The 72,089-nt window shown below is 36.6% G+C and overlaps 1 protein-coding gene and 1 pseudogene across 3 annotated transcripts; both read right to left on the minus strand.

Moving 5' to 3' along the window:
• Positions 1 to 2,168: 2,168 nt before the first annotated feature.
• Positions 2,169 to 57,355, minus strand: CEP120 (centrosomal protein 120). Of its 3 annotated transcripts, none has more exons than XM_087815516.1 (21): positions 57,302 to 57,355; positions 56,986 to 57,063; positions 54,272 to 54,428; positions 52,644 to 52,758; positions 49,844 to 49,985; positions 45,196 to 45,344; positions 41,035 to 41,232; positions 38,545 to 38,772; positions 37,378 to 37,591; positions 35,957 to 36,131; positions 33,025 to 33,174; positions 32,081 to 32,263; positions 30,145 to 30,241; positions 29,892 to 30,044; positions 29,262 to 29,351; positions 29,042 to 29,134; positions 27,850 to 28,011; positions 25,138 to 25,260; positions 18,752 to 18,850; positions 6,888 to 7,033; positions 2,169 to 4,011 (listed from the first exon to the last, which is right to left on the minus strand). In XM_087815516.1, the coding sequence occupies exons 2-21, from the start codon at positions 57,032 to 57,034 to the stop codon at positions 3,783 to 3,785; spliced, it is 2,952 nt and encodes a 983-aa protein (XP_087671642.1). In that variant the 5' UTR covers positions 57,035 to 57,063; positions 57,302 to 57,355; the 3' UTR covers positions 2,169 to 3,782. The 3 variants fall into 3 exon arrangements, with proteins under 3 accessions (XP_087671642.1, XP_087671643.1, XP_016073283.2); XM_087815517.1 differs by having other exon boundaries at positions 56,986 to 57,066; positions 57,302 to 57,317; XM_016217797.2 differs by lacking the exons at positions 56,986 to 57,063; positions 57,302 to 57,355 and adding an exon at positions 55,621 to 55,709.
• Positions 57,356 to 65,343: 7,988 nt separating this feature from the next.
• Positions 65,344 to 70,274, minus strand: LOC107540895 (small ribosomal subunit protein eS1 pseudogene; annotated as a pseudogene).
• Positions 70,275 to 72,089: the final 1,815 nt, after the last annotated feature.

Here is a 72,089-nt window from a genome sequence, read left to right on the forward strand (position 1 = left end):
ATATAATGAAGTACCTGAGCCATTCTTACAACAAGGACTGAGAAGGTAGTATCTTCAAAAATGGATTGACAGGCAGCTAGTGTGCAGAAAACTTTTAGCGTGAAACCACTGGGTAGGCAGATTTGAGGCAGAGTTTGAAGCAAACTTTTTTTTTTCCTAATTGTGGTAAAAATATATATAACATAAAATGTTAACCGTTTTAAGTGAATGGTTCAGTGGCATTAAATATATTCAGTGCTGCAGAACTGTTTCTGCCATCCACAATCCAGACAGTATACACTCTTGTGTTCATTTATTTCTTTATTTTATTGTTTCCATCACCATTTATCCCCTCCATGCCCTTCCATCGCCACCCACCCCTCCCCCCCAATCACCACACTGTTGTCCATGTCTGTGAGGTTTATTTTTGCTCTGTCCCTCCACTCCCCTACCTCCCCCAGAGCTGTCTGCCTGCTCTCTCTGGGCCTGTCTCTTTTGCTTGGTAGTTCAGTTTGTTCATTACGTTTCACACATGAGCAAAATCAAACGGTACTTGTTCTTTATGAATGCGGCAAATACTGATTGCCTACATGTGGCGGGCACTATTTTCATCCTGGCATATAGCAGAAAGGAAGAGAGACCTGATCTCTGTCCTCACAGACCTTATGCTCTGGTTAACTAAGGCTTCTCCTTACCCCCAAGCTCTAAAACACGTGGGAAAGTGCACTGCTTTGATAAGATACCACTGGCATGACACAGACCTTGGGCCAGTTATCCATTTCCAACATCACAGGACTGCTCAGAGATGTTACAGCAGAACATTATCTACCTTTCACTGTTATTTTTGGTCACTGCTCTATCAGGTAGCAGACGCAGAAGAGTTGAGCTGTATTCTTAACTGATGGACAAATGTCACACCCTCATATCGGCCTTCGGCCTTCTGCACCTCTATCATTTAATTCAACATCTGATAAAATGTTGTATACCACAGAAACTGGTCATAGAAAAATACTCAAGCTTTCTAATATTTCCAATTTTAAATATCAATTTGAGATTTCATTTATATGAAATGTCCAGAATAAGAAAATCCACCGAGATAGCAAGTAGATTAGTGGTGGTTGGGGAGGGGAAAGGGAGAACGGGCAGTGATTGCTAATGAGTATGGGGTCTCTCTGGGGGGTGATGACAATGTTCCAGACTTAGATAGTGTGATGGTTACACAGTGAATATACTAAAAACTACTGAATTGTATAGTTTAAAATGGTGAACTTTATTAATGGTATGTGACTTTATAAAAAAAAAAAAAATCAAGTTAAGTATTGAGTAAAGCTGGACATAATAGCAGTGAGAGGCCAAATTTTAAAAGTCCATACATACTACCAGAGACCCTTAGTATGGACTGCAAGAACCAGGTCAGCCCATTCTGAGGTGGCTGAGGGCAAGCAGTATGTATTGAGATGATCTGAGAACTCAGATTCAGGTCGGGCAGTATCTGGACAGAGCAGTAAGTGGACAAGAAAGTCACCTGATTGCACTAGATGATCTACTCTTAAGATGTTTGCGCAGGGCCCCAAAACATCCTTAAGTCATACTCAAATTCCTACAGCTGCTGGAAGCAACAGGAACCCAGCTCTAGATAGAAATCACTGGGATACCTAGAAAGCAACTCTTCAGGTTTACACAGACATGGCACCACACATACCTGGTAGACATGGTACACCCCTCCATGCCGTATGTGCCAATCTTAGACGTGGAAACTAGACTTTCTCCATGAAATGGAATCAAACATTTTAAAGATGAATTTTATTTCACATTAAAATAGTTGATGAAAGGTCTGCTGTTATATGTAGTAATGAGAAAATTTATTCATTCACTACTCACTTGCTTAATTCATTCATCTACTATGGTCATACTCAACTCCCAGGGATTGGCAATAATTTTAAAGCCATCACTATAAATATGTTAAATGCCACATACAAATGAAATGGCTGTTGCTGAAGGACTACAAAAAGGTGTTAAAATTTCATACCCTTCCAATTTTAAGACATTTAAAAAAGCACATGCAGTAGAATGTGCTTTTAAGCATGTAGAGACCAAAGATACAAAGTGACTCGATACCGGAAGTGTCAAGCACTTGCCCACTCAGTTTAGAACAAAAGTAACAGACTGCTCTGGAACTCAAACACATATACAATTACGATTTTATTTGTTAAAATACATAGCCAAAAGACAGCTTTACAGCAGGCAAAATAGACCACACATCCATTTTAGAAAAGTCCTTTTTGTTTCTTTAACTCTAAGGCCCCCTCTAGTGTTTGAAAACATTCACACGCAGCACACAATGCAATTGAAGGCACAGTCACCATATTTTACCCGAGACCTTCTGAAACAGAAAGAATACTCTGTTCAGTTCACATGGCATGAAAATCAATGAGAGAAACTGCCTAACCATAATTAATATTTCAAATTCTGCTATGATTCACATATTCATTATTCTCTCATTCAGTAATTTCTTTCTCTGTTATTTAATGCTGGATTGTTTTTAGATTAATACTTTGCTAATAGAGAAAAAAAACATATAATGCATGTAGGGAATTTAATTTCCCAAATAAGAAACATACCTCCTTGGAAAGCAACAGAAAATTAATTTAGTGTTACCAAATAGCCTATTCTGCTTTTACAGAAATTATCAGATATCCCTCCTGAAGTACATACTTAAATTTATTATATTTGGGAATCAGAAATTTCAAACTACATATATTTGAAGACTCACCAAATTGTAAATTTTCTAATAAGCCTTTTCAGTACCCTGTAAAAGGACGTGGGAAGTGCTTCTTTGCCGACAAATGCTGGCTCAGAAGAAAGTGATGTAAAGGAATCCTTAGAAGTTTATGCAGACATGGCACTACGTAAATCCAGTGATTTAATCTCATGTGCTTTTTAAAAAGATTGATTAAAATTAGGGGGAGGAAAAAAAAGCTTTTCTCTCTCCCAGCTAAAGCCTTTTAAAGTGTCTATTCCCATGTTATATTACAGAGTTAACTAGTCTTACTATTACTGGAAAATAAAAAGAAATCTCCATTTTCAGTGAAAGAAAATGATGCAATCTTGAGTAGGAGGCTGGCTGACAAAGATCTTATTAAGCTATTACTTCATATTCTTAAAAGTTAAGAGCACAATGAAAATTTGAAAATTTAATAGTGCTTGAAACAAGTTTAATCTGTATTAACTTTAAATAAATGACCAATTTGTCTCTCAATATTATCATATGGCTTCTCTGCACTGATCCTGCTTCTGTTTTCAAACTTGTCACTTGATAATGTTAGAAGTAAAAAAGACAGGACATCTAAAATGAGTTAAATAAAACTGGCTACATTTACAATTGGTCTAAACAATTAAGATGTCTATAGTCAAATGACTAGGATACAACGTTTTTAAAGTGCAACATGTACTCTTTTGGCTCAACATGAAAAGTTATATAACTGGGAATTACTGCAGGCATTTCTCCTAGGACAAATTTAATGAAAAGCTGTTTTGAAATCTCAGCCATGAAATTATAAATTATAAGGAACACTGAAAAATCATTTAAAATGAGTATATAAAATGCAATTACAAATAAAACCAGAACGGGAGAGGTAGCATAAAGTAAATAAAATCAAATAAATACTATACAATAGCATATAAAATTTTTGCTTATAAAAAATTGAAAATTGCATCTTAAAACATCCATTTTTCCCTTCATTTGAGGGCTTTACAATGAAATTAGAATTTAGACCTGGAGTCTATAATGTTTCCAAATGTTATTAATTACTGGTATTGTTTTTTGCCAAAACCTCTCTGATCTGTCGGTCAAGTTCACTTATTATTCGATCCTCGTGATTATACACACCCGTCCTCATCAAAGTATCCCTTTCTTCTATTAGGCGAGTCAAATAGTCATCCAAACCTTCTTCCAGTGCACTGCCATGTGGGCCGTCCACTTTTCCACTTGCAATCTCTCTGGAATCCTGTTTTTGTTCTTGTTGCCTTAACCTGAGAAGTCAAGAACAAATACTGCTCTAGCAGGCAACAAATACTGTTTTGGTTTTCTTAACGCCATTTAAAACAAAATGATTTAATGGTAAAACACGTTTTTAGTAATATTTTCAGGGAGAAAACAAAAACCAGTGTTACATTTGGCAGGTCAGACTTAGCACACTTATAAAAGACTGTTTTAAAAACAATACTTGTTTTTCTAATTATAAAATACATGAAAGCTGTAGAAATTTCTGAAATGTGTGAAAAAGAAAAAAATCATCATACTCTAATCCAAAGATAACCAATCTGAGAAATAATTTTCTGTATTTCTTTTCAATCAAAAATGCATATATATTTTAAATATTTTTCCTAAAAAATATTATATGCAGTGCTATATACTATATTTTTCCCCTTATTAATATAATGTTTTCTCCATGACACCATTAAGTGTTCTTCTAAAAGGCTTCATAACAGTCTATCATCTAGATGCACCATTATTTAATCACCCTTTATTGTTGATCTTTAGGTTAAACCTTTGTTATTACTGTTTTGAACATAACATTTCTTTCTAAATTCATTCAAAAAACATTGTACTGAACTCTACCTTCTATGAATGTCCCTAACTTGCTCTTTGGCAGCCAAATCATACTGTTATTAGTGGCCACTTAAATCTTCCTAGCTTTCCTCACATGAACCGTTTTTTAAATATCTTGCCCATCACTTAGGGACTCTGCTTTTGATTCTAATATATTTAATTTTGTTGTTTTCAGTTCTCTCTGAATCCTAATTTGTTAAGATATTAAAGATTCAATTTTGTATGATCTACAAATTTGATAGACAAATGGCTATCTTCATTTAAGCCATCAAAACAGTACTTAGCAAACACTAGAGGCTTAGTATATATTTGCTAAACTGAAATAAAGAAAGTGCTATATAGTCATGCATCACCTAGTGATGTGTAGCCATTGTAACATCCTAGCACAACACACAGAATATTTGTGATGCTGGTGTGAGCAAACCTACACACTGCCAGTCATGTAAAAGTATAGCACATACAACTGTGTAATACATAATACTTGATAGTGATAATAAATGTATGTTACTGGTTTATGTTTTTATTATACTGTACTTTTTACCTTTATTTTAGAGTATACTCTTTCTACTTATGAAAAAAAATAAGCTTGCTATAAGCTTGTTATGCCGGCAGCAGCCTCACACATCTTGTTTACTGTGTCTCTTTGACTGCATCATTCTCTCTTGTGCTTGATTTAGTCTCGTGTTGTTTTGTACAGTAACGTGCTGTACAGGCTCGCAGCCTAGGAGCAATAGGTGACACCATACAGCCCTGGTGTGTAGTAGGCCAGACCACCTAGGTTTGTGCATGTGCACTCTATGATGTTGACAGTGAAATCACCGTTCAAAATATTTCTCAGAACTTCTCCGTCATTAAGCAGCACATGACTATAGGATAGCAAAATCTGGAAAGGCAATGATTGTGTTATAATTAAATAATTTGCAGCATATTCCAAGTCTATAACACAGCAGATGCCAAATAAATATTTGCTGACTAAAAAAAGAATAATAGCATGAATGGAGCCTTATAGCACGGCACTGTAGACGTTGACCTTTTCCAACTGATATTTATACATTAATATTGTAAATGTAGTTATTTAATTCAGCTCTGAACCCACCTAAGATACTGACTTAGTTTTCCTAGCTCATACATGGAGATATCATGGGATATTTTGTCAAATGAAATGAATTGTATACCCCAAATTAATATGTTGAGGCCCTATCTCCAATGTGGTATCATGTCTCTAGCTTTTGGGAGATGATAAGGTCTAGATGAGATCATGAGGATGGGGACCTCATGATGGGATTAGTGCCACTGTGAAAAGACACTGGAGAGCTTGCTCACTCTCTTCCCACTATCTGAGGACAGTGGGAAAGCAGCTGTTTGCAAGTCAGGAAGAGAGCCCTCACCAGGAAACAACCATGCTGGCATGCTGATCCTCCAGAACTGTGACAATAAATTTAACTGTGCCCAATCTATGGTACTTTATGGCACTCCAAGCTAAGACAGTATGCTTTGCTGAAACAAAAATACTATTTCTTGATAAACTAAATTAAAAAGCCTTCTCCTAAACTTGCCTCCAAAAAGACTATAATTTGTTCTTATGCTGCTTCCTAAAGATGACTTTTCTAATATGAAATATTACTGAAATTGTAACTAAGATGAATGCAACACTACAGAGAAACCCAGTGTAGCCCAGCAGTTAAAAATACAGCCTCTGGAATCAGATTTGAACTCTGGCTCCCATGATTTACTAGCTGTGTGACCTTGGAAAAGGTACTGAAATTTCTTTAATCCTTGGTGTCCTAATCTCTAGAATAGGGATAATATTTTCCTCAAAAAGTTGCTCTGAAGGTAAAAGAAAATGAGATAAGCACGAGGCATTTAAAATAGCTCCTGGCACATGGCAAGGACTCAATAAATAAGAGCTATTATTTATATTAATACTATAACTAAATTAGAAATTTCTTATACTATTTGTAATTAATAATTCAGTATAATCAACTACCTTGAAATAGCAGGGATAATCCTGAAGTAGTCACACAAAAATAAAATTTAAGATATTAATGATATGAATGGAAACAAAAAAGCTAAATAGATTTGATATAGCTATATTTGTGACAAAAATTTTGAGTGTAATAATGGTCTTTGGCATAAATTTTCTACTGTACAAGTCAGCTACATTTTACAGTATATGATCTACTTTATTCTCAAAAGACCTGATGTAATTTCCTTGGCCCAATGACCAATTAAAAGGTTGTCCTATTAGAACTTTTGTTTTGTATGAAAAAGAAATGTAATGTTCTAGTTACTATACCTGTTCAACTCGTTTCTTATATCCAACAACTCCTGTCGCTCAGTTTTTACTGTATCTTTCTCCTCAGAAGCCAGGTAGCGTAGTCTCATCTGTTCCAGCTCTTCTTGCTGTTTTTTAAGACGAGCCATTTGACTTTCTTGCTCCCGCTTGAAAGAAACAAGTAAGCCAGATCCCCAAATTAAAAATATATTTCATATGACTTAGACTTGTGATTATAATCCCATCTGACAGTACCCATGATACAGCCATGCACTGCCAATTCTATGACACACATATTACCCAGAAATGACCAGGTTTTCTTCTCCTTATAAGCCATAATCTTTCATGACCCAATCAGTGACTGAGGTTAGCTGAATAGTATAAGATAACAGAAGCTAAAGGCAAGAAAGACTCTGCTGATGACGCAATAAATTGCCACAAGGACCAGTGGCAAGAGCAGCATCTAAGAAATGGGTAATTTATACAAAGATGTACCCAGAAAAATTCAGTAACTGTTCCTACACTGTCACTAATTCAACTCCCATCTTGGGTAACAATATGCCTTTCCACTCTTTACTCCAGGCTTATACAAAAATCCATGCACATGACAAAATTTCTTTAAAATACATGTGTAACATTCCACAGAATGAATATTCCATGATTTTTTTCAACCACTCTCTTAATAACAGACTTTTAGTACAATAAGCAATGCTGCACTAAAACACCCTATCATCCAGTATTACTCACAAATCTTTCTACATATTTTTTGGGGGACAGGTGCTTTTCTTTCTTTAGGTCAGAACCCCAAAATGGGAGAGCTAGACCAATAGGTATGTGTCATCTAGTAAAAAAAATTAAACATTTATTGAATAGTAACAGAAAATTGCCAAATCAGAAGTGTATATTTTGATAAAATTTCACAAAATGAACCACTCAACCACCATCCAGATAAGAAACAGAAAATTATCACAACTCCAGATGTCCCTGTTTCCATCCTTTCCCAAACATAACTACTACCCTATTTTCTAACACCACAAATAAGTTTTGACTGCTTTGAACTTTATATAAATGGAATTGGACAGTATATATTACTTTAGGTCTGGCTTCTTTCACTTAACATTGTTTTCAAACTCATTAGTATTATGTGTAGTTGATTCATGTTACTATTTGGCATTCCATTGGATGAATATACAATTTATTCATTCCACTGCTGAGGAACATTTGGGTTAGTTTCCAGTTTTGTATTATAAAGCTGATATGAAAAATACTGTACGTGCCCTTAGGCACATATTTGTATGCATTTCTATTGGATATATACCAAGGATTCACACTGCAAGTCAAAGGGTATGGGAATTTCAGTAGTAGTAAATACTGTCAGTTTTCAAAGTAGTAGTACAAATTAATACTTCCATGTGAGCACTCCGGAGTTCAATATTCTTGCCAGCACTTGGTAATGTCAGTTTCTTGTGGGTGTGTTTTTTTTTTTCATTTAAGCTGTTCTAATAGATTATGTAGCAGTATCTCATTGTGATTTTATTTTGCATTTTTTCAAAGACTAATGAGGTTGAACATGTTTTAATATTTTTAATGGCATTTGAATATCTTCTTTTATAAAGTTACTATTCAACCATGGACCTAGCAATATTTACTGAAAAACACCAGCCCCAACCCCTTGCTTGGCAGTATCACCTGTCATATGTCACCTCTGTCCATTACATGTATAGGTTTGTTCTGGACCCTTTAACCTGATTTATTTCTCTATCCTTGCATTAAAAGTACACTTAGTTACTGGAACTCTTATAATAACTCTTGATATCTGAAGAAATCTTCTATCTTTGGCTACTTCAAGATTCTCTTATTCTTGACTCCTGCATTTTCACATGTTTCAACTTCTAGGGCTAAAAAAAAAAATAAGGTCCTGCTGGGATTTGGTTATGCTAAATCTACAGATCAATCTGGCCCACATCATCGATTCTTTTATCAGTGAATATTGTTTACCTCTCCCTTTATTTAGGTTTTCTTTAATTTTAATACTTTATCCTCTGTACACTAAGAGTAGTATCTTTCTTTGAATGTGCACCTAGGTATTTGGTGCTTTTAGATGCTACTGTAAATGGCAAAGTTTTAAAATTTTCCTTCTCAAATTGTGTCTAATATAGAGAACTGAAATTGATCTTTATATATAGACTTTGTTTCCCACAAACTTATTAAACTCATTAATTCTGGTAGGTCATCTGTAGACACTTGTTTTTTTAAGTATGTAACAGTGTCATTTGCAAATGGTGGCACTTTTACTTTTTCCTTTGCAACTGATACACCCTTCCTTTCTCTTGCCCTATTACACTGGCAAGAACCTTTAGGACAATGCTGATAAGAAATGGTGATAGAGGGAATCTTTTCTCATTCCTGATCTCAGGGGAAAACTTTCCTTATTTTAAGAAAGACAGATTTTATGTAAATATCCTTTATTAGATTAAAAAATTTCCTTTATATTCTTAGTTTGCTAAGAATTGTTATTATGAATGGGTATTGACTTTTTCTGCATTTTTTATATGATCACTTAATCCCCACCCTCCCAACTCTATTCTTTTAAGATGGTAAATACCCAACTTTGCCTTTGTTTAATAAATAAGCTTGATTGTGGTGCTTACAAGTTTTGTATCTATATTCATGAGACTGGACAATTTATTTTGTTCTTATATCTTTATCAGATTTTAGGATCAAGATTATGCTGGTCTCATTTTTTAAAAGTGAGAAGTGTTCTCTTTTCCTAATTCCCAAAACAGTTTCTGTAAGATTAGTGTTATTTATAAAATGTTTACTAAAATTCAAATGTGAAGCCACCTGAGTCTGACGACTTCTTTGTGTGAAGGTTTTCACTGTGGATTCAAAGTCTCTAATAACTACATAACTACTTATATTTTCTGTTTCTTCTTGGGTCAGTGTTGTAAATGCTATTTCTCAAATTCACATAAAATTTTTCATACCATCATCCTCTTATCTTTAAATGTCTGTAGAATGTGTAGCCCTGTCTCCTTTTTCATTCCTAGTATTAGGACCTAGCCGTATTCTCTTTTTGTCCTTGAACACTCTTTGCCAAGGGGGAGGTTCCTTTCAAAAAACAACATCTGGCTTTTGTTTTGTTGTACATTTTCCTCCCATTTCACTGTTTTATTTCCTTGCTTCTAATATCCTTTAATTTCTTGTTCTTTTATTGACTGTTTGCAAGGGATATTTAGAGAAAACTTTGCTTTTCTTAGTACACTTGAGGCTATAAATTTCCCTCTAAGCACAGCTTCCATTAAGACTCATGTTTTCATATGTTGTATTTTCATCATTTTTCAGTTCAAAATATTTTCTAATTTCATTTGTCTGAAAGTTTTGTCAATTTCATTATGAAAGATATTTTCACTGGGTACAGAATTTTAGGTTGGTTGTTATTTTCTTTCAGTGCCTTAAGGCTATTATTCCACTGTCTTATGAATTCCTTCACTTTTGTTGAAAATTCATCTGTCAGTCTTATTGCTGCTCCTATGAAGGTAATGTCACCCTCCACACCCACAGCTTTTAAGATTTTCTTAGCTTTTTGACAATTTCATTGTGATGCATCTAGATATAGTTTACTTTGTATTTATCCTGCTGAGGGTTAGCTGATATTCTTGAATCTATGACTTGGTATCTTTTTCACTTTTATAGAAGTCTCAGCCTATATCTCTGCAAATATTGTTTCGCTCCCTCATTTTCTATTTTCTCCTAGGGGTTGCTATATGTTAAATGTTTGCATCTTCCCAAAATTCTTATATTGAAACCTAATCCCCAATATGATGTTGTCAGGGGATGGGGCCTTTCAAAAGTGATTAGGTCATGAAGGCAAGCCCTTATGAATGAGATTAATGCCCTTATAAAAGAGGTCTGACAAAGCTCCCTAGCCCCTTCTGCCAATATGAAGACACACTAAGAAGATGTCCATTTATGAACTGGGAAGCAGACCCTCACCAGATGTAGACCCTGACAAGGTGTACACCTGATCTCAGACTTTCAGCCTCCAAAACAGTGAGAAACAAATTTCTGTTGTTTGTAAGCCACAGACTCTGTGATATTTTGTTATAAAAAACCACATGGATTTAGACAGGTCTATAGTTACAAAAGGCAGTCAGTCTCATATACTCTGTCCCATATGTTGCTTATGTTTTTTGCTCTATTTTCCATCTTCTTTTTTTCCCTCTGTTTCAGTTTGAATACTTTTCATTGACTTATCTTCAGTTCATACATTCTTGCTTCTGCTGTGCGTAATCTGCTCTTAATTCATCTACTGAATTCTTACATTTCAGTCACAATACTTTTCAGTTCCAGGATTTCTATATGATTCAAAAGGTTCCACTTCATTCATACATTTCTCTGTCATCACCTACTTTCTAGAGCATAGTGAGAGTAGTTATTTCAAACTCTGTATCTGGTGACTCCAAAATCGGGATTACCTGTTGATGTACTTTTGAGCCAAAGCCATAAAAAGGCATTCCACAATAAGGACATGTAAGTGGTTAATAAACATATGAAGAGATGCTCAATCAATCAGGGAAAGGAAAATTTAAGCCACAACATGATACTATTTCACACCCACCAAACTGGAAAAAATTAATACATCTGAACAGCCACTGGACATGGTGTAAAGAATAACAATTATATACCACTCTTAGGAACTGCAGATTTGCATAACCACTTTAGAAAGTAATTTGACAATAGTGAAGCAGAAGAGATGGGCAAACCCTACTAACAAAAATTCCACTTTTAGAATATAAACACTAGAGAAACTCCTACATGTACAAAAATTTTGTGTTGTCTTATTAAAGGAAAACTTGGGAAAAATATGAGAAAAGACTGGATAAATAAATTTTAGTGTATCCATATGTTTAAGTTTTATAAAGCAATACAAAATGAACTATAGCTACTTGCATCAAAATAGCTAAATCTCAAGCAATTCTGAGTTATGGGTAGTCATAGAAGAATGATTCAAAGAGAATGATCCTATGTACATAAAGTTTAAAAATATACAAAAGTAAATAGTGTTGTTGACCAATATTTTCAATATATCTTATAAAATTATAAAGAAAAGCAAAGGAATAATAAATACCACATTCAGGAAAGTAACTACCCTCTGGAGAGGATACGGCTGACAAAAAGCACACACACTTCCAAAGGACTGATAATGCTCTGTCTCTCAATCCAGGAGGTGGGGGTTGTGGTGTATAAGAATCTTTGAAATGTACAATATATATATATATTTTAATAATTTTTTAATGAAAAAGGAAAAGTACACTAAATTGTTTTATCTGTCTGAGGAGGGGATAAGGTTACTGGTGATTTTTATTTTCTATGTTATATGATGCTATAAAATTTGCAAGCAGAAAAAATGGTAAGTTATTTAATTTCAGGTTACTCTATAAAATTTTACCTTTATAAAACTTGAAACATTTTAGTTCTAAAACATGAGAAAAGCCTTGAGTTTTTAATCAAGGATCCAGCATTAAAAATCACCACACACGCACACACAAAAATTAGAGGTTAGTGAAAGAAATCCTCTCTGCTGCCAGGTGCTCTGGGTTAAAGGCTCCTCAATCAAGAGAGTATAATCTTTATTTTGCCTTGGCTGCCTATAAATCCAGAGAGGAGATGTAAACATACATACACTAGACTAAACACCGGCTAAAAAGTGGCCACTACATACTCTCCCACTCACACATACCATGTAAGTCTGTGGGAAAAAAGCTTACAACTAAACTAAGGAACTCAAGTAAAGTTTTCTGAAAATAACCCAGAGCTGACAAGTCAGTAGGAGGGCCTGGATGGTTTCAAGACACAGTTTTTAACCAAGACTTGGACCTCCAACTGTTTTGTTAAACAAAGATTTACATCCTATCCTTGGCTAAATTACTTATAAATTAATCAAATTAATTACTCTGAGTGGATAAGCAGGAGGCTGGACAAGATAGTGCCGATGTCAGCCAATGAAGTCTGTGTTGTTTTAACTAAATATATCAGCTTAGTTTTAAACAGATCTACTGTGCACAAATATGGTAAGGGACCCACATCCTACCCAAAATCTCAGTTCTCAGTCCTCTACACAAGGATATTTGTTGTACAATTTAATTCAAGTATTTGTTTTGGTTTAAAAATATTTCTGTAGTATAGCTTCATGAAGATGGGGGGGAAAGGAAACTAAATTACCCCTTAAACGTCTCACAACTAGGATTTCTCAGAGTGAGTGTTACACAGGACACCAAAGATTCCAAATCCAGGACGTATGGACATCACTTCCTTGTTTTCTAAGTCAGGACCCATTTTATGTTATATTTACTTATATTTTACAGCTGTCACTTACCCAGTTATCAAAAACACAAAAAAGTTTACAACTTGGAAACACAGACTTTTATGGCTATGAATCTGAAGAAAAGATTTTTTTCTAAATAATTAAAAGATTATGATTTTTTTAATTCACAGATTGACTACACTAGATCACCTTTGAGTAATGGAAATCTCTGTTTAAACATTTTTTTGGCAATAGGCACCAAGCATTATATCTTATTTCCAAGCTTTACCAGCTGGGTTTTGTCATTAACATTTATTAACAATCTAAGATACGGCTTTTGCTGTCTAATCCGTACTACACAAATGTTTTGTATGGCCCTCCAGAGGATTTTGCTGTGACAAATTACTGGCACAGATTATAGTCCCGTGGCTATTCACCCGAGGCAATGTAAAATTAACATGGTACTAATCCAATTTAAACAAAAAGTTGCACAAACAATTCTCTGAACAAAAGCAGAGAATTCCAATTTTATATTCAAACACAATGTTTTTAATAAAGCATTTAAGAAAAAAAACTGAAGTAATTTTCACATACATGAATTGTGCCTATTTGATAAAGTTATTAATTTTAACCTTCCAAAAACAGTTAATGGCAGAGCACAATTCACCATGGTAACCTCAAGGTCTATTACATTTCTTCTTAAAGTATTGCATCTCAGATGTGGTCTGTAGAACATCAATGATTCCTAGTGAACCTGAAATCTGTTTACAGTGTTGTTTCTAAAGGAGAAAGTTTGTGGGACAAGGAATAGACCTGGTCTGTAATGAGCACTGCACTCCAAGAATGAGACTATTTTCTTTCATGAAGTGGAAGTTTAGAGTTGAACCACTAATTTAATATTGTTTTCTTTTCTTTTTAATACTCTTACAATAACCAAAGAGAAAGGAGGCATGTGAACTTTTGTGATCTTGTTATTAGGGAAAAATAGATAAAATTACTTTGCCAATGGCTTTTAGGCAGGAAGGTAGAAAATACAAAGAGTAGTAAACAGGAAATAATGAATCAAATGTAAAGACAAAGAAGATCATAAGTGCATGGGGACGCATGTTAGTCAGGAGCGGTAACTGGGTGGACACCTTTTACAATGGACCTACCTCAGTGTCTCACTGTAATGCTAACAAAGAGCCATGAACTAGGAGGACTCTATTCATAACATTATTTACTTTCTTGTATTTCTAAAACCTCCTCAGTGAAAATAATGCCATCTGTCAATATTCACACATGAATATGAACATAACTTAATCAGTTTACTCAAAGTAAAAAGCTTTTGCATGGATATTTCTTAATAAGAAACATGACACTATGATGGAATTATCTCTTTCAATAATTAATGATTACTCATTTCTCCAAGGGAAATGCCCTAATTAGCAACTAACACATTTCCATCTTTTCATTACTAATTTTGGTAATGCCTTATAATTATTATTGCATTAGTCTCTTTTCCTTCACTCTACAACTTCTTCAATGAAAGGCACAATCTTCCATTTCTTCCCCATCTACTATCTATTTTAAAACTTTAAATGATTTCAAATCTAATAGTGATCTTTGAAACATTGTCTTTGAAACATTTCTCCCTTAGCTTTGAGTGACAAAATAGAATGACAACCTGTCCTCTTGTTTTTCTAATACTTATCTTCATTTGCATTTCTCACCACCCTGCTATATTCTTGTTAAATATCAGATGAACTTGAAGTTCCCCAGGAGAGAGCACTGCTGTATCTAGAGCATTTACCATGTCCAAGGTGCAGAGCAGGTTCTCAATAAGTACTTGCTAAATGAACAAATGAAATAACTATAGATGTTTCTTTAGACTCAATGCACTCTCATCTCTTTATACCCAAACTTTAGGGAGCATACCTACTGACACTCTTGCATATCTGCATATTTAGCCCTTACATGTTTTTTTTATTTCCCCTTCTCTGCAGATTTCTACAGAACATCTATTAAAACTACCATCCAAATACTGTTATTATTCAAACCATATCCTACCCCCCTCCCCTACTGCCGTTACTATTTAACAATATCCTCCTGTTCTCTAGACTTAAAATTTTTAAATTGTTGGTGCCTATCATTTCTCTGAACAGCTAGTCACAAATACCTCCAATATTTGTTCTGTTCATCAGTATCCAAAGCTACCATCTGAATTAGATGCCCATCAACTGAAACCAAGAACACTATACAATAGCTTTATGGCTCATCTTCTTTCAACAACTATCATTTATTGAGCACGTACTACTTACCAAACACTGTATTAAATGTTTTTAAATCCACTTATTTCTCAGAACAACCTGTGAGGAAAAATTTCACTGTACAAATGAGAAGACTAATCAGAGAAGTTAAATTACTCAAGTTGCAGAGGTAGGTAGAGGCAAAGCCCAAATACGAACCCAGGTCTCTTGACTCCAAGACCTTGTTGTAAACGGTATATGCTGCCTCTGATAGAATGCCTATTCTGTTATTTTAACATCTACTCTCATCACATTATTTTCTTGCTCCTAATTCCACAGGGATTCCTCCCTATTGTACTGTATATAACCCAAATATCTTGGCATCATGACTTGATACTAGCTTCTTCTCAAAATCACTTTAATTCTCATTATCAGAGCTTGTCTATCTAACAGCCAATGATGCCATTTTCCTTCCTAGGATATGCCAAATCATGACTTCTTCTGCCTCAATATTCTGTCGGCAATCCCTAAAGTCTTCCATGGCTCACTTTCTTCTCCTGGGAATTCGTTTCTTACTTGACTTCTATGGAATGAAACCATAACATTATAAAGGGGAAAGAACCTGAGTCTGGACTTTGGTCAAATGGTTCCAACCCTAAGCTCTATCACTTAGTATCTGTGGGATCATGTGCAACTTAACTTCTCTGTTTCCTTCATTTATAACATGGGAATAATAATATTACTTGCTATATAGGGATCTTTGTTAGGATTAAATGAAAGATATGAAGCACAACACCTGGCATACAGTAAGCCCTCGCTTAATGCTAACTGCTCTATCAGTATCATCATAATTACCCTCTTTTTCTCTAGTTGTTTTCTTTACCACCTTCCCTTCCTCCTCCTTAAACCTAAGAATTCTAAGTTCCATCTGTCACAGCACCAGTGATCACCTCTGCAAAGGATTCTTTGGTCTGTTAAGCACAATCACCCTCCCAACATCAAATCCATAATTCTAACTACTTGCTGAATTTTTCTGTAAAAATTAAATGTCTAGACTTGCAAGTCCTATTTCCTTCCCACACCATCAACTCTTTGTCTTAATAACCGTATTTGGGGGTACTGAGGCTTGAGCTCTTAACATCATCTTTGATTCTCTACTCTGCATTCCAATCAGGTATATTGTGCTACACAGAATGTACCAAATCCATGTCTTTTAAAAGAATCTCTTATCTTGCTCCCACCACTGCCACTTAAGCTCCAGTCCTTACCACCTGAAATGACCTCTAAAATGGGCCCTCCTCTGACCTCCAAGTAGAGTACAGCATTCTGACTTCCTGTCTCTTTACTATAATCATTCTATTCACTGTACTTACAACACCCCCAACCCCAACCTGCTACATTCTTAAATCACAACCAATTCACCAGAGGCCCACTTGAAATATCTTCCCTTCTGACACCTTTCCTAAGTCTTACTAAATGGGTATACTCTGTATGGCTCTTTTCAGGGCTCCTACTATTAGGCAGTAAATGTTATACTTATAGTTTTCTTCCCTATTATTAAATTGTAAGCTCCCTGAAAGACTATTGTTTTACTTGTATCTATAAATCTAGGGCAGTGCCTAGAATATAGGAGGCCCTCAATACAAAATATTATTCACTCATCTCTCTTCAGCCCTGTGAACATATATAAAATATTTACTTTTGTTAATACAGCAGTCTCTCCCTTCTTTGTGGTTTTGTTTCCAGTCGTTTCAGTTATGTAAACTCAAGGTTCGAAAATATTAAATGGAAAATTCCAGAAAAAAGCAATTCATACGTTTTAAACTGCACACCATTCTGAGCAGTGTGATGAAATCTCATGCTGTGCCACTTAGGACGTGAATCATCCCGTTGTCTAGCGTATCAATGCTGTATACACTACCCATTCATTAGTCACTTAGTAGCCCTCTCAGTTATCAAGTCAACTGTTGTGGCATCCCAGTCTTGTGTTCAAGTAATCCTAATGCTGTAGCAAATGCCTACATCATTCACCTCACTTCACCTCATAACACAGGCACTGTGTCATCTCATATCACAAGGTGAATACAGTAGGATATTTTGAGAGAGAGACCACATTCAAATAACTTTTATTACAGTATATTGTTATACTTGCTCTATTTTATTATTAGTTATTGCTGTTAATTTCTTACTGTGCCTAATTTATAAATTAAACTTCATCATAGGTATGGATATAGGGAAAAAACAGTATATAGTGGTGGGCAAAAATAGGTTTAAGGTTTATAGTGTGAGTACGCAAAACAAAGTTTATTCTTGTAATTATTGTATTTTCCATACAAACAACTGTAAACCTACTTTTGCCTACTCCTGTACTTAGGGCTCAGTACTATCTGTGGTTTCAGGCATCCACTAGGGGTCGAGAATGTATCCCTCATGATTAAGGGAGGACTACTATATTATTTTATACTTATAATCTCAACTCATCTCAAAGCTATGTTAGCATAATTTGCCTTATTTATTCTCCTAGAGTCTAGTACATACTCCTTAATGAAGGTGGTAAGCATTTAGTACAATACCACAAAGATGTTTAATAGCACTTGCTGGTTATAGAGACATATGAAGAAAAATACAAATCTGAAAGACCCTCTGTACCAAATTTCGTTTAGAAGAAAAGCAAAACTTATAATAAGCTAACCATTATTGATCCTTACAAGTTTTAGGTCAAGTAGATTAGATTCAAAATAAAAATCTTGCTTATAGTTTATTTGATCTTAATCATCTGAAGAAATTACACCCAAAGTTAAGATATATTTCTCATGAAGCATGTGTTATCTAGTAATAGGAAGGAAAATGTAAATTCAGGAAGCTATCACTTTTAAACTCATAAAATTATGCAAAACTTCCCTGTGATTCCTTCCTTAATTGAAAAGTTACCTGTGTCTTCCTAGGAATAACATTAAAATATGTCCTTAAATTTGAGAACATGATGAAATTTTTAAGTTATCCTTAAATTTCTCCCCTCAAAAGTACTCCCAATAGAAAGAAATTAATACTGAAGAAAAGAATGGTAGTTTTATAAGTAAAAGAAATTATCCAATTTCTTCTGGGAAAGAGGACAGTTGGTGATTAAAGAAAAGAACCTAAACATTTCAAGTTTCAGCTTTTAATTTAAAAAAGGAGGATCTTATATATAACACACACAAAAAATAGTCCCAATCTCAAAAATAGCACTGGAGATTCAAATGCTGACATCTATCTGAACGTAACAGGTAATGACAAATACGCAAACTTGTAAAAAATCAAGGGGAAAAGACATAAAAAGAATAATCCATCATCAGCTATAAACTACATACCTGTTTAAGTCTGGCAAGTTCTTTCAAAGCTCGTCCCCACTGCTGCTTGTAATGCAGTTTAGATTTAGTTGCAGATTCCAACTTTCTTTCAAGTTCAACCTAACAGTGATTAAAATCATATCAAGTGAAACACTATACCACTGTGTACAATCACTGAAAGATAATATATACAAAGAGTCTGGCTTAAGAAAAGAGTTTACATAGTGTAACATACGACATCATCTAAAACTGTTATATAATTTACTATAAATATTATGGCACATGAACATTTTCTTGTTTAAAATATAGTCGTATTTTTACTGCCTAACAGCCTATACTAAAAGGAACTGAATTAGTCTTAACCTCCAGACAGTTACTAAAAATGTATTTAAAACATGAATATTACATAAGGATCATAGAGTAAAAAAATTCTCTTTTTACAAAAAACAGTTCTTTCAGCATTCCAATTTAGTTGGCACTCTAAATCTTAGAAGACAAATTATTCTTTTTGGAGGCCTTTCATTATGTGGAATTTTGTCTTATAACAAAGAAAGCTAGTAGATTCTTTTATAACTATATTTTGGCAAAAGTCATAGATAGAATGAAGACAGTAAACTGCTTTCTGATTAAACATTTCACTAAGAGAGAGTACAAAGTCAAAAATATTTTAAGAATGTTAAACCCAAGTGAAAGACAAATAATGCTCCTAATAACACTCATCTAACATTTATTTTCTATTTTCCTCAAATATATAAAGAAAAACATGAAAGTGATTCAATTAAAAAAATAAGGTTATTTATACTTGCAGCAGGCAATCTGTTGTGCATGAACTGAAGCCAACTTGGCTATGTTTTGGAATGTACTCTCTCTGTTTCAATCCAAGTACCAAACAAATTGATGCAGCCAACAGACAGTTTTACCAGTTAAGTGATAATGTAATAATGTGCCTGAATTAGAGTAAAATGCTGTTACTCAAAACTGGTCTAATTTTTTTAATATGAAGTCAACTTTTCCCCATACACACAATTCCTAATGTTTTGTAGAAAAATAATACTGAAGACACTATCCAAAAATTCTAACTTTAGAAAACTCACATGAAAATAAAATGAAAGGAAAAGCAGATTGCCAAATTCCCTTCACAAAAGACCAGAATATTCTTTGCAGTAATATACGACTTCATGGAGTCAAGCAAGGTCTTTTCTGCTTTACAAATCCCTAGTGCTTGGACTTAAATGTGTTGACATTTCACAACTAGACTCATGCCTCTTAAATTGAATAATACTCTATGAGATTATCAAAGATGATCTCTTCCACTTATACCCCAAAGATTTATACATATTACTTGATAATTTAACAATAGGACATATGTCAGAGGAATAGGAAAAATCTTTTTATAGCTCTGAGATTAAAAAGTAGCCGTCAGTTATAAAAGTGATCATGTCCATGGGTCTTAGACAAAGTCTAGTATCCTAATGGGCCCAAGGATTAGGGTTAGGATATGGATGAATCTAGAGGGACTGCTTATACCCAATGGACTGACTCCATCAGAAAAAGCTGTGTGGGTAGGTTACATTGGTTTTGCCATGATTATCAAAATAATTCACTTTTGCATAGTTATTCACATTAATTTAAAACACATGCATAGTCAATACATATAATTTCTTTATTCTTCACAAAAAAAACCCCAAAACTACAGCTAGCAAATCTGAGACACAAACCTCGCTTTTCTAATTTATTCCTATTACCAAATCATTGATTACTAAGTTTTTTTAATTTGTAAGGACACATATGCTTCTATGATTCTAAAGAAATATATGAACCCAAGTTCCAGAAAAAGGCACACAACCAAAGACCTGGAGTTAAGAACCCTTATGGTGAGTAGATTTGAGGTTTGATGAAGCATGTGCACTGATATGTCATATAGATTTCTTCCTTGAAATATTTCCAGCTTTATTCTTTTATAGTCCTACTGCCATTTCCTTAGCTTAGGCTCTTATCTTCTCTTGTCTCCTCAGCCTCAAATCTATTCTATCTGTAAACCTTGCAAACCACTAGTAGATCAATTCTCTACTAAATAATCGACAATAGCTACTTCTTGCCTATAGTACTGAGCCTAAACCTTTCTGCTAGGTTTCAAGGCACTCCAAAATATAATTTCCAGCCTACTAGCTCAACCTACTTTTTTGGTGTTCCTCAACAGGAAACCCTCTACTCCAACCACCAGGTTGGAGTTCCCTACACACCCCTTCTCTTTGTCCAAATTACTTCCTGAGCCTGTCAATTCTTCCTTTTTCTTCTCTGCTTGCTTAAAACTTCAGGTTCAGCTCAAATACTACCTCAACCTGAAGCTGTCTTAAAATTGCTGTATTCTGAACACCAAATGATTTCTCTTTTCTGAACTGCAAAGTGTTTCTATTACATTCCCTGGTATACACAGACATTTAAGGCTCTCTGAGCCATTTCCCCAATTATATTACAAGCTCTTTTCTCTCATTTTCCCTTTTGCCCTAAGGGATGAACACACAGTAGATACTCATCAAATATTCTTAAATACATACATTTTAGCTTCTGTCTTCAACCTATGTATATCCTACTGAATTACAATGCTTTACACATTTTTTAAAAGTCTCAATTATTTTTAAACAATCTAAAAGAAGACATTTACTAGCTAAAAGCAAATCAAACTATTATTCACTTCTTACATAATAAAGGGAATGAAGAATTACATTTGGTAAAAGTGTAACTTCATGTTCATTTATTTTTAGACCAATTCAGTGAAAATTAGTGTTATATTGAAGAAAATGGATAATTACAAAAGAAAAAAGCTCCCAATAAGACATAATCAGAAAACTTTAGACTTAATCAGATATTTTTTCACTTATGTCTTCCTTTTTGTGCTTTTATGTCTTTGTTACTACTTAAGAAATAAGATTCTGCCCTCTTCTGGCTCCAAAAATATTTACAAAGAATTTTCAGAAGAGCCAAGAAGCCTTGTTTTACTAGGCACTTAAACATGCTGAATGAAATTACTGGGTCTGATACAGAGGCAGTTAGTGTATTTTTTTCTCTCTCTCTCTCAAATTCATGGTGCTGTTTATATTTTAGTGATCTTTACCCTTTGCGTATATGTGTAGTTGGAGAAGAAATTTTAAAAATCACTTAAAATTTATTTCTATAGTGAGATACTATCTAGTCTATATTAAGATAAAGCTTCTCCAATTTTGAGATATTTGTTCTCTGAATTTCCCAAAGGTAAAATGGAAATATTCTTTGACACCTACTTGAGAGGGCTCATGAGAATTGATATTGTCTGAGTGCTTCAAATATCTCTGGTAAACACCACAGAGTTCATATTTATAAACACAGAAATACTTTACTACTTGGTTTTTCAAAATAAGCGTGGGGAATGGCTAGCTGGATTTAAGTTCATTGGTAGAGAAATGAGAAGACCAAAAATAAAGAAATGAACCGACTGTCTACGTATGTAAAAAGCAGAATCAGCAAGACTTTGCAATTAAATAGATGTGGGGATAAGAAGAAGAATCCAAGATAGCAGATAGCATGGCAATTGATAAGCTGCAGAAACACTTAACGAGTGCAGAAACATTAGAAGAAACCAGCTAATACCCCCCAACTCAAAAGATTTTCTTTAGCACACTTACTCCTATCTCCAAATTTTCTATACATTCACATTTCTACCTCTTAAGTGTTTCTTCTTCAATGACTAATAACTCTTCTATGCTCAACCATCCCTTCCTCTCTTAAAGCTGCAGTTTCTCCTTGTTATTAATACCTTATCCACAATCTAAAAATATCCTCAGATTTTCCTACCTTGAAATAAGTTTTTCTCAATATTGGCAGGCCCTTGGGCAATGCCAAATTTTCTATAACCCTCTGCAATTTGGCTTATTAAAAGGCAGTGTCTTAGCTGTCAAACATATGGCCCTTCCTCAGCCATTCTAGACTTCCCACTCATTCCACCTGCTTGACAGAGCTCAAGAGAACTGGTGGTATTGTCTGAGTGCTTCAAATATCTCTGGTGAATACCACAGAGTTCATGTTTTAAGAGACGTTATTTATACTTCCTCATTCTTTTATTAATTTATCTTTATTGTTGAAGGTGTTACAGATGTCCCTTCCCCCCACTGACCCCCCTCCCCCGCACCCTCCCCCCAGCCTTCCCTATACCAATGTCTGTGTCCACACGTCCTCAATCTTAAATTCCTCCTTTTCTTTTGGGCACCGCACTAGACTGCATTTACAATTGCTCTACATTTTTAGCCTTCTTCCATGACTCTTGCTTTGTGTCTGGAAAGCTGAACTTTCCCCCTAAGTTTTATTAGTTTCAGTTGTCCTTCCTCAACCCTCCTTGAACAACTTCATCTACTTCTAAGGCTGTTACTTTATTCAAATGACTCCCAAGTCTGTATGTCTAACCCTTTTCTCTTTTCCTACTATATTTTCTCATTTTTAACCATATTTAGTGAACTTCTCCACTTATTCTGTTAACATCTTAAATGTATTATGTCTAAAACCAAAATCCTCTACAACTTCCACCTCTTCTAAAAGTTCTTCATTAAATTTCATTTCTATTATATTAAATTTACTAAGCCAATCTTATAAACTTGAACATAATCTCTGACTTTTCTCTCCAGATGAAATACACATTCTTTAATTTAGCATCTAAGGTCTTCCCACATTCTTTTAGGCTTATTTTTATTTTGAAGCCACTACTATACTGATCAAACTCTAGGTTCTAGTGAAGCTATTTTCCAAATATGTAATAGATTTTTTAACCTCAGTACAATAACTCTTCTTGGGATAATCTCACCCACATATTTACCCATTTAAAATTTCACCTATCCTTTGGGTTTCATATCCAATTTCACTTCTTTGTTACAATGTGTCAATTGCAATACAAGTGACTTTGTTTTGCCTTTGTTCATAGCATTTATTAAGAGAAAGTTAGATGATACTTCCTATCATTTGCCTTTCACTATAATTATTTGGGAAAGTTCCTTGTTTCCTTTTGTAACTTATTTACTTGACTCTATCTTGAACCTTTCGAACCACTCATGATAGCATTTAGCATGGTGTCTTAAATAGTACATATCTTTGCTGGATAATGAAAAGCCAATTATATCAATCAACATTCTGCCAGGAAACCCGGAATCACTAGGTCTTTCAAACAAAGGTAATTTAATATAGGCAGCTGGTTATACTTTTAATAAAAGAGCACAAATGCCAAAGAAGATATAGTGAGGTAACCTAGTGATTAGCAAGAGCAGTAAGTCCCTACCTCTTCTGGGTAGGAAGGACTACAAAAGGAAGTACCAGGAAGTAGTTCTTACTACCATGAACCCAGATACTGGAGTTGTTCAATGAGCTAGAACCTCAGTGGGGATTGCCCAAAGGAAGGTGGAGAGAAGCGATGTCTCATGGGAGATGGTACAGTAAAAAGATACAATTACTGCCAGGATAAAAAAAAAAAAAAAAAAAAAAGGGAAGCAGAGAGACAGAGAGAAGAAAGCACTACCCTAGCATCAACTCCTAATCACCAATCTTCTGTTACTGCCCCCTAGTGGCTGAATCTACAGAAGCAAAAAGGCAAGGAAGCCTTCGATACAAAGCTGAGAGGGGAAAAACAGGTAATGGCTGGCAACGAAATCCTTAAACTTCTAAAGATTATCTTCCTATATATGGTATATCTTTTTAATAATGCCTAAAAATTATCAGACTAAAATGTAAGAGCACATATTGTCAAGCTTAGGTTGTCTGTTGCACATTACACATTTTTTAATGCCTAAAACCTAACTAAACATTCTTTCTGTTCGTGGGGAATCCCAATATAAGTCAGAGGCAGGAACTGACTTCCAACCATAGAAAACAAAACAGGGTGGATATTCCCTCTTCCAAGCTAAGAACACAGTACGTACAGGCCTGTGGTTTAAATAAATGCTCCTGTCAGGGACTCTGAATCTAAAGGGTAGTGATAGGCAGAGAGAGTATTCACAATGGCTACTGCAAAACTGAGAGTTCAACGTTATGACATTAGAACCAGGGGAATCAGGATCCAGTGCCATGGCAGCGACAGCATTGACAGTAGCATCTTGAGTAGACTTTTGTGGTAGGGCAGGCCTTGCCTTACTTACCCCAGTTCCTGTCCATATTCTGAAACTGCTTCTTCGCCCTTTCTGACAATTTTGTGAATTCTTTTATTCCTAGAGTTAGTCAGTTCTATTGTTTGCAACCAAGGGCTCTAATTAGTATAAGCTACTGACAATGTTATGTGCCTTGTATCAGAATTTGATATCAGAATACTTCAGTGAAATGTTACAGTGTACATGCAAGTGTCATAACTGACTTCATAAATTGATCATTAGGACTAGTTAAATTGACATGGGTACCTTTTCCAAGGTGAGAAGGTTTATTTCAGACTGTAGACGGACTTCTGGTTTGTTACTTTGCTGATCCTTGAACTGATGGAACTCTTTTTCCAAAATCTTATACTTATTTTCAGCATCATTAAGCTATAATAAAAATAAAAAAAAGTATTACAGCCATTTTAAAACAGTAGATGTATAGTTTAATATTATAGAATTCAACAGTGTCATTTTTTCTTATTCTAAGCATGTTCATAGTAGAAAACTTAGAAACATAAAGTATCATGAGAAGAATTAAGATCTCTAGGAATCCTAAAAATTTAGTAAATCAACTGATTGACAATACACAAAAACTGCTTTTAAGAGTATGGAATTTCTTATAAAACCAGTACCATGAGACCATTTTTGTTAAATTTTAGATAGCAAATGAAAAAGTTACCTTATAAAAATACTGATACTTAAGAAAAAAAAGACTGAGGATTAAAGATAGAGCATATTATTAGCAATGGAAACTAAAAGTTTAATTTTAATATTTTTCTTAAAATTAGATACTATATGAATTTCATAACTCAAACGCTATTACAACTTAAGGTAATTTAGAGATTTTGCCCAACCCCTTCATACTTATATTTTTTCCTACCATTCAGGAACATTATCATAAACAACTACCGTGGTTACAATCAGGTTGTAAAGCAATTTGAATATACTTTATCAGCTTTTGCTGACAGTATGTCTATCAGTCCTTCTACTTGTCTAATTAGAACTATACATTTAGTACATGTAACCTGGTTCAGGGTAAGGGCCTAAAAAGTTTGTTTTTGTACAAAGAAAATGTGAAATGTTTACAATCATGGGCTTAGAACATGAGCATCTCAGAAACTTCTGCCCCCCGCCCCCCATTTTTTTCCAGGTCTTTAGATTTTGTTTCAGGAGTTCCCTGGGTAATTTTTTTAAAATACCAGTTGTTCCCACAAAAGTTCTTCCTACACAGATGGAAGCTCATTATACCAGTCTGGAACAAGGTAGAGACCTGAGATTTTTCAAGAAATCCCCTGGTGATTAGCATGTTAGAAGCCTTGGTTCTAGATGGCTGAATCTTCCTGATAAGTGAGAGAAGCATTTAGTGAATCCCATCACAATTGCCTACTTTCACAACTTCATCTTTCACATTTTAAATGAGTTGTCCATAATAACAATCCAATTCATATTTACAACACACTAAATCATGTGACCTTAACTGACCCCGAACTGCTATGGAAACTATGCTTCATGCCAGAACTTACTGAAGACTTTAGAGGCATTCATCATACATATCTAATCTACAATGAAATTTAAGCCCCAATTATATGATAAAGACTGGTTGGGTTCTAGGCATACAGATTATAAACCAAAACAGTTTTATGGAGCTAACAATCTGAAGCTGATCACATTATCACACTAATGAAAACAACAACAACAAAAATGCTATCACATGTCATAAAGAAGAAAAATGGGAGAATAATATCCCATGAAAATACATAACAAAAACTTTGGGAGCGGGGATCAGGGATGAGTTCCCTGGGTAACTGATGCCTCAGCTGAAAACTAAAGGATGACTGTAGTTCACACTGACCCAGAATAAGTAGCATATGCAAAGATCCAATGGGTGAAGCACAGTATGCTTGAGGACCTGAAGGAAGACCAGTGTGGCTGGAGAGTACAGGGCAAAGGTGAAAGAGCAGATGAGGTGAGAGAGGTAGGCTGGTTCCAGCTATGCAGAGGCTTGTAGATCAAGGTAATTATTCTGAGCAGTAAGATGACATTGAAAGGTTTTAGAGGAGGGTGTCATGATTCCCAAATGTCAAAAATATCACTTTGGCTGCAACAGGAAGAACAGAAATAACACTTACAGGAAGCTGAAGCACAGATGGGAGGATCATGTTGGGTTTTAAATGCCTTTAGACTTCCAACTAGAGATGTCAAAAGGCAGTTAGATATATCCATCTAGAGTGCAGAGGAAAGGTCTGGGATATAAACGTGAAAGTCCCCAGAGATAGACTGTCTCTGTACCCACGGACATGAGTAAGACTGTTTAGTACAAAGTAAGTTTTGAACTTGGAGGAAGTCTAACATTTACTGGCTAAAGGAAAATAAGCCTGCAAAGGAACCTGAGGGGTGGCCAGAAAAGTAGAGGAAAGCAAGGAGAGTGGTGTTAGAGAAAGTGAGGGGAGAGAATATATAAAAACAAGGAAACAGCATTGATGTTGTCAGTAACTCTGAGTAAGATGGGAAGTGAAAATGCCCACTGAACTTGGTGGCTTCTCCAACTGGTTGGCTGGAGCAATGGGGATGGAAAGCAAAGCGGGCTGGGTTGAGAGGTGACTATAAGGTGAGAAAATGGAGAGGAGCAGAGACAATTCTATCATGACACTTGGTACTTAACTGAATTCAGTCCAATGACATTAAGTTTATGTATGTTTGCTAAAAGGAGATCAGAAAAAAAATTTTAAGCTGAGATTTACCTGAAATATAGTAAAATCTCATGCAAATAATTATAAGGGAAGAAAAATTATTCCAATGCAGTCCTAGCTTTGACTTAGGAAAAGAAGATTCAACTTAAACTATATTTGAATCTCAGTGCAATAAATATTAATTGTCCAAATTATCGGGAGTCTTTACAACTTTTTAGTGATTGTACCAATCACTTCCAGATGCACAAAGCTCTCAATACACAGGTAAGACAGCTCTTCACTGGACCTGCTGCTGGAGCCGGCGTCGGTCCTCTTCCAGCTGCTTTGCCCGCAGCCTCTCCAGTTCCACTTGGTGAGCACAATCGTCCTTGGCCCTGCGGATGGAGTTCTGAAGCTCTCGCAGGTTCTGCTCACGTTCTGACTTCAGTTCCTTTCTTTCTCTTTGAAGCTTAAAACAAGTGCATCTTTAAGAGGTTGGCCTGTTATGAGCTTCATTATACTGTTCAATATTCTACTATCCATAAATACGATCAAATATGTACATTACTTTCATTCCCTTTTTGGTAATTAGAGAGTTAATCTTTAAATATTCTGAAATTATACATTTTCAATCATTTAATTATAACATACAAAGTATATATGAAAATCCATATATGACCTGTATAAATTCAACTGAAAATGCCCTAATCACTTAAGATTCCTATTTGAATAAACCCATTTTAATATATAAGCAAACACACCCAAGTTACTTTTCTTCTTTTAGAAACTTTTTATTTGCGGCCCAATCACACAGAAGATAACAGATTCTTAATATTAGGAACAAATTTACATTTTATTTTATTTCATTTAAACATCGAAATCAAATCCGAGAAAATGGAAAGGTAAAGTTAGGGTGATATGCTGAGAAAACTTTAAGAAACAAACTTGGGTAGAGAAGGAGCATATAAATATAATGTGGAAGAAATTCTAATGATTTTGAAACAACTTTTACAGTAATTCAAAAAAGTATTTAGGGTAAAACTTAGTAAGACTTAACAAAAATGCTAACTAAGCCGAGTACTCATCTGTTTTTGGATCTAATCTTTAATGAGTAAGAATTCGGGATACTTCCTTCTTACTAAAACAAAATCAGGATTCCAGACCTCTAAGCCTGTACTACATTTTCTCTCATCTCTTGGTAGTACAACTATCTATTCCTTTACATAATGGGAAAGTTAACCAAATATCTCCCTATCACAGAAGTCAACCAAGCTGGCTGAATAAGTTGACCATTTCAAACAGTAAACACTTTGTACCTAATTTCTTACCTTCTAAAACAGAAAACGTTTTTTACCCAGTTGAAGAGTTTTCTCCATAATGTCTAGAAGACAATTTCTATGGACTATGTTTTATATAAGTATAAAGAAAACAGAAATGAATGGTATGGACCTAACAGGTGGATTCTGAGAAAGGAAGTATTTGATAGACGAATACGGTACCTCCGACTCTGTGATGACGAGCTGGTGCTCTCGCTTCTCTAAGTCAATCAGGGTTTTTTGAAGTTTCCCTTCCAGCAGAGTATATTCAGCCACCTAAAATATAGTGAGAGTTACCTTATCTTTCCTCAAACTCAGAACACACAGTTTCAAAATACATATACAAGACACTCATTAACATCCTTCCTTCCTTTCTCCCTTCAATTTCTAGACAAGTTACTACCTTTTTCTTTACTAGTGACTCTCTCTCGCGATCCCTTTTCTTCCATTCCTCCGCAAGAGCTTGCATGTGAGCCAGTTCTTTCTGCTTTAGCTACAAAAGGAAGAAAAATAAAGTGAGGGACAAATCCTAGATATTTCAAGTAAACAAATCAGTTGTTTTCAGTTAAAATTAAGTGATCACTGATATGTTTCCTTCAGGTGTCCTATTTCATTATTATTTTTTTAAAGAACGCCTGAGGCAAATAGTAGCCATATAAGTACAATTCAGGAGAGTACATGGTAAGTTCTGTTTTCTAACTCTCTTGTTTAGAGACTGATGATTCCAAGTTCCAGGAGGGTACACTAAATGAAAATCTGAAATTAAAAGAAACCTCCAAGTTCTAACCTCTGAACTCTAACCTTCAGTCCTAATTTTGCCTAAGATCACAAAGTTGAGGGGCATCGTTCTAAGTGGCTTCTGCGAATCTGTCACATTTCTTTTATTCTCAGTTTTTCTTTAGGAGTAAGGTATTCTTGATATTCAAAGGGACTAGACAGGGAACCCATGGAACACAGTAAAGCGTACTATAGAGAAGGAAAAGCATACTAAATAGACAAAAATAGAGTTTTAAAGTAACATTTAAAAAGTAACCTGATTTTCAAAAATGTCTTCTTGCCTCTCTTTCCACATTTCTAGCTCAAGTGCTGCTTTGTATTCTAAGGTTTCACGCGACTCTGTCTGAATTTCGGAAGGACAAGGTGCAGAAGGGAGAGAAGATGGCTTCTGTTGTACAGCAGCTAAACTCTAACATATGAATAAAAAAAGCATATTGAAACAAATATTCACACACATACATATTAGATCCATTTCAAAGAGTAATTTGATGACATTCAATACTATTTACCTGAGATGAATCAGAGACAAAAATCTCACGCGTTTTTAACAGCCCATAATCTTCTAGAGTCATTGTGTAAGAAAGATTTAATATCCTGTTATTTGACCTACATATGAAATCAGAAATATATTGAAATTTATGGAAACATTTTTATTTTATTTTTTCCTATGTCCCCAACACTATAGAACTGAGTAGATATTTCCTGCATGTGACACTTGCTGCTAAAACTACAACAGTTTCTATAGGCTTCAAGACCTTCCATACATGTGATTTGATTTGATCTGATCAAACACCCTATTAAGAACACACCTATGTTTACTATAAAAGGACCTACAATAGCTATAGCTTACTTGGAAAACTTGAAAAGTATAAATAAAGGAGAAATTTTAATCTCACTCCCCTAGGTTATTACTGCTAAAACTTAAGTTTCTTTCCTTCCTCTGTTTTATATATATGTGGATACACATGCACTCATGCACACTAAGGTCATAGTTTTGCCCGTTTTTCCTATTTACATCAAGAGTATTTTCTCATGTCATTAATTCAAAAATGTAATTTTTAATGCCTGTAAAAAATACTAAAGAATTTATATAGTAAACTTAATTCCCCTGTTCTTGAAGACATATGAGTTATTCTGAGTTGTTTTTCTACTTTTCCTGGGATGAACACACTTGTACATAAGTCTTCTGTGGATATGAGCATTGCCTCAAGATACTTTCTAGAAGTAGGATAACCATATGTCATTTTTATCCATATGAGTACCTCTCTGTAGCACAGAACTGCATGTAGCATTTCTCATTAAATAACAAGACAAAATGTTAGAGGAAAATAAAATCTTGGCACTGAAAAACCATGGGTTTGTCTAAATCAAATATATTCCATAAACCCTTAGTCAAACAAAATAATGAATTCCAAACAATTAGAGCTCTTAATTCATCAACTTTTACATTTTCTTCTAATCTCACAGATTTTAGAAGAAATTTAAAAAATATAATGAAGCATTACCACATCTGCAATTTTCTCTTAGTTAAATCTAAAACATCTCAGTCTACAGGGCAGGGCAATAAAAGTTAATATTCACAAAAACCAGCATTAAAATAACTTCAAATAGTAACTTCAAAAAGGACCTGATTATTTTTCATTATTTGGTACTTATGATGACAGAAAAGAATGCTAATTTTTACGAGAGATTTTCAATAATAGGGGTTAAAACACACAGAATTTTCAATTACCTGGAATATCTGGTTCTCTAATCTTCCAAGTGAATGAAAGTTTTATTAAACCTTCACTCTCTGGAAGTGGCTACTGATGGAAAAGCGTAAGGGAAGAAATCACAATAAAACTTTTAGATCTCAGCTTTTTGCTGAGCCTGATTTCCTTCTACTTTCTTACTATGCTTTAAAAATAAAGGCACGTCATATATAATGTCAAACAATTTAAATTTCTATTGTTAAATTTTAAAAGATTACTCAACAAATATTTTGTCTGAAATATGTGAACTCCAGCTTTTCACTGTGACAATGAATTTCAGGGCCAAAAAAACAAATGTCTTTAAAAGTGCAAAAATTCTCTGACTTCAGTAATAAGGTAGAAGTTAAAATATTTTTTAAGTAGAAAAACAGTCATTCCCAATGCAAAATAATGTAAAAGTACACTATAAACTTGACCTTGAATTACTAAATAAAAAGATCCTGAATTTAAAATTGTCAGGCTAAACAGAGGGAAGGGAGATATTCAACAGTCCAAGTAAATATTATAGTATTCCAACAGCATGGATTCTTCACTTTCTGAGGGAATAATGGGTATCAGAAAGCTAAAGAGCAAACTAGGATATAGTTCCCACAGGTCAAAAAAGAAAGATGAGAGAAAAGATGGATGAAAAGATAAGGTGGTTGTTAATGAGAACAAAAAGCAAAGCTAAGATCAATTTTGCAAAATGCATTACCCTTGTGCTGCTATAACAGGCACACTTTCACTGTAAGTTTGACGCCAACACTGTTCACCATTAGAACCTAAAAAGCGAGTTTTCTCTGAAGACAAGATGTTAGAAAGCTGGATTCTAGCGATTCCCAGAAGTAAATCTTTACTCATTTTATCCTTGTGCCATAGTTCAATCAGCAATGGAATCCTGAGGAAGAGAGAGACACGTGTTCGTACCTATCAACTCTGAACTAAGTCTTGTTTGGACTAAAATCTTTGAATTCCCTTCATGTAGTCAAAGATATTTGTTACCTGGCATGTAAAAGCTCAATCCCATAGGTAACAAATAGAAAATTCTATTACATCTTCTACACAATTCTATTACATCTTCTTCTATGCAATGAAGAAACCCTTCAAACACTATTATTCCCACAAACGGTTAAATTTTAATTACTTTATTCTTCCTTTTAAAATATTATACCAATTTGAATTCTGATACTTTGAGCAAGTAAAATTACATTTCACAGATCTCAATTTTCTTCGCAAATCATTTCAGATAGCTGAATTAACACTTCCCCTTTATATCAAGAAATGGAAAAAGAAAATACACTACAGCCATTCACTGACTCAATAATAAAAACTAAATAGTTCATACTTATCTTTACATATTATACAGGAAAAGGCAAGACTCCTTTTCAAAGCTCCATCATTACTCATAGGCTGTTTTAACAAAGCCCTCATGTCTAAACTTAGGCAAATAAGGTATGAAAAGAGCCTTCATAACCACATAAAACTCTGGTGGAAGCACAAATGTCACAGACATTATTAGTATATTTGTTTCTTGATTCTCAAATGCATAAACTGCTATGAATTTAAACCTATAGGAATTCCTCTTGTATATAAGATACAAAATTTCAAGAGTTGACTTAAGCAGATAATATCAGACACACAGTGTAGTGCATACATTACCTTAAGAAGGTATCTTGCAGCTGATGAGGCATAGTTGCAAAATCAAATGCACAGTAAGATTGGGGAAGAAAAACTTCCATGTTTTTCCGAACTTCTACAGGAGGATTAGTCATAATAGGAGCTGCACTTCCGAAGAATGGATATGAGTACCTAGAATTTCAGAAAAACAAAATCTTAGAGTTTCCAGATAAAATTTATAGTCTGTTAAAAAAGTATAATATGAATATTATGAGCAAGTAGAATTTTTAAATGGATAAATGATAAAAACATTATGGTTTTACTCTTATCACCAACTTAGAAATTATACAAATATTTTCAGTGTTACAGAAATTATAGAGCAAATGCATTATTTGCACAGTACTACTTCCCAAGTTGCTTTACAAGTAATCCTTCAATGACTCTCTCTCTGGGGAAGAAAGACAATTCTGGTATTTTGAAGGTAATGATACCAAATAAGGAAGAGAGAGTCATTTAGATATGCTCCACATAAGATAGTTAGGAACAAAAAAGACTCCACTAAACAAAGACTTGAGTTCCCATTTAAGAGTTCCTTGAACACTCCATTCCTTTATTTTCATCTTTGCACTCTCAGGAACAAATAAGCATTTTCCACCACATAGTAAACGCTCAAGAAATGCTTGCCAAATTTAATTTCTAAACCTATTTTCCTTTCTACAATAATATCTTCATCTTTTATGAGCTAAAGAGCCCTTAGTCAACTCCAAAAGGGTGCATTTATGGTACCCTGACTTTCAACAGAGATTCAAGGATGAAAGCAGCTCAGATATACTACAGGTGAATCAGAGTGACAACACGATTTCTTCCTTTCATCATAAAAACCACACCACATTAAATGGATGAATGCCTGACTACTGCTGAACTTCATTTTGTAATTAAAGCCAACTATAAAGATATTATAATGCTCACTTAAGTTTCATGTTATATCTTATTATTCATTACAAAAACTAGAATTTTAAACCACTAGTAGAAACTGCTTTCTTTTATAAGAATTCTATGCATTCATTCAATTCCAATATAATTACACATCCACTGAAATCAGGGCACCTCAGAGAATTCATGCTCTAGAAATTCAAACCCCTACCACCCCACTACAGGATGTTGTGATTAAAAAGAGAAAAGAAAAAAAAAGAAAGCCAACACAACCTTTTTCAAATACCAGCATTACCTCACAAATCCCATTACATAGTTGTAAATTACAATTTCATACTAATGCAGCACATAACACAATTTATCAAGCAGAGAAAAAGTTAAATAGCATTTTTAATAACTTAAAATGAACCAAAGACAGAGCCAATAGTCCTTTTTTTGAATTTTATTTTAAATTAATGTACAATATTGTATTAGTTTCAGGTTGTACCTTAGTGCTTATTAATGAGTGAACTCTACACAGAGTGTTAGGTGGATCACAACTATTTCCTTGGTTTAGAATATTCTTTCCCCTTTTCTTTGCCAAGTGAACTACTGGCCGCCGTCACATACTAACTTATTTCTGAATCTGTCCTTCTCTAGTCTGAACTCATACCCCTAACGTACCCCATGCAGCCCTAATACCAGGCCCACTTCTGGCATAATGTCAGCACTTCATGGTTAAACAAATGGCTCCTATGGCAAAAAGGAAACACAGAAGCTAATATTAGTGCTTTCCAAGTGGGCCTGTACAAGGCTCCCCTTCACAGCATCTAATTTTAGATCGTCCCTGTTTCTGTTCTCCTGGCCACCGTTCTCTGTAGGTATTCTAAGATCAGATTCCCTAGTAGCGGCAGGAGAGAGATTTTAGTTAAAGAAGTAGAGGGATTAAAGACAAAAAACTGAGGTAAAGGATAAGTAATAATTCTATTTCTAAACACAATCTTGAGAGATGTTATACAAACTCTGAGAAAAGCTATGGCTGTGAGAGAAAACCTTTTTCTAGCCTTCAATTTTCAAATAAAAACATTTTAGCAATGACTCTCAGCCTCTAACATGAGGTAAAATGCAGAACTTAAGCTGCAATAGAAAGACTTCCATTCTATGAGTTCATCATCACATTCTGTGCTGGGTCCCTTTAATTCTAGCCTTTATTCCCAACAAAGCTCAGAGGATTTTGGAAATGACTTCATAAGAAATCAAATAATTGAAAAATTAGATGCAACTATGAGTTGACTGATGCATCTGAAAGGCAGGCATGCTTCAAATAGCAGCAGGAAGCAAGGTGCAGTTGCTGACATTCCTGGGAACAGCAATCCAAGGAGACAGACTTCCTCACTTTAATCACACAAAAACCAACAACTTTATTACAAATGCTGCTGCTTGTGCCAAAGAAATTTGAGGAGGAACTAAATATTCCAAACTAAAACACATTATTGTATTATATTTAATTTATATCTCAGCCACAACAGTCTATGAAAACATAATATTACTAAAAACAAACTATTGTATAAAGCCATTCAACTGACTGATATATTTCAATTTTTTATACTGAAAAGTATAGATACATTCCACTTACAGTTCACTAAGTATGATTTTTAGATTCACAGCTATAAAACGTAGGTTTTGGGAATATAACCTCCCATTATAATAGAATTTTTACAGGAAAATCAGATCCCTTCTATTATTTTGGCCTGTGGTACCATTTCCAGAAACAACACATTTTAAGTCCAAGAGTCACTTCATTTTAAATAAAACCATTAATAAACTATTATAAATACTAACAATGATTATACTAGCATACTTAAGACTGTTAACTCTCATACCACCAATGCCAGCTATTGTAAGTCTGAAGTCATTAGGTCATAGCCTTACCCCCTTTTAGTACACGAATTCAACAAATGTTGTAACTTCTCTGGTGGCATTTCTCTCTCTGCAGCTTCCCCTAATAGAGAAAGGCATTTCTCCTCAGAAAATAATACTTTGAAATCAAATCAAACCACACCTTAATATACAGTTGATTGGAAAACCCACTTCCAAGTCATGGACACTCCTTAGGTCTATCGAAAAGCAAAAATGGTGTGATGTGGCTGGGACGGCAATCTTCTGTCCTGAAGCAGTCTCTGGAGCATTGGATGCCGTAACCAGCTGGGCTAGTGAAGCAGGTACAGAACTGATGGCTAAAATAAACACAAAAATGTTTTATTAAAAAATTCCATTTGCTAACTCTCTTAAGTAATCCAAACAATTTAAAGGTATCTCCTTTATATTCAAGCAAGGAATTTGACTATTTGGTTTTATAAACATAGGAATCGAGGCATAAACATCTTAAAGTAACTTGTCCCAAATGATGCAAGCTTTAATTCCCATTACAGAACTATGTCGAAAAAGAGCTTACTCTTAACACGCACTGTAAACATAAAAGCATACAGCACCGATGCGGTTATGTATGACAGCAGTCTGACAGGCACTAACTTACTTCCTAGACGCAGCTGAACAGAACTTAGGATTTGAAGGGCTGTATTTGAAACTTAGTGCAAATAGAATTACAATACTTTTTGAAAGCAGTTTTGGTTATTATACGCACATATGAAATAGTCTAACAAAAAGCTAAAACTTGAAAAGACAGAGCTGAATAGTCCAATCCTATTATAGATCAGAGATGCTTTAGGGAGTGGCCCAAGTCCTACAGCTGCTCAGGGACAGAGCTACAACTCGCCCCCAAATTTCTAAATCCTAATTTACCAATCCTTAGGTGATAGATGAAAAATTTTTATAAAGCCAGATAAATATGCATTCTCAGACTCTCTCAACTTTAGGATCAAAAATGATTATTAAGAGTTTACTGTAAGAGCCCAGACGGGCATAGCTCAGCAGTTGAGCATTGACCTAGGATCCAGGAGATTGCGTTTTCATTCCCGGTCAGGGCACATGCCCGGGTTGCAGGCTTGATCCCCTGCTGGGGGCGTGCAGGGGGCAGCCAATTAATGACTCTCATCCTTGATGTTTCTCTCTCTTCCCCTCTCCCTTCCTCTCTCTGAAATCAATTAAGATATTTTTTTTTAAAAAAAAGCTCACTATAAGATTCCTCTAAAATTCCTCTAAAATTCCAATGTATTCAAGATATTTGAGAATTTACTAGTTAAAACTCTATCTGAAAGACCTATATTCTTTAATTTCTTTTGAACAGGCTACTACTTCTACTGCAAAAGTAAAGGAAAAATTTTCTTACCTTTTAGCAAGTTCTATAGTGAAGTTAAATTGCATTTACTTTAAATTGATTTTTTTTTTACATTGCCACACATTATTGGTTCTTTTAAAAACTCATTTTTTACTTAGATCTCATGAAAAATCTCAAAGCCATTTATTAGATGGCTGCAAAATCTATAACTAAAAGGTCTGTAAAAAAAAAAAAAAAAATCTTACCCTTTGGGTTTGGTTGTGTGTCTTTATCATACTGTAAGCTTTCTACTTCACTTTCTGTTGCATCGTCTTTTGTTGGAGGTGACTGGTTATGAGGCGTAACAGGGGACACACTTGGTGACTTTGGCTCAGTAAGTTTCTCCTTTTTGGGGGTTAAAACTTTCTTCTTTGAATGCTGTGGCTCATGTTCATTCTGGGTCTTTAATTCAATTAAAGACTAAAAACAATTTTTAAATAAAATGTAATTTGCAAAGAACTTTCCTTCATAATTAAGCAAAAAACTTGATGTTGTTTTTTAAAAAAATATAAGCTTCCTTTCCCAGTCTGGATATTCCTAGTCTATTTTTCTTCATAATTTGCAAATTTCCTTATAGCATCTAGGACCAGAAAAAGGAAGATGAACAGGAAGGAAATATATCCAGAGCTAAGTACCAAAATGCATCCTAATTAAGAAGGATACTGGATAAAAGAAGTCAGACATAGGTGTCCCTGGGAATGGTTATTCCTACCAAGGCCTATATTCCTTTAAAAAACACACGAGATATCTATCATTTTCTTTAGAGGTCTACTACCCTCTAAGAATATATACATATATTTTTTTTAAACTCTCACTTCAGTTTTTCAGTCTTTAATTCATAAACCATATAATGATCAGTACTTTAAAAGAACAGGATGCTAAACTTGATTTGGGGATATATGCAATCAAAACCCATATATGTTCAAATAAATGCCTATCTCTACTGCCTAAAGAGATTGTGGGGACTATAAACCCCAACCGATCAGGAACCTGATCTTAGCTTAGGTGAGTCAACCCAAAAATATACCATTAATGTAGATTCCCAGAAACTAGGTCTAAAAATGCTCTCTTTTACTGGAGCTCTTTTTCTGCCATAGTCACTGCTGTGAGTTGAGGCAGGGGAATGGTGGCCGCTGCATGAGAAGACTGTACCCAAATTCTCTGGATACAGTCACTTATTATCCACAGCAGTGGAAGCCATAGTGCTTTTCTGAAATGTCTTTTCGGAGAGGAGGTATCATACAATGCAGGCTACTGACTAAGAGTAATAAACACCTTCTTAATGCTAGGTAACTCTTCTGAAGTTCAACTTCTGTGAAGAATCATGAGTGAAACCAGAGAAGGTGCAGTAGAGAAGGAGGGTCAGTACTTGCCTGTGCATCTATGCCTTCTCTCTGCAGAGCCACAGACACTCCCACAGTTGGGGCCAGCTCCACAGGAATAGGTGCAAGCTTTTGTTTGGCTCGGTTTGGAGGGTCAAGGGTAAAAGCACCCTCAACTGTGACCGGGCGCTCGTTGATTTCTGTACTACCCTTTTTCAATAATCCCGTTAAGGGTATTTCTGTACTTCCAAGTGACTGGTCTCCACAGCAGAGATGGATCTAATATGAAAGGGAAATCAAGACAGGGTGTTATATTTTCTTCTTTCTTCTAAACACAAACTTAAAAAGTCATCTATCTTACTGTCCTGCAGTGACTAAAGTAATAGATTCTCGTGCGATTGATAAAACTGTTGATTAGGGACAACGTTTACCAAGAACTCACTAATAAAGCTATCTTTTTCATATTTTTTTCTTTCAGTACTATATACGCACATGGTATACCCTTTTTTCTGTCTCTTTGGTGAATTATGGTAACTTTAATATTTTACTCTGGCCCAGCTGGGCGTGGCTCAGCGGTTGAGCGCCGATTGGGGTTCGATTCCCGGTCAGGGCACATGCCCGGGTTGTGGGCTCGGTCCCTAGTTGGGGGCGTGCAGGAGATAGCCGATCAACGACTTTCTCCCTCTCTCTCCCTCTCCTTTCCTCTCTCTGAAATCAATAAAGATATATTAAAATATATATATATATATTTTACTCTGCTATTTTACATATGAAAATTATATGTGTACATATACACATATAATACCAACATTTTTTTCTATTTTCATTTCAATATTAACTTAAACACAGTTCTAAAAAATAAGTTAGTAGATCCAGCCATATTTAGAAATGAAAGAACCTCACATAATTTTGTTTCTTTCACCCATAAAATACCTTGAGTGTTTCTTTCTCTTTTTTTGCTTTTTCAGAATTTATTTATAAAACAAATGCTTAAAAGTAAAAGGTAAAAGAGAATATCCCTGGGGTGAAATGTACTGCTAATCACTAATAGCTCATCAAAACTTCAACATTAGCCCCTTTTGCAACAACAACAAAAAGGCAATTCCAGGTACATTTGCTAAGTCTTGGAAAACTTAGCATCACATGAATAGTAAGCAATCACAACATGAAAATATTTTTAGTTTTAATATCAGCAATTACTTGTAACTTAGTCTTAATGTTATTAGGTGTGACGATTTTAATGCACTGGAGAGAAGGAATTTTTATGACTTTAATGTCCATGAGAACCAAATACATAAGTCAGTACTTTAGAGAAGGATTGATATGTTAGATATAGAATAAAATTAAATGTGCTTTTTCCTGCATTTTATCTTTCATATAGCCTTCAGCTTTCTAAATACCTTGGATTTAGCAAAACCAAGTCTAAAATTTAGTTCTACTAAAATTCCTTAATTCCTCTTCTCACCCCTCACTCAACACACAAGCCTAATCACTTCACTATAAACAAATGAATACCTAATCCCTCAGCTGACCACCCCATTTCAAGCTGATTTAAAGCAACTGTAGCCCTGGCTGGTTTTGCTCAGTGGTTAGAGCGTCAGCCGGCAGACCAAAGGGTTGTGGGTTCAATTCCTGGTCAAGGGCACATACCTCTGCTGCAGGCTCGATCCCAGTAGGGCGCCTGCAGGAGGCAAGCAATCAATGTGTCTCTCTCACATCGATATTCCTCTCTTTATCTCTCTCCCTCCTCCTCTCTCTCTTAAAAAACAAACAAAAAAACAATGGAAAATATATCCTTGAGTGAGTATAAAAAAAATTTAGCAATTGTACTAAAAACAGAACAGTAATTTTCACTAGGTAAGGTTCACTTTTAAAGTACATTTTGAAGTTCGTTTACAAAAATACTCAATTCAAGGGCAGGTTTTAGAAAGCTGTATCTCTTTGCTTTGAATAGTAACAGGAGTATAAATTCTAACTCTAAAGTGGGACCTGTGAGCCTATGGCTACTATCTCCACTAACAGTCATGAAACCTTCCCTGTGCTCACAGCTTTAGGCTCCAGGTATAATTTTTTTTTATTATAAAGGACTGATAACTGACATATCTCTTTTCATAATAACTAGCAAGAAGGTATATGTCTTAAAATTCTGAAGTAACTACTATGCTCTGACTTTACAAGTCAAGATAATTCCTAAAAAATTAAAAGATGTGGCAGAGCCTGGCCGGGCGTGGCTCAGCGGTTGAGCATCGACCTAGGATCCAGGAGATCGAGGTTCGATTCCTGGCCAGGGCACATGCCCAGGTTGTGGGCTCGATCCCCAATGACTCTCTCATCATTGGTGTTTCTATCTCTCTCTCCCTCTGCTGCCCTCTTTCTGAAATCAATAAAGATATATAGATATAAAAAAATAAAAAAATAAATAAATAAATAAAAGATGTGGCAGAAAAATGACCTCCACTACTTAAATAAGATGGTTTAGGTACCTCTCTAATACTTAAAAAAATCATCTCTAATGAAAATATGATTTTCTGCAGTACTTACCTGTAGTTTGGACTGAAAAGCCAGGTAAACACGAAGAATATCTACACTGCTTCGTATTCGAACAGATGCTCTCTCTGGCTCAAAGTTTGGGTTGATCAAATCATTGAAGGGTTCATTTGTAACATCATTTCCCAGTAAAGAATAGTAAAAGAAAAACTCAGGCTGTCTTTCTGGAAGTTTCATGGTACATGGAATTAACTAAACATTTAAGAATAGAAAAAAAAAAGAGTATTACTTCATAAACCACTAAATATGCTCAGTATGTCTGATAAACTCCAAAAACAGTTGCAAAAATATTTTTTTTACTTTAAGTCTTAAAATCACTCAAAATGTCTAAATCTCTACCAAATTACTAGTTTGATTTTTAGAAGTTTATCTCTGAAAAGCACAGAGATAAAAATAATTTTTTAGGTTTATACTGTCTTAAAGTTTACATTTCATTCAACTGATCCATGAATACATGAAACTTCTTTTAGAAGAAAATGGTCAAATGTTTTAAATTAAGATTTCTTATTTCCACATACCCTATTTCATGTTTTCTTTACTCTACCATCCTCTTCATAAATGAGAGGCTTTAAAAAAATCTTAACTCAGGCTATTTAATATAACACCTTAATCCAGGCTGTTTATAAGGATGTTAAGTGATCTCAGTAAGAACTTCAACAAAGAGATCAGAAACACAAAAATGGATATAGAAAACAAAACGGAACCAGTCAGAAATGAAGAATGCATTAGAGGGAATCAACAGTGGATTAGATGAAACAGAGGATTGAATCAGCAATCTGGAAGATAAGATAGCAGAAAACACCCAATCAGAACAGCAAAAGGAAAAAAGAATTAAAAAAATGAGGATAATTTTAAGGGACCTCTGTGACAACATCAAGCGTGCCAACACTCCCATCAAAGGGAATAAGGAGGAGAAGAAAGAGAGCAAGGGATTGAAAACCTATTTGAAGAAATAATGACTGAAAACTTCCCTAACCTAGTGGAGAAAATAGACATACAAGTTCAGGAAGCAGAGTCCCAAGCAAGATGAATTCAAAGAGGCCCACCTCAAAACATAATAATTAAAAAGCCAATGGTTAAAGACAAAGAGAGAATCTTGTATGTAGCAAGAGAAAAGCAATTAGTTACCTACAAGGGAGCTCCCATTAGACTGTCAGTTGTGTTTTCAACAGAAACCTTGAGGCAAGAAGAGATTGGCACAGAATATTCAAAGTGATAAAAAGCAAGGCCATACAAAAACAAAGATTACTCTACCCAGCAAGGCTAAAAATCAAAGTAGAGATAGAGTTTCCCAAAGAAGAAAAAGTTAAAGGAGTTCATCACTACTAAACCAGTATTATAAGAAATATTAAAGGGACTTCTCTAAGGGAAAAAAAGACCAAAAACATGAATAAGAAAGAAAACATTCTCATTGATAAAGGCAAACACTTATTAAAAGCAGTGGATCAACCAACTATAAAGCTAGTACGAAGGTTAAAACAGACTGCTATAATCATAGCTTGGTGTATATAAAACACACAGTACCCACAAACCAAAAATCTATACGATATAAGAGAAATAAAGATAAGGGAATCCAAACATGCCACTAGAGAAAGTCACCAACATACAAGAGAAGAGAGCAAGAGAATAAGAGAACAAAGACAATCAGAAAAAAAGTATGTCTGACATACCTATCAATAATTAAATGTAAAAGGACTAAAGGGTCCAATCAAGAGACATAAGGTAGCCAAATGGATAAAACCACAAGACCCGTAGTTATGCTACCTACCAGACACCCACTTCAGATCGAAAGAAGCACAGAGTGACAGTAAAGGAATGGAAAAAGTTCTTTCATGCAAATGAAAACACAAAGAAAAGCTCGGGTAGCAATACTTATTTCAAATAAAACAGACTTTAAAACAAGAGCTGTAACAAGAAACAAAGAAGGGAATTTCATAATTATAAAGCAATCATTCCAACGAGAGGATATAGCGCTAGTAAACATCTATGCACCCGAAGGAGGAGCACCTAAATATATAAAGCAAATATTGACAAACATAAAGGGAAAGATTGACAGTGACACAGAAAGGGACTTTACCACTCTACTGACATCAACCAATAGATCAACCAAATGGAAAATCAAGAGGAAACTGATTTCTCCCAATTAGTCACCTTGTATTATCAAAAACTGTATTAGCTATAGTGTGGAATCAATAGGTCAACTACCTCCAACAAGCTTTCACCATACAAATACAGCTTCACACATACAAACTATATGCTATTTTACATATGCAAATTTATGTGTCCATGAATTTAAATAGGAAACAAATACCTCAACATTTTTTTGTATTTCCATGCCAACGTTAATTTAAACTTTAGTTATTATATTATCTCATTTCTCATGCACATCTGCAAACTGGTAGTATCACCACTATATAACTGAGAAAATTCAAGCCTCAGACAGGTGAAGTAAGTTGCCTAAGTTATAGAAACCAGCAAGTAATGAGAATGAGATTCCTACTCAAATTCATCTTACTGCAAACCCCATAAGAAGTAAGAGAGCATAATATAGCAACAAAAAAATGTGGAAAGTAACCATTTGGCCAGAAATGCCTAGGCCATTTACTTGGTGTAAAACCCTCCCAAGGCTCGGTTTCCTTATCTTAAAAATGAAAATAATAATCCTCTAAAGTTGTGGTAGGATTAAATGCAGCACATGCAAAATAGTTGGCATAATGCCTGTTTCACAGGACATAACACATAGTAAATGACTGTAATATTAACAATTTTGCCTCCCTAGGGACTTGAAAAATATTAAAGATAAAGTGACAATTTAAAACGCTTTGCAGATATTTAATAACAGAAAAATACAGTAAACTTATTATCTAATGTGCGTTCTGATGTGGTTAATGAAACGAAAAGTGGACATGGCTTTCCCCCCAACAAGAGTGGCGTATTATACTGGAGCAATCTACAAAGAGAGAAAAAAAATAAGGAAATTATTTTTTGGGGAAAAAATTATTTGGGGGGAACGGCAAAAGCACATATATAAAGTGATAATGAGAAAAATAAAAGTACCAAACTAGGAGAAAAAGAGTAAAGCTCTTATTATAAATGCTTTTTATAGTGGGCATGAATTGTGTGACAAAGTTAAACATATTCCTTAAGAAAAATCTTTACCTGATAAGTCTTATGAGTCAGATAAATAAGTGGTCACTAACTCATTTCACTTGTGAATCCGAACTATGTGGAAATTTTGCACCTCTAAGAAAGTGAATAATCTGATAAAAATTTTTGTCATAAACTATATTCTCTATTTCTAAAAATATTAATTTCAGCTGCTCTAGACCAACATAATTTAAAAAAAAAAACTGAACTTGATCCTGAGAAGGACAATGTATGGAATAACAGCTAATTTTGTGTTGAGCCATTTTGGGGAAGAGGCAATCTGCCATGGGCCCCAAGCGTCCCTGCACATTTTTGCTGACTGTGCCAAGACTGTGAGGCCCTGACCACTCTCACCCAGGCCTTTTCCTAGGGCTGTTTATGCAGATGGTGACCTTGAGCTAAGGGAACATGTCTTTCAGACACATACCAGGACTGCTTACAATATAAGTGGTGTATTCCCCAAGTTCTGTGTTCCTCAGCTGTGATGCAAATTGTGTGCACAGCAACCTAGGCCCCTATGTCACCTCCATGGGTCTGAAGAAAATATACTGATATTCATGTTGCTTACTGCGCTGCATCCAAGCAACACTAACAGGCTAATTTGTTAGTTTGTAGATTCCAGACCCAACAGCTACTAAGTTATGACTGAAACACAGTGTTCCAACATTGCATATTTCTCTAAAAGGTAAATTATTCCATACTTTGAAAAAATCCTCATACCAGTTCTTACACTGCCACACAGAACAGTGGGAAACGATGTTTACTGGTCTTTCTTCTAGATCCTGAGAGACTGAATATATTCTTACTACCAAGATCATCATAATTTATTCATTTCCTAAAGCAAAAAATGCTTTCTGATATGAAAAAATACATTTTCTAAATTATTTTTAAAAAGTAAAAAAAGTCAACTTGTAAATCTTTTTAAAACCTAAAAGGCATATTTAAAAAAATAAAGTTCAATTTTCAAGTTCTTTGTGAATGAATCACTAATTGGAAGGAAAGTCTCACCTGCTCCAACTGGGTGGCAAATGCTATGGTCACTGACATAAGGAAGAATTCAGTGCAACACTCTGCTGGTCCGACCTGATGGTAGCCTCCTTCCTCATTCAGCACAGCCACAATGTCCTTGGGGTCAAATCCACACAGGCTGGCAGGTACTGTATGGAGAAAAACACAAACTACATTGTAGTTTGCCACAAACCATTAAAAGATTCTGAAAGCTGGTTAGACTTTTTTGTTTGCTTGCTAGTTTTCATGAATACATTTTATAACTCAGTAAGGTTTCCATTGATATATATAACCACCATTTTCTTTCTGCACATAAAAGTCATATTTTGAAATAAGGTAACATTTTTAAAACTTCAATTTAATAAACCACATAGAAAAGGCATCACAGGTTTTCTGAAGGAAGTGACTCTAAACTGGAAAAATAAGCAAAATTTCGCTAAAAAGAGAAAGGTGACTGAATAGAGAATGAGGGAGTGAAAAAGTGTTCTAGGCAGAAGGAACAATACGTACAAAGACTCAAAAGCAAGAGAAAGCATGTGATAAGAGACTGAAAGAGGTGTGATGTGCTGGATCATAGATAGGGCACTGACATAGAAGGAGGTGAGTCTGCAGGGGTAAGCGGAGGCCGTGTCAGGGTCTTCTTCAATGCCATGTTAAAACATCTGGATAACTTTCTAAAAATAAGAGAAAAACATGAAACAATTTTGAGAACAGAATTGATATAATAAAATAGGTTCAGCCCAACCGGCATGGCTCAGCTGTTGAGCATTGACCTATGACCCAGGAGATTGGGGTTTAATTCCCAGTTACGCACATGCCCAGGGTGTGGGCTCGATTCCCGGTAGGGGGCATGGAAGAGGCAGCCAATCAATGACTCTCTCATCATTGATGTTTCTCTCTCTCTCTGTCCCTCTCCTTTTCTCTCTCTGAAATCAATAAAGATATATTTTTTTAAAAAAATAGAAAACAATAAAATAGGTTTCAGTAAAAAGAGAATGGAGGACAGGGTTTTTCAAACTGATTAAGAGAAAAAAACCAAAACTACATATAACTAAAACAATGGGCAATATTCAGTGTTAGGCAGAATGCAGTGAAGTGAGCACTCTCCATGTTGGTAGGTATAGACTAGTATAATCTTTTGAAGGGTAACATCTCAGGGCTTATCAAATATTTTACATGTATACCCCATAAACAAGCAATCCTTCTTGGTTCCTTCAGGAGTTATCCTGAAGAAATAAGCTTACTGAAGCCATGACTGAAAATTGCATCATGGTTAAGCGCAAAGACACTAGAGTCACATAGACCAAGGTTCCAAGCCCAGTTCTGCCACTTACTAGTTGTATGGGGAAAATACGATCTCCTTTAGTCTTCTTTTTTCCTTCTGTAAAGCTTTCAGTATTGTTCAGAAGGTCAAATTAAAAAGAATACTTAGCACAATATTTGACAAGGAAGCACTTTAACAAAGGCAGCCATTAAAGAGTAAGGTCTGCAGAACTTAGAAGTACAAGTAACTGTGACAGGTCTCTCACAGTCAGGAAAGGGAGTAACAAGTATGGAAGGGGGAACACTAGGATAAATCTTGTGGTGTAGGATTGAAGAGATTAAAGGTGTCTATGTGAATGTAGGCTGTTCAATAAATATAGAGACATAAAGAAAAATGAGAGAAATATAAAAGTGCGTATGTATATACTGGTGTGTGTATACACATGCACAAATTCTCTAACTTTTTCCACTGAAAAGGTCTGGGTGCAGCAACATCCCAACAGCAACTGGCATACCTAGCATCTGGATTTACTTCTGAACACCATTCTTTACTAAAAGGAAAGAGGGCTCCTGAAAAAATGGTTGAATCCAGGGCTGAGACAGGAAAAGAACAAGATGTGGCAGAAAACAAGAAAAAGCTCAAAGAATTATGGAGACAGTCAAAAGGAAAACAGAAGCAGCTTGCAGAAGCTCCCACTGCCCAAATTTAGGACAGATATGATAGTTAAAAATTGTAACCCACTAAATAAAATGAGAAAACTGTAAGTCTGCATTTATACAATATAAATAAATATAAGGTTTAACGAGGAATAAGTATTTCTATAATTTTAAAATTCTGCCCCATAAAATATTAATTACAAAGGAAAAAAGACTAAGTTTGTAGTTGAGAACACAGACACACAGCACCTTCATCAAGTAATCAAAATGATCATCATCAGTAATGGAACAAATCAAAATTCTGTGCTACTTGCACAAAGACTGCAATGAGAAAAACAGAAAGCAATACTTCTGTGATATTCCTGCCAAAATGTATAACCTAAATCTAATATCAGACAAACCCAAACAATACAGGATTACCAAAACATTGAGACTTAATCATAGGATGACAGAATGCTTTCCCTTGCCCCAAACCTTACCACTACATTACTAAAGGCCTATTTTCCTTTTACCCAGTATATCATGTCCACCTTTCAACAAAAAATTAAAAGGTATACTAAAGGCTAAAAAATAATCATTATCTAAGCTTCCATCTTAGGAAAAGAGAAAGAGGGGGGCAAATTACATTCAAAGTAAGCAGAAGAAGAGAAATAATAAAAACTATAGCAGAAATCAATGAAATTGAAAACAGGAAATCAGTGAGAAAATCAAAGAAACCAAAAGCTGGTTCTCTAAAAAGATCAATAAAAGCAATAAGCCTCTAGTCAGCCTAAGAGAAAAAGAGAGAAGATACAAATTACTAATATCAGATATGAAAGAGGGAACATCACTATAGATCCATCGACATTAAGAGGACAACAAATACTATGAATAATTCTATGCCCACAAATTTGATAACCTAGATGAAATGGATAGTTCATTTGGAAGATACAATCTGCCAAAACTCACACAAGAAGATACTGACAATCTGAATAGGCCTGTGTCATTCAATAAAACTGAATCAATAACAATTTTACAAACCAGAAAGCACCAGACCCGGATAGGTTCACTGGTGAATAATACCTAACATTCAAAGAAGAAATTACACTCGACCCTTGAAACAACACAGGTTTGAACTACACAGGGCCACCTACCTCCAGGTTTAAATCCATGTTGTTCAAGAGTCAACTGTACTTTAGATCCACGATTGGGAATCCAAGTATGCTGAGGACCAACTTAAGTTAAACATGATTTTCAACGGTGCAAGGGTCAGCGACCCTATCCCCCACATCAGGGATTTTCAACTGGTGTGCCACAAGAATTTTTAAAACATGCACTACCTGACTATTTAGTCAGGGCACTGACTTCTTTTCCCTTAGATTGTCAAATAAAAAAATGACAACAGCCAACACAATAGCAGTCCAGTGTGAATGAATCAAAATTATACCTATTTTTTTTATCAGATAGACAAAAAATACATTTTTTGGTATGCCACAGAATTTTAGTAATTACCTTATGTGCCATGAGAGGAAAAAGGTTGAAAACCACTGCCCCACATTGTTCAAGGGTCAACTGGACACCAACTATCTACAATCTTTTTCAGAAAATACAAGAAGGAATACTTCCTAACTCATCCTATGAGGCCAGCATTACCCTAATATCAAAACCAAAGACATTACAAGGAAACAACAGACCTATATATCTCATTAACATAGATGCAAAAATCCTCAACAAAATATTAGCCAGTCAAATCCAACAATGTATAAAAAGAAATATATACCGCACCACATAGGATTTCAAAAATCTATTAATGTAATCCATCATATCAACCAACAGGTAAAGAAGAAAAACCACAGTATCACATTAATAGATGCAGAAAAGCATTTGACAAAATTCAACATTCATTCATGATAAAACACTGTCAGCAAACTCCAGTGACTTCCTCAACTTGACAAAGAACATCTACAAAAAAATGTACAGCTAACCTCATGCTTAATGGTGAGAAGCTTTTCCACTAAGGTCAGGAAAAGGAGGCAATCAATGGGGGTAAAAAGGGGACATCTATAATATTTTCAACAATAAAAAATTTAAAAAACAAAACAAAAAAAACAGAATAGGGGAGAAATATATGATCCTCTAGTTCTTTTTAAATTTTGTTCACAGAGTTTCGTAGTTTTCCTCATATAGATTGTGGGTGGGTATTTTGTTAGATTTATCCCTAAGTATTTGTTTTGGGTGCTGATGTAAATGGTATTGGGTTGTTTTTTTCCCTTAATTTCAAATTCCACTTGTTCATTACTGGTGTATAGGGAAGCACGTGTGTTTGTGTGAGGACAGGATTATGTGGGAACACTCTATATATACTTTCCAATTTTTCTGTGAACCTAAAACTGCTCTAAAAAATAAAATTTATTAATTAAAAGGAAAGAAACACAAATGAAGGTTTTGTTAAACTATAGTTAAAAAATAAGAGCATAACCATTTTTGGCTTTCCTGCACTCATCCTAGGGATGAACTTTCCCAAGCAGCAATTTTTAAAAACAATGCAAAATTCTACTTTGTTCTGTTAGGTATCAAATAAAGAAAATCTTTCCTAATTTCTAAGCTTTGTAAACAAGAACTAAGAGCAAAAAGTGCTGCATGTGTAACAATGTCACATTTACCTGAGTAAAATCCTTTCACCCACCACCCTTCCTGAAGTTCCAATCCACAGATGCAACTTGAATGTCCTTAGAGATAATGCACAAACCTTTTCCATCTCGAGGGGGCGCTCCCTTTGCTTTAAAACTATCCACTGGTGCCTTTGAATCTGTTTCCAAAGCAATGCTTATCTGTATCTCAGATTTGAACTTGGTGTATTTATTGCTCAGCAACTGGTACCATTTTGGTGCCTGGAGAACAACAGCAAAACAAAACAACAAAACACCTTAACAGTTAACAGGGAATAAACAATAGTGGGAAATGTTCTATGAGGTTCTAAATATCTTTCCTGTAATTTCTCAGTATTTTTCCTCTATTAAAATATTTTTTCCACATTTTCCTCAATCCTGCTTAGGAAGCTAACTTGAATTTCCTCTTCAAGTAGAAGTTTAGAGTGGCTTTCTTGCTTCTATTTCTATGCTTCAATAGATAACATATAAAAGAAAACAATATATTTCTTTCTATCTTTACTCTTATGTTCCCAATCTCCTTTCATCCCTTAAACAAAAAAAAAAAGGCTACCAATTTTCCATTTCCCTAACCCCTAATTTTTCATTTTTTCTGTTATATCTTTTCGGCCTGGCACATTTCTGCTTTGTTCTGTTTATATTAAGTAAGGAAAAGAAAAGCTTAGTGCTAATAAAAAACAGTAACAAAATACTAAAGTAAAGGTATAATGGTTGAGTTCTGGGTTCTGAACCAAGTATTTGACTGATACTAAAATATAAAGTCTGTTCCATGCTTCCATGTCTATGATGCTATCTTGTTCATCAATCTATTCTGTTCCTTAGATTCCCCATATGAGTGAGATCATGTGGTACTTGTATTCCTCTTACTGGCTCATTTCACTTAGCATAATACTCTCCAGGCCCTTCCATGCTGCCCCAAAGGGTAAGAAAGAGATCCTTACTTTTTACAGCTGCATAGTATTCAATGGTGTAAATGCCCCACAAGCTTTTCTATCCACTCATCTACTGATGGGCACTTGAGCTGTTTCTAGATCTTAGCTATTGTAAATTGCTCTGCTATGAACATAGGGGTGCATATATTCTTTCTGATTAGCATTTTGGTATTCTTAGGATATATTCCTAGAAGTGGGATCACTGGGTCCAATGGCAGTTCCACTTTTAATTTTATGAAGAACCTCCACACTGTTTTCCATAGTGGTTGCACCAGTCTGCATTCCCACCAGCAGTGTACTAGGGTTCCCTTTTCTCCACAGACAGATCTCAAAGGGAAGGCGGGAAGGAGGGTGGGAAGAGATTAACCAAAGAACTTATAAGCATATAAGAACAGCCCATGGACACAGACAATGGACAGGCAGGGGCCCGGGGAGGAGTAGGAGATGGGGGGGAGGGGAGTAAGGGAGGGAAATGGGGGACATCTGTGTTATTCTCAACAATAAAAATATATTTTATTTTATTTTTTTAAATATATCTTTATTGATTTCAGAGAGAGGAAAGGAGAGGGAGAGAGAGAGATAGAAACATCAATGGTGAGAGTCATTGATCGGCCACCTCCTGCATGCCCCCTGCTGGGGATCAAGGCCGAAACCACGGCATTTGCCCTGACCGGGAATCGAACCCCAATCTCCTGGATCCTAGGTCGATGCTCAACCGCTGAGCCACGCCCAGCTGGGCTATATATGTATATATGTATATATGTATATATGTGTATATATATATGTAAAGTCTTTCTCACAGAATGAAGTATCCTAAATTACCTGAATATTGCCCCCAGAGTAACTTCAGAAATCCTAGTACCAAAAGCAGCCTTTAAAATCTTATGGCCCAGGACCATGTGTAGCATTAGTGTAGGACCCACTGTCAGTAGGGGCACCATTTTAATACCTAGGAACAGCACTGTTCTATCAAGGCATGGCCTGATTCTTATATTGATCAAAACCAAAAACTGCTGATTAGGTTTAGTAAGTTGTTTTTAAGTAAAATAGGATTAACTAGGCTGCAGATTTTTAAAAATTCACAACCAAGTTTGTTTTTAAGACAAAAATTCATAATTTGTTGTAGTACTTTCATGTTGTACTTTTTAAGACAAAATCTGTTTGTTATACTCCTTATGACAAATATTTTCTAATTTTTAGTACAAGCCTGAAAAAATATTTTTATCTACTTGCAGACTTAATGATACATTTATGTTATATAACTCAAGAAAAACAAATCTGGATTTCTCTATGTTTATATTTATTTACAAAAAATCAAATTATTTTTTAACTTCAAATATTTTACTGGCCAACTTCATATATTTCTGCTGGCAAACAAAAGAATACACAAGACAACTAGTTTTCCTAGCGTTAAGTGGGTTTCTACCATGTAAGGAAGATAAAGAACAAGAGGCAGGGAAACTGATTAGAAGGCTAGTCTGACAGCCAAGGTAAGAAACGATGGTGGTTTAGGATCAGCAGGGAAAATGCAGAACAGTAGATGAATCAGGAGGGAAAAAACTAACTGGAAAGGGTGGTTATACAGGCAGAAAAAGGGAGGTGTCAAGGAACTGGGAGAATAGCAACCATTCACTGAAGCAGGGAAGTTGGAAGAGGACCACCTTTGAAAGCAAAGCTCGGGAGTTGCAGATAACAGCAACCTGAACAAAGGTTTGAGCTCAGAGAAAAATTTCTTTGAGAAAGATAGTTCTAGGTCAGTGAAATGATTAGAAGGTCAGGATTTTCTAAATCAAATTCATAAACTAAAGCATAAGAACTGCCATACTGGCTAGAGCCCATGATCCATCAGGTCTAGTATTCCTTGCCCTTTCCATCAATCTGATTGATATATATTGAAACATAAACAACTGTCTAACATAATCAGTAACAAACATCAAAAGGGCAGTACCTGCTTTGTTTCTTGAGCAGTTCTTAAGTCTAGAAGAATGTAACCTATAGTTTCCTTGGCTGAAGTTAAAGGATCCAAGGCAAAACACTGGAGTTTGATAGGAGTACGCTGTAGCCTGTAACATAACAATTTTGTGTGATAAGTAAAATAGCTTTTGCTTACTAATAAACTGATTTTCTATTACCCTTGAAAAAGCTGTCTACTACTCTCAAAATTCCATATTTTCTGAAAAACACTTCAACTGGGAAGAACTATTCATTTTATCTACTTACCTATATACCAACTATATACAAAACATGTTAAAAATCTTAGTCTCTCTCATCTAAGAGGCTGTCGTCTAGGTCAATGCTTTTTAAGCTTCTGTACTGTATAGATCTCTTTTAAAGTAAAAAATTAGCATTATTCATTAAGATTGATTTCAAGTTGTTTTTCTTATACTATCACCCACATAAAACTACAAATACACATATAGGCTTACAGCTCTTTGTAGCTAAAAACCAAAATGAACTAAGGAATTAAATACCATAAAATTAGAAACTATTAAAATTGACAGTAATTTAATGTAATGCATGACATTGCCTTGTAAGCATGACCGCGGCTGGTGTAGCATAGGTTCTTTTGCATCTGGAACCCCTATACCAGCTCTCCTGATAAGTTTTTAAATTTTGTCATTACTTTTATCTAGTGGACTATGAAACCTGCACTTGGCACAAAATCATCATTTATATATTTAATTTATCTGTGTTATTTTCTTAGCCTATACATTCAGAGTGGCACCACTGGGCATTAACAAAATTGTAAACACAACCACCAATGTAGGCACGAACATCTCATATCAAGACAATGTCTAGGCAGATATTCCAGAAGTCACTGAAAGGAAATACAAAATTTTTATATTCTCTAAGAATTTAATACCCTTACATTATTACTGAGAGAGAGCAAGTACTGAAGTGATTGTGTGTTTCCCAGAAGAAAATATATTTGTAATCCTTTTAAAAATAAAAGGATCAGCGTTCTTGCCTACTTCTGGTCATTAGATTTCAGGAAATAAATAAGAAGCTATAACTTATAGTCTGCTTCATATACTAATAAAAGTGTTTAACTGTCTAAAATCAAGTATAAAATTAATTAGAAAGAGTCCTTTATATATAGTCATATTATATACATATCTATATATCCTTGGCAAGCCAGGAAAAATATACAATAAATGAATAGAAATTATGAGCTCCAAAACATATTTAATATTGGGTAGGCATCATCACTGCACTTCTAAAATAGATTATCTATTCCCTCATACATTAGCCAAAAAAAAAAAAAAAAAGCTAGATATAGTGGCTAAAAGCTTAAGCTCTGGTGTTACCTCTATCCAGCTGACTCACTTAGGACAAGTTACTTAACCTCTTAGGCTTTGGGTTTCTCATGTGTAACATGGGGAAAATAATAATACCTACTTCATAGTGTTGTTCTGACTTTTAAAAGAATTATTGTTGTAAAGTACTTTCAAAATTTCCTGGCACATTAATAATAATATTTGTTGAGTGTTTTTTTTTACTACTATAATCTAGTAATATATATAAATTTATTTATAATAGCCTGAAAAAGAATAGAACAAACTGAAAATAAGTCACCTGTGCTGATGGAGTGCTTTCCTGTCAATTTCCCAGGCTAACTCGGTAGCAAATTCTGGCTGGTCAGTATGGTCCACAGGATCAGTAGCCAACTGTTCTCCATCAAACTTTGCTTCTACTACAAGCATATGTTTTGGACGTTTGGGGAAATGACGACCTGGAAAAAAAGACTATACAGGTTAAGCAGAAGTATACAAAAATCAAATATGATTATTTAGCATGTATTTTAAAAATTATTAACATACATATGTTATATTCCATAAACTACATGTTCACATGTGCACTCAAATTCAGTGTTCATAAGAAACGTAAGTCAAATTTTAAGCTATAATTTATAAATTAGTGCTTCTCAAACATTAAAGTGCATATGAATCACCTGGGACCCTGTAAAACTATAGATACTGGTTCAGTAGGTCCAGGGTGGGCCTGAGAGTCTGCATTTCTAACCAGATCACAGATGATGTCAATGCTGTTGCCCTTGGTTCACACCTTGAGCAGCAATAATCTCAACATTTAGAAATAAAGAGTTAAAAATGTGATTACACCAATTTTAGATATTACTGTACCAGTACTTAATACAGAACAAAGTTATCTGGAAAGCTAGGAAATAATCAAATTAGCAAAACCAAATTTACCTGCATATTCATTTTCCTGTTAACACAGCTAAGAAAATTTTGCAAATTAGCTAATGGAAAATAAACACATGTATTCATCCATTCTATTCTCAAGGACAATGTATATTTTGCAAGAAATATTAAGTGTTCTATCTATGCATCACATCTCTTTTGTACTACCTGACTAGTTCCTTCACTGTTTACTGAAGGCATATTCAGAGACAGGTATTATGTCAGATGATGGGATGCAAAAAAAAGTAAAACAGAGTACTTGCCCTCAAGGAATGGAGGAGGGTCTAGTGGAAAGAAACAAAACACTAAAAACAGGAAGCTAAAGAACTGAGGAAGAAGCAGTAAGAATCTTACAGTCAACCTGTTTTAGGTCTGGTAAGGTGGATCTTGGAAAGGGGACTTTGAATCACTATTAAGTAAATTCATCCCTGCTGCTACTTACCCCGGTATAAGCTTAGTTAGGAATTAAGCTGATGAGAAAGACTTTGCTTGCAAACCTGGGAGTTTCACCCGAGGGGCGCGCTGAAACTCCCTAGTAGAAATCTTGCTACATATATGGCCTGGCTCTCCCAATTAGCTCTCTCAGAAGTTTCTCTCTGGACCTCATTTTCAGCTGCTCTAAAATATCACATGTCAAAAAACCTATATTTTCAGACTATCATAACTATAACCTCCAATAAGCTTGAGAACAGAGGCTACATAGTGCAATAAATAGGTGCCTACCTCATTCCAAAGATGGAATACCTAGAGAACAGAAACCCTGTCTTTTTCAGTACACGGCCCAACTTCTGCTTGCGGTAGAAACCCAATCACTGTCTTCTGAAGAAAGGGCATTTCTAGAAATGTAGTCAAGAAATTGCAAACAGCTCAATATATATAGTTGAAGGGCTGGGAACAAAGAGATGGCAGGAAGGGAGATGAGGCTGAAAGGTATGCAAGTGGTCTACTGTAAAGGGTATGCTATTCTAAGAGGTATAGACAGCCTTTAGGACACTGAAGGATTTTAAGAAAATGAGATATGCATTTCAGAAAGCATATACCCAGATAGTAATGTGGACAGTAGATATTTTCTAGAAAGGAAGAAAACACTTATGACACAGACTACTGAACAGATTATTACAACAGATTAGGTGGATGATGAAGGCCCCAAAGCAGGGCACTCACAATGGAAGCTCATGCATTTAAAAGTTTGTATGAAGTACCTGCTATATTATTTTAAAAATAAAATCAACAACACTTGGTGATAATTTGGAATTTGGGGATGGAGGGAAAGAGGAACCTGATAGCTCCCAGGTTCTTGGCTTGAGGCAACAGCATCGTTATGATGACCAGAAATACAAACACAAGAGGAGGAACAGTTTGGAGGGAGGGCCAGAGGCCAGCTGTAGATTTGTTTGTGGCAACACCTGACTGACATCCCTGATTCCAGGTTCTCTTCCCTGCACACTGCTGCTAACCTTGCAAAAAACTTTATCCTACTTAGGAATATATGCGGCCTCCCTGCTATTTAGTACATTAAAATAGTTGTCTTTTCGAGACCCTCCGAGGCTTGTTCACTCTAGTTATACAAGCTTATTTCTTACCACAACACACAGATGTCACTCGTTCAACACACCAACCTACTGGGCATGTGTAACAGACCCTCTCGACAACCTCCAAGTCCTTCATCAGGACTTGGAAGGGCAATGACCTCCACGACCCTGTGAAACTGCTGGACGTGTGCTCCAGTCAAAGGAAAAGTCTTGCAAATGCTGTTACCCGGGGTCGCCGCGCAGACCGTCCTCCGCAGGCGCGCTTTCAGCTCACGTCTGAAAGGCATCGACAGCGCCGCCTCTGCGGGAAATCGTTTCCCTCCGCGCCGGGGCTGCGGCTAGTCCGCTAAATATCACCTATCCTACCAGCGCTCGGGCTCCCCGGGGGCCTTCAAATCAATGGCCTCGCCGCCCTCGCCGCGCACAACTCCGAACAAGTCTCCGGGGGCCACAGAAGCAAAGCTGACAAGGTCCTCGGGCTTCACAGACGCGCCCCCGCGCCACTCCGCTAAAACCCGGGAGGCAGCGCTTGCGGAAAGAAGCCCGGGCCGCTCACCTTCCAGGATGGACACGACGATGAGCAGCTGGTCGGACTTGGAGACCATGGTCGCGGGGCGCGGCCCGCAGGCGGGGTCTGCTGGAGGGAAGCGGGGCCCGGGTGAGCGTCGGGCAGCCGGCGCCCCCCCGCGGCGCCCCCACCGCCCGCCCCCGGCCCCCGACGCCCCGACCCCGCCGCCGCCGGCAGCGCGCCCGGCTCCTCGACCTCGGGCCGCCAGCCCAGCTCCTAACCCTGACCCGACTCCAGGCGAAAAGCGGCTCCGCCGCCCCGCCGGGCCTGCCTGTAACCAGGGGCGAGCCCGCCGCCTGAGGACCTTTTGCCGCCCGCGTCGCCGCTTTTCAAACGCCCCGGCAGCCGCAGCGGCCGCCGCCGGGCCCGCTTCCGCCTAGCAACCAGGCCCGCAGGCCCAGTGCCCGGGGAGGCTGGAGGACAAAGGGCTATAGAGACCAGGGCAGCCGAGGATAGAACGCCCCTCAGCCCGGTTCGCCTCCTGCCCTTTTACGCTCGGTTCCAAAGCCCGGGGGAGAGGACTCGTCCACTACCTCACAGCGCCCCCTGCTAGCCGGACGGGGGAAGGCGGGCGATTAGACGGGAGCCAGCTGCGCAGGCGCACTACTGCAGTAAGCGCTCCCAGGACTTCCCGGGTAGAGGAGGGTGTTTGGTGCAGCGTCTGCTTCACGCCCGGGACACAACCTGGGAGATATGGCCACAGAGATTAACAAAAAAAATTTAAAAAAATAGCTCTCTTCAGGCCCCGGTGTCAACAGTGCTTAAAAATCAACTCACAGAAAAACAACGACTTAAGTCTGAATTCTGAAACCGCCCCGGCGCGGCGCGCAAGTTCGTGCACCCTGAAACCACGGGGCGTCCGCTCGGTGATTCCTGCAACCGGTGGCGGTGACGTCAGCCCCCGGAGAATTTCCTGTGCAGCAAAAATTACCCTGAGACAAAAACACTGTCACGTGGGCAGAAAAATTAAAGGTACACGTTCGTCTCTATGCTCACCAAGGAGCTAATTAGCAAAAGCAAGACCAAAAATTACACAAGGCGTCTGAATGCTGTCAACCAGCGTTTCTCCCTTTACATCTACCCCCGCCTCCCCTTCGAGCTTCAGTTTAGGGAAGATGAGAAATCTGTGGGAGGTTATCCAGCCGAAGCTGGGCCTTGGAGGGGGCAGGAGGGGGCGCTGCCCCCGCCCCAGCCCCTCCTGCACCTTCGTGCCCAGGAGCAGAGGAGGGGCTGTGGGGATGGGACTAGGTTACTCCTGAAGCCCTTTCAGCCCCTTCAGAGCATTCCTGGAATGGGGCTCCATGCAGTTTAAAATCAAATGGCCTACTTGGGTTCATAGGTAAAGGATGCATTCCTTTGTGGAAGATGTGAGACAGATTGAAAAGTCAACAATACTATAATGAACCTGCAGGTGCCCAGAACACAGCTTCCACAATTACCAACGAAAGATCAACCATCTTTGCCTGTTGCATTATTTGGAAGGAATTCCCTAACAGCTTATCAATTTACCTTTTTCAATAAGATAAAGATTTTTAAAAATATCTTAAAATATTAGATACTTAACCACAATTCCAGCATTACACATAAAAGTTCATCATTCCTTAATGCCATTAAATATACATTGTTTACATTTTCCTGGTTGGCTAATAATTTTTTTCTCAGTTGGTTTGTTCGAATCAGGATCCAAACAAGTTTCAAAACGCAACCCATTTAGTTGGTCTGTGCCTTGTCTTTTAGTCTGTAGGTACCCATTCCCATTTAGTTTTCTCTGCAACTGCATTGCAGCAACTGGTCATGTATCCTGAAGAGTTTATCACAGTCTAATGTTGTTGATGCGATACTAGCGTTGTTATTTAACATGTCCTTTGTTGAGAGGTCTATTAAATATGTCCACATTGACAACACTAAAAATGATTAGCAACAAGCAAAATACAAGGTTATCAGTGGTGTAAAACATTACTTGGCATTAAACTCTGCTAGACAAAGGGAGGCCAAAGCAATGAGACCAGTGTCTCCAATATAAAGAATACTCCAAGAGGTCAGGGTTTGGGACCTGCCTCAGCTGGGTGACCTTAGGCAAGTCATTTTACCTCTCTGAGCCTCAGTTTCAGCTATACAGTGGTAGTATACATGAATTCTTAGTTCAGGACTTAAATGTAGTAAATGCCATTTAGTTATTATCTTTTTAAATGAATAATCTTAGACCTTAAGTAGTAGTTGTGAAAGAACTAGGAACTGCCATCAATACACCTTGTTTGCTTTAGGATATCCAGCGGGGCTTAAAATCTAGATTTTAAACCATCACTGATACCAGAGAACAACCTCAGTCAGAAAAAAATCTGACAAATCATTAAAATTAACTAAGAAACTTTTTCACATAGTAAAATTTCGCATAGTTTCCTTTCCTGGATTCTCTCCCAACCCCCCCCCCCCCACACACACACACAAAAACCCCACACAATTACTGTACTTCTAAAATCATCTCATCACAGCTACTGAAAAATCAACCTAGTTGGCAGGTTGTTGTTGGGTTGTTTTTTTAACAGACTATACAAAATTAATGACATGAAGTTTCCCATCTGTCTCATCCAGAAATGGAATTATAATTCCATCAGCATCTATAGCTTCCTTATCTGTTATTCAATAATCTAATTTTCTTTCATATGTGATATTAAGCAGTAGTAAATTTAGTTCTAACATAGATCATTATATTTTACTAAAATTCATAAGGGAAAATTTGTTATAAATTTATGAAGCATCAGTTTCTGTTTCAAAATACATAACCAAATGCTAATAAAATATAAAATTTTTGTCTATTAGACAATGTGAGCTTCATAACACTATAAATACGCAAATTCAAACCAACAAGTTTGATTAAATGCTTGATTCTGAATGTGTTAGTTTGTCAACCTTAAAGGTTATCATATTAGGTAGCATCCTACTTCTATGAATTACACACACACACACACACACCAAAACAAACAAAACCCCAAAGCAATTTGACTCGTTTTAAGGCTTTCTTTTTCTGTAGCTATTTTACATTTTGGAAAAGCACTTTAGTTGTAGAATGTCTCTCTATTTTTTATCTTTTCAACAACTTCTGCGGCCCACCATAGCTGCACTCCCCTTCCTGCCACACAACTACTCTCACACACTGATTAAAATTCAAGGCAAGCACCCAGAGTTAATAAAATGAACATATCTATTGAATAACTGCTGTTTGTAAGAACATGGTGCCAGAATCTGACCTTCAAGAGGTATTTAGAAACTAGCCTCCTTCTGGAAGAGGGAGCAGGAGTGGAGGAAGTAACTAGTATTCATTTAGTGCCAAGGTGATTTGACCTCAGATCCAGGATCTGCTCTCATTAAACTTGGCAATTAAGTTGGGTGCCTTTAATCCCTTGAAGAAGGGCCCCAGATGTCGATAGTAGGAGGGGCCGTGTAGCCCAGTAGCAGAGTCACACATACCTGCCTTTCAAGGTCCACAATTTATTGGCTTTGTAACTTGGCCAAGTCATATTTCTCTGAACCTCAGTCTTTCCATTGGTAAAATGCAATTAATAATCCTTACGTCACATGGTTTTTGCAAGGATTAAATGGCATTTCTTCTGGGAGAGTCCCAGGCTGTGATGAAATCCCTGAATGTGGTAGCTATTTTTTATTGTTAATATGGAGCAAAGATAACCAGATTTTATACTCCCTCCTCTTGGCCTATACATATGTTCTAGGGGTGATATTCTCCCAAACAGCCCCTCTCCCTGGCTTTTGTGAAAGACTACTGCGGAGCATCCCAAAATCACACACTCTTCAGGCCTGGCAGGCAGGTGCTGTTCACTAGTGAAGTGGCCTTGTCAGAGTCTGAATCGAAGCACAGCCCCGTGGGTGTCTAAAGGGACAGCCCTTCTCTGTCGCAGCCAGCTACTGCCATGCAGTAAATCCATTTTTTCCAAATTTCCACAAGAACCTAGAATTATAGATTTTTATGTGAACTCATTCAATTTTTAAATGCTGGTAACTAATTTCAGTTAAACAAACAAACAAGCAAACAAGCAAAAAATACTGCATGAGCCAATGCAAAACCTCTGCCTGTCACAAGTTAGTTACCTCTGGCCTAAATTCATTAAAGTGGTTATAGCAGGAGTCCCTGAAGGGTAGAGACATGAGAGTAGTAAGGGAAGAAGTAAAGAATGCCAAAAACTGGGAAGGAGAGGGGGACCCACATTTCACTTCCTGGCAGAACCTTTGGGAGGGGACAGAAATAGGTACTGGCCCCGTGAGGTCAGTAGGGAAGTGAGACCTTAGGCCCTAATTTATCATCGTTGGCACAGGTTCTTATGCCCCTAATTTGACACAGAATTCGCAGACTCACTAGACTACAAGGGGCCACGGGGGCTTGGATGATAGCTCATCAGTGACCAGCCTGGGCAAAACCTTGCAAGGCCTCCCCTAATATTTGCTCCATGTCAGAACCCCAGCACCTTTGACCAACACTTAGTGTGTTGGGGTGTGGGGAGGAAGCCCCAGCGATGACTGAGATTGAATTGCCTGTTGCCTGGCAGAAGGCACTCGGGGTTGAATTTAAGAGTCTAAAGAAAAGCAGCATTTCTTGCACTCCCTCCTTTGTGGCCTGAGCTTCATGGGGTTACCTTAGGCTGGGATGAGCTCTGAGCCACCCTGTCACGAGGTGTGTCACAGCGGCTCTCTCTGAGGCAAGGCACAGAGTAGAGGGAGTGAGAATGCCCTCCACTCCACAGAGACCAGACAGAGCTGGGGACAGTTCTGGAACTGTGGGCAAGGGCTGCAGGCCGTCAGAAAAGCCTGCTTTGCTGCTTTGGAAAGGCTCTGATGTTTGCAGAGTGCCTGCCTACCAGAGACAGAGACTTTTGAGAGGACTTCGTTTTAGGGATAGAAGATAGAACAGACAGTAGATGCTAAAATGAAAGCCCCACCACTGTAACACTGTGACATTGAGAAACTCTAGGTGACATTGTGTGGCTTTCACTCACCTATTATGTAATATCTGATGTGTGTCGATTTATTTTTTTCCTTTAAAAGGCTTCCTTTCGAAATACTGAAGCCAATAGTGGAGGGAGAGCTGGTGCCAGCCTACTCAGCTGTCTGGTGGAGAAATTCCCCAGGCTTCTGGGTGAGTCTTTGGCCTGTAGAGGTCTGACCTCACGAAATGGAAACACGAGTTTTCTGTAGGACAAGATTCCTCTGGCCCAACGGTTCTATTTCGTGCTGATATTCCAAGTACACCCAAAGGGTATAAAACTCTTTCCTACCTCTATGGTATAAAACAAAAATTATAGCAACAGACAATTAAAAAACAACAACAACAAAAAACACCTTCCCTTGAATTCAAGAAAAGCTCTAATTATATGGCCTGGATTCGGAGAAAATAGAAGTCTCTCTCAATTTCTCCCTCACCTCCCTCAGCCAGCAAGCTTAGCTGCACATTTTGGCACGTGGTATAGCGAAGGGAAGCCTTTATGCCTTGACGGCTGCCAACATCACAAAACCGTCTTTCCCAAGTTATTGCTTGTGTTTGTGATGTCAACATAATACTTTTTATTTGCATAAATGTGTACACTTCCAAGCAGGTTCTAGCAAGTAACAGACAATGGAATGTTGACTGTGGACTTTGTTTCCTTGGAGTCATCATGCATGACCCAAAGGATGAGAAAGACGTGTCACATTTCCCTAATTAGAAAGAGTACCTAAGGCCACTAAGGCCCGGACTCATCTCCCAGGCTTTGTAAGAGATGATGGCGCTGACTTTACTACCTACGGCCACCAGCCCAGCACACATCTAACACTATATTCTAAGATGATAAGCCTGAAGTTCTTCCTACTGTAGAGGGCCACAGGCTCCCCCTTTGCACCCCAAGCTGAGTAAAAGGGAGTGGATCCCAAGGGACCTCCAAGAGGACAGGCCACCAGGTGAGGAGACTGCAGCAGCAAGATGCTGTGGAGTACAGAATCCACGATGGAAACACCCAGTGTCAGAAGCAGTTGATGAGCAGTAAAAAGTAGCCGAGTTAGGCAGGTCTCCCAGCACAGAATCTATTACATTAGGAAGCCCACTACCGCCATCCCACCCCCATGCCACTCCCACCAACATTGCTCGAAGAAATAATTCACATGTGTGTTTCAGGAGAGGCTCAGTATTTAGCTGGGAACCACTCAGAGTGCACTAGAGACTGGCGGATCCTGAACAGAGAAAGAGCAGCAGACAAGAGAGGCCCACATCTACCCCTGCTAAGGTAGGGCTATTCGCAGTCTTCCTCCACCTCTGACCCCAATTCTTTGGAGGAGCAGGGGTCCCCAAAAAGAGGAGAGGTAATGAAAAAGTTGATCCCATTTGTCTCCTAATCTAAAGCTCTTAGGTGGAAGCTTTGCTGGAACGGGGTGGGGGTGGGAAGAGATGAGATTTCAAATAGAAAGGAGGTGAATTTTAAATTGGATTAAGTTGGCCTGAACTAATCAGAAATCTATGGAATCCGACTAAGCTGTCATAAAGGGATGGGAGGAGACTCAGTGGAGCGCGGTGGAAAGCAGTAATTGGAGAATGGAAGCATTTCCTATTTGTACTGACCCAAGTTCAGACTGTTGAACAAACCAGTTATTTATTATTAATAATAATAGTGATGTCCTATTGACTTCCGATCTTTCCAGCAACACTGGAGAGTAAAGCAGGGATTGTATCACTTTTTAGGAGAGGGGAAAATCTGAAGTTGGAGAACTTGAGCTCAGGTCTTCTGAGTGCTTGTGGTAAACTACCCCAGTGATTCTCAAGCTGGGGTACACATATGACCACTGGTTAGTCAACGGTAGGAGATTAAAACATTGTCTCTATATTAAAACAAACATGAAGCAATATGGATACAATAGACAGCATGATTTTTAAAGGTAAAACATAACCCTTCAAAGAACTTTGTTTTGGGCTACATCTTCAGCCTTCACCCCACCCAAACCCAACTCATGTCACCCTCCTCTCCAGTTAAGGGGTCACTTCATGGACCCTTTGTAGAGCTCCTCACTTATATTCTTGAGCCAGATTGACCTTAAAAACTTTGCAATAGTGATAGGAGGAAATACAATGCCTAAGGGGAAGTAATGTTTTACTTCTACATAACGCTCCATGGGATTGGAAAATATTAAAATTATTCTAATTATGTGTTGTAACTGTCATTTCTATATAGAAAATGAAGGTCTTAGGAAGAAAGTTGACTTCTATATTCTAGTTACTCCCAATTTCAATGGTGGAGCATTTAGCTGAGAGGCACTCCTAGGGTTGTTGAGTGTGATAACAGAATGTTAGTATATGTTACAAATTATTAGAAATGTTAATTGCTTTTTTATCATAAAAATGATTAATGTCCCAGATAAGAGTATAATACAAAGTAAAAAGCAGTGCACTTTTTTTTAAGTTTTTGACTAAGAATCTATAATGTCAACATTGACTGGCTTACTCTGACATTAACCAGAAATATATAATCTTCTAACAATCAGTGAATGTAAATTCCCCTAAGTTAGAGAACATGTCTATTTTGTTCATTACCATATCCCTAGTGCCCTGAAAAGTACCTTGAGTAAGTTTATAGTAGAGGCTCAATAGATTCTTGTTAAATAAGTAAAATTAAATTTACAACAGTGTTAGAATTATATCCGCACCAGTGATAGAAAGTAATAGAGACATGATTGTTACATGTGTAGAGAACAAAAGTGAAGACATAATTTAGTGCAGATCAAGAAATGTAGCTTCAAGATTGTCTTGTTCAGACCCACCAGCCATTCTCTGATATGTAAAGAAATACTTTGTAATCTATTTAATTTCAGAAACTTCTTAACAATACAAAAATAAATGATTTATTGGACTGAAGGAGAAAAGGAAGATTTGTGGTGATGCTTTGAGAAAAGGCTCAAGATTAAGATGACTATAAGCAAATGATTTTGCAGGTATATTGGGGAAGAGAGTCAGTGGGATAATCTTGAAAAATATGATTATCCTACAAGAGTTAAAGAGAGAAAGAGGAAAAATTAAAGGAAAAGAAGAGAAATATAGTATTAAGCATCTATACTTCATTAGCACTCTCATTTATAGTGCCACAGGTAGCCTGACAATCAAAGAGGATTACTCTATTAGGGAATGAGAAGGTTACTTAAAATAAGAAAGAAAGAAATATTTAAAAATCCATACATCTGCAAAATTTAAACCAATACTCATAGATACAGTCAGAGGTATTTTCTAAATATGTTTTTTAAAGTATGCATTTTCAGCCAGTTCTAATGATTTTTTTAACAAATAGATTTTTTTGTTTGTCACCATTAAAAATCTGAATTTTAAACAGATTCTTGGACTGGGGGCTCATATCCATCAGCTTATTTATCTTTTAGTACCTGTCTCATCCCAGTAGCTTTTCCAGAACTGCTTCCTTCACCATAAAGCTCCACGAGTTTCCCCAGTTCAAACTTGGGCTTCTTCAGCATTTTGACTTTCCTAATAGAGACATCATGGGGCTAATAAATTGAATGGCAAGCCTTTTCTGTCTTTTCCAATGCGATCTGGAATCCATTTATTGACCACTTCTTTCAAGTTACTTGTTTGCCCCTCTTGGGTCATGATTTCCATCATCTTCTTCTGGACTTGATGAACCTGTTGAGGCTGAGCATAAGAGGTCTTCCTAATCTGATTGTTGCATTTTTTAGTAAAACCAACACAGAATAGATGAAACAAATAACCATCGGTAGTCTTGATATCAACATGAGCTTCAGTCATGGTCTGCCATTTTTTGACCATGGAGCAATTTTTGTTACGGGTAAGATCCATGCCATGGAAATTAGGCAGTTTTTGCCCTGAACATCCTCAGTAATTAGCTTGAATTTTCTAAATTCAGCTTCATCATTCTGCAGATCAGCTGGGTTTGCTATTTTTTTCTTATTGGGAATTTTAACATTGTTTTAATACAGTGCATCCCAAATTCTTGTTTAAGTTCACAAGTTATTATGTTAATAGCACAAGTCCAATGAAGTAAAATCTATTAATTAAGTTCCAGGAGATAGGGACCTTGTTTGTTCAACTCTCTATCCCCAAGGAATAGTGCTTGGTACAATAGACATTCAGTAAATATTTGTGGAATGAATGGACAGAACTATAATGGATTTTAGCCAATAGATGGACTCTGCACCTAACAAGATATGATATGTTTGACTAACATCCTCTATTATAAATTTATCAAAATATTAAACATTTTCTTGTAATATTAATTTCTTTAAAATAAAATGCTATAATATTCATGTTGATATATTTGGCTAGCAGGTTTCTATTTTTGTCAAACTTTATTCTTCAATTTTTTTAAAATGTAGAAATCAGAAGTTTTCAAGGACTTTCTCCTATTTCTTCCCTGGACCAAAATAGAACCATAAAATTCCCAGGAGTTTCTTCAGATTTCAAATACCCAAATTTACCTCGCTGTCTATCTTGGAAAATTTACCTCTGCACTTAATTAGAGGAACTGAATACATTTATCATATATCTATGTTCAGTCCAGTTCACTGGTGATTTTTTTTTAAATTAAAGTAAGCTTCGAAGTTTAGGACAACTGAGCAGACACTCTAGGCCTTGAGTTTGCTTCCATTTAAAAAGTATTAAATGGTGCAACAAATGCACTGGGCCCAATTATCATCCCATCTAAGCAGGTAACTTACCACTTCTAAGAGCAGAGCTGAGGAGGGCTCGCCTCACACACGTGGTCAGGTTTCTTTTCTTCTTGTCCTTTTATCTAAAGTGTTTCTGCCTAGATCAATGAGCTTTCTCTCTCCCAAACCTGGTTCTCATGAGTGTGGCTGCCTAATGTTAGCATTTTGACATGAAAAGGTGGAACCTCATAGCAGTTCCTTGTATTCATTAACTTTAAATCCATTTAAATCAAGCAACGTGCTTTAATCTCGTACCCAGTAATCAAAGTTATTTCATACTCTCTTTTTCTCCCAGTCCCTTCAAACCAACCATGGCTGGATTCCAAGATATATTATTTATTTTGGTCAAAATTTCACTCATTGAAATACTTTGTTTATGAGTCCTTCCCCCCCCCACCAAAAAAAAAAAAACCATTCTTATTAGATTAAAATGTTTTAAATTTTTGAAAATAGAACCTACAAATTGTCTCATATAGTTTGTTTAGATCTTATCACACACTGCTTTCCATTCTAAAATCTCAAACAGAAACATCCACGCACAAAAAGTGTATGGAATTCATTTAATACATTTTCCCTTATTTTAAGAGCTTTCTATTTTGGTATAACTATTTCTTTCTCCTACTTTCCTGTGCAAGCAGAATAGAAATCAATTTAAATTTAGATGATCAATTATATCCTCTGGGGTCACATGCTATCATAATGTGTAGGAATGTATGAATCTAGCAAATTAAATATAAGTAAATAATGGAGAATGGATGGCAAAGTGCCTATAGATCTGTAGTCTGCAAAATAAATACTGCTGAGTTTAATGGAGAAAAAGTAGAAACCCCCAAATAAGCATCTTTGAAGGGCAGAAGCTTTCTATCAAAATGTAGCACAGGTTTCCCCAAATTATTTTGGCACCCAAGTAATCTTCATGAACATCACTTTCAATGCAGTTACATTTCTGCTAGAGAGTAATCATGTGCATTATCCTGAATCTGTTTTTATCACCAGCCCCTCTCCCTACACCCTTAAATGTATTGAATGCCTAGACATACCAGCTAAATAAAATATGGAATGATTTCATCAAAGAAGGAAAAAGATGAGTTCTTGTTTTTCAAAGTTGACTTGCTTTTATTTTTATACTTTTAATGTTGTTTTAAAATAATTCAATACATTTAAAAGAATGAATGAATTATCTGAAAAGGCACCACTTTTAAAAAGCATACAGATTATTTTTGTGATACTATAAATAGTTACTGAAATCTCTCTTGAATGTAATTCTTCAACCTGATTATATGATACATAAATTATTCACAAAGAGATATATCTTGATCACTTCTTATCAGCATCGATACTTTAAGATTAGATCTCAAGGACATTACAAGTAACACAGTTAAAGCACAAATTCTCTTATTGAGATTTGCTTTAAGATCATTGGCATTTTATGATTGCTGAAAGCCTTCAGCTCTTGTAACCAAGCATATTATTATGCCATATTTAATGGAACTTTTACAATTCATATTTAAGGTGCTATTTAAGGTGATTCACTTAAATCGATAGTTACAGAGATTAAACAACTTCTCTCAGTTCAGCTCAGATCATGAACCTGTATTTTGAGGAATTCTTTAATATAACTTATGTTGTGAGTGTATTAGTATGCTTCCAGCTGCAAGAATTGAAAAACTTTACCCCAAGTGCTTTACCGAATAAGGAAATGTATGCACTTGGCACTGTAGAAGCAGGGAGGGTTTCAGGGTTGGTGCAGTCCTGCAAATCCCCCATTTATGTCCTGCACTCAGAGTTGTTTCATTCTCAGGTCAGCTTTCCTCTCTGGGGAGAGGCTGTCACAGTCCCAGGCTTCACAACTGCATAAAGTGACTTGCAAAGAAAGAGTGTGTCTGTTCTGGGGTTTTACCCTAACAGCAAGGACTTTTCTTTCCAAGTAGCTGGCATCTCATTGGCTTCCACTGACTCTCACGCTCCTATCTGAGCAATCCTATGGCCAGGGGAATGCCACAGCTGACTTGCCTGGGCCCTATTCCAGAACCAGTCACTGGTGCAAGGGCTTGAGATGACCTATAAACCAACCAGGCCTAGCTCCAAGGCTGGAGAGGAAATCATCTTCCTCCGAAGCACATGGGTTGTAAAGACATAGAAGAGTCCAGCCAGCATGGCTCAGTGGTTGAGCATTGGCCCATGAACCAGGAGGTCATGGCTCAATTCCCGGTCAGGGCACACGCCTGGGTTTTGGGCTTCATCCCCAGTTGGGGGCGTGCAGGAAGCAGCCCATCAATGATGACTCTCTCATCACTGATGTTTCTCTCTCTTTCTCCCTCTCCCTTCTTCTCTCTAAAATCAATAAAAACATATTTTAAAAGAAAAATAAAAGACATCAAAGAAAGTAAGGGTACAGGTAGGGAGGGAGAAGGGAGTAGCTCTATCAATGCTTAGCAGAGTATAGTAAAGCTGTTTTGGTGGGTTTTTTTGAAGCAGATAGTTGTCTATGATGTTCATCTAAATATTCAATAAAAGGCAAAGAAATATTATACAGCAGTAATTATCAAAGTGTGTGTATGTGTGTGGAGGGGAGGGTATTAGGAGCATTTAGGAGTATTTTTATCCAAGTAAAATCCCCCTTCCCACTCTGATTTGCACCTGTATGAGGCTTGCTTTTTTATCCCCTTAAAAATTAGTTCTCTTAGGAGCCATGTGGATCTGGTGGGTGATGGGGTTAAAAAGATTGAGAACCATAGCCATAGAGAAAGCTTTATAATCGAGGGGCCCAAAACAAATGGTTGTAAAGGAATAAAAGAAGGTCTCTTCTTATTGAAATTTCAACCTGGTGTCAACCGCTTTCACTTGCTGTTTTGGTTTCACAATCCTGTGAGAAAAACTACTGTATTGTTTTTTTCTAATCTCTTCAAGGAAAAAAAAAGATTTCACTAACCTAGTACTAAGGAAATCAACCAAACTTCATTAAATCAGAAATTCAGTAGGAAAGCATGGAATAAACCCCCAAATTTTAAACAATAGTGGGACAAAGAGAAAGAACAAGCCTGGGAAAAAATTGTGAGTCAGATATGTGCTGGGATTTCCTGGCAGTTTCCAGATCTAAGTCAGAAATGTGTTGTCTACGTGTGTCTGGACTAAGCTTCTGTTTAGCTGCTCCTCTATTAAGATGGTCTTACTAATGTCAAGGTTGGAATTGAAGTAAAAGGGAAAGGGTCCAAAGAGTGACCCCCTGCCCTGTGGGTAGTGACCCCCTGCCCTGTGGGTAGTAGATACTTGATATGACAATTTTCAGGAGAACAAAAGGGGAAGGCAGCTCCACCCGGCTCTGTCTCCTTACAGTGGAGAAGGCCTGTGACTCTGGGGACTGGACCAGGTTCCTGGAAGCAAGTTTTGACCACAGTAGTACTGAGAGTGAGGGCTCAGGGCAGAGTTAGAAGTGTCCTTGCTCTGAGGAGCAAACAGCTCAGAGTCAGCAAGACCAATATCTCTGCTTATCTTACACTTTGGAGCAGCATTTCCAAGCAGCATGTCCCTCGTAGATCATGTTCATGATGTTCCCATATCTGCTCACCACTCATGCTATCATCAATACTCTGCTTTCAACATACTTTTTCTTAACTTAAATAAAAAACATACCATGGTTTTCATTGAAAAGCAGAATCACTTACCACAAATGGAAATGGTGGGTGAGCTCATGAATTCAATGAACACAAACATGCAACAAAAATAGTATTTAGTGGGGGCTCGATGCTGTTGCTTGCCAAAGGCTCTTGAGCGGGAGGCCTGATTACTGTTTGTTTAGCAAAGAAGTGGGGGAGCGGGCAGGGAGGAATTAGCAAGTGCTAAAAACATGACCCGCAAATCCAGGCTGCGCAAGGACTTCCTCAGAAGAACGGCAGGGGAATGAAATCACTTTCACTGTGTGACTCAATGTTATTTATACCACCTAGCTTCCTGTCCAGCGGTGTACACCCCTCACTGGCAAACCCTGTGCTAGAGAAGCTGCTGTCTGGGGGGGGGGGGGGGGGGGGGGAAGAGCCCGGTGTTGCCCTTAGGCCAACCTTGGGAGCTACTAGGAGTAGAGTTGCCATAAACCTTTATGCTCTATAAATGAAAAATAGACTGGACAGGGGATGCTCTCATATCTCATATCTTCTAAACTCTCCATCCAGTTATGGGGCATATTGTTGAAGTCTTAACTCCCAGTACCTCAGAATGTGACTATTTTTGGAGATAGGGATTTTAAAGAGGTAATTAAGTTAAAATGGTAACTAGGGTGAATCCAAATTCAGTATGTCTGGTGTCTTTATAAGAAGAAAAATGGGACACACACACACACACACACACACACACACACACACACGGAGAAGACAGCCATCTACAAGCCAGAAAGCTGCCTCAGAAGAAACCAACAGTACCAACACCTTGATCTTGGACTTCCCGCTCCCCAGTCTGTGGCACTTTGTTATGGCAGCCCTAGTAAACTAATACATCTCTGAAGTGGGAAAAAATTAAAAAGAGAAAGATTTTGTACAACTGCTTTGAATTGCTCCCTGTAATATTCCAAGGTACCAATGTGTAGCGCACATCTGGAGACCATTTGGATTTGGTTTCTTAGTGGTAATGGGTATTTTAAAGCTACCAGTGGAAGTTATATATAAGGAGACATCCAGTAACACATATATAAGGCATCTGATCAAGTCAAGTGATTAAAAACTATCCTTTGTATCAGTGATGTCATGAGATCTGTACTTCAAGGAAGAAACAGCTTTAGGTTAAAAAGGAGCCATGAGTCTGATTGATAGTGTTCTTAGAGGTGTGGGCCTTGCCGCAAGATGCAATTAGAACTTATTTCAAAATGAGCCCCCCCCCAAAAAAATCATAAAATAAGCAATAAATAAGATATTAATCAGGTTGTCTTCATCAACTGATGGCCATCTGTTCTGGTGTTACAAATTTAAAAATCTGACCCTGGCCCCGCCAGGCATGGCTCAGCGGTTGAGCATTGACCTAGGATCCAGGAGATCGTGGTTCGATTCCTGTTAAGTGCGCATAAGCAGGTTGCGGGCTTGATCCCCAGTCGTGCAGGAGGCAGCCGATCAATGATCATTGATGTTTCTGTCCCTCTCTCTCTCTCCTTCTCCCTTCCTCTCTCTGAAATCAATAAAGATATATTTAAAAAAATAAAAATTCGTTCCTGTCCACCAGGTGGGTCTGAGACCCAGTCTGGCCACAATTAGGGGTAGCTTGACTCCTGAGGCTGACAGCAAGCTTCAGTTACAGAATGCAGATCATCCCTCCAGGCGTATCTTCCTCTAGCTTCTTTTATGGTTGGAGGGATGATCCAGCTGATAGATTTGTCAGTAACACAAATCAAAAACTTTTCTGTGTTC

Source organism: Miniopterus natalensis, chromosome 3 (genome assembly GCF_054644295.1).
Source record: "Miniopterus natalensis isolate mMinNat1 chromosome 3, mMinNat1.hap1, whole genome shotgun sequence".
NCBI classification, from domain to species: Eukaryota; Metazoa; Chordata; class Mammalia; order Chiroptera; family Miniopteridae; genus Miniopterus; species Miniopterus natalensis.

Coding starts and splice junctions, on each gene's coding strand:
- CEP120 (XM_087815516.1), bottom strand. CDS start 57,034: ATGGTCTCCAAGTCCGACCAGCTGCTCATCGTCGTGTCCATCCTGGAA. Junction 30,242..32,080: donor CCTGTTATAGCAGCACAAGG/GTAATGCATTTT, acceptor TTTCATATGTAG/GTCAAATAACAGGATATTAA. Junction 30,045..30,144: donor TTGTCTCTGATTCATCTCAG/GTAAATAGTATT, acceptor TTCATATGTTAG/AGTTTAGCTGCTGTACAACA.